The following is a 66245-nucleotide window of genomic DNA, read 5'->3' as shown; positions in this document are numbered from 1 at the left end:
GGGGGCGCGGGCGGCGCGGGGGGGGCGCGGGGGGGCGCGGGCGGCGCGGGGGGGCGGGGGGGCGCGGGGGGCGCGGGGGGGCGCGGGGGGCGCGGGGGGGCGCGGGGGGCGCGGGGCGGCGCGGGCGGCGCGGGGGGCGCGGGGGGGCGCGGGGGGCGCGGGGGGGCGCGGGGGGGCGCGGGGGGGCGCGGGGGGGCGCGGGGGGGCGCGGGGGGCGCGGGCGGCGCGGGGGGCGGGGGGGCGCGGGGGGCGGGGGGGGCGCGGGGGGCGCGGGGGGCGGGGGGGGCGGGGGGGGCGCGGGCGGCGCGGGGGGCGCGGGCGGCGCGGGGGGCGCGGGGGGCGCGGGCGGCGCGGGGGGCGCGGGGGGCGCGGGCGGCGCGGGGGGCGCGGGCGGCGCGGGGGGCGCGGGGGGCGCGGGCGGCGCGGGGGGCGCGGGGGGCGCGGGCGGCGCGGGGGGCGCCGGCGGCGCGGGGGGCGGGGGGGCGCGGGCGGCGCGGGGGGCGCGGGGGGCGCGGGGGGCGGGGGGGGCGCGGGGGGCGCGGGCGGCGCGGGGGGCGGGGGGGCGCGGGGGGCGCGGGCGGCGCGGGGGGCGGGGGGGCGCGGGGGGCGGGGGGGGCGCGGGGGGCGCGGGCGGCGCGGGGGGCGGGGGGGCGCGGGGGGCGGGGGGGCGCGGGCGGCGCGGGGGGCGCGGGGGGGCGCGGGGGGCGCGGGCGGCGCGGGGTGCGCGGGGGGCGCGGGGGGCGGGGGGGGGCGCGGGGGGCGCGGGCGGCGCGGGGGGCGGGGGGGCGCGGGGGGCGCGGGCGGCGCGGGGGGCGGGGGGGCGCGGGGGGCGGGGGGGGCGCGGGGGGCGCGGGCGGCGCGGGGGGCGGGGGGGCGGGGGGGGCGCGGGGGGCGCGGGCGGCGCGGGGGGCGGGGGGGCGCGGGCGGCGCGGGGGGCGCGGGGGGCGCGGGGGGCGCGGGGGGCGCGGGGGGCGCGGGGGGGGCGCGGGCGGCGCGGGGGGCGCGGGGGGCGCGGGGGGCGCGGGCGGCGCGGGGGGCGCGGGGGGCGCGGGCGGCGCGGGGGGCGCCGGCGGCGCGGGGGGCTCGGGCGGCGCGGGGCTCTAGTGGAGTCATTGTCGGGACGTGGCGGGGGCTGGCGTCGCCGCAGCGCTGCGGGGATGTGGCCGGAGGCGCGGGGCCCGGCGGGGGCTGCACCCGGGCCCGTGCAGGTCACACGCAGGCCCGCGAGTTCCTTCCCGCTGGCACGCGCGCATGCACGGACGTCCGGTTATTACCCTAGATTGCTTTATAGCCCTCTCCCCAGCAGCGTGGGGGAATTAAAGCCAGCATCAAATATTCACCAGGAACATTTTAATGGCTGTGGGACATCGTCCAGCACAGCGGCTCAGCCTTCATCCGCCCAGGCCTCGGCCCGGACAGCTGCGCGGCGGCGCCCAGGGTGATCCTCACCCGGGACCATCCTTAGAGATGCCCGAGGAGCTGCCAGGATGCTGCAGGCCACACTGCCTGCAGCCTCGCTGGAACCCTCTGGAAACGTCTCTTTGTTCCCTCTGATCTGTGTCTGTTCTTCATTCTTTCCTGTCTTCCATAGAACTTTTTTTTTTGTCAGTCATAGGACTTGAACTCAGGTCTTGGACGCTGTCCCTCAGCTCTTCAGCTCAAGGCGAATGCTCTACCATTTGAGCCACAGCGCCACTTTTAGTGGTTTATTGGAGATAAGAGTCTCAGGACTTTCCTGCCTGGGCTGGCTTTGAACTGTGATTCTCAGATTCAGCCTTCTGAGTAGTTAGGATGACAGGTGTGAGCCACCAATGCCTGGCTTTATTATTAATCTTTTTTTTTTTTCTGAGTCACAGTCTTGCTATGTGGCTCAGGCTGACCTTGAACTCAAAATTCTCCTGCCTCTGTCTCCCAGTTGCTGGATTATCACATCGGACACCACACCTGGCTTATTTTGTCACTTTTAAAACTTAATAAATAGGGCTGGGAATGTGGCTCAGTGGTAGAGCGCTTGCCTTGCATGCATGAGGCCCTGGGTTCGATTCCCCAGTACCACATAAGCAAAAAGAAAAAACGCCGGAAGTGGTGCTGTGGCTCAAGTGGTAGAGCGCTAGCCTTGAGCTGAAGAGCTGAGGGACAGTGCCCAGGCCCAGAGTTCAGGCCCCACGACCGGACCCAAAAAATAAAATAAAAATAAAAATAAAAATTAATAAATACCTTGGAGTATGTGACTCAAGTGGTGGAGTTCCTGTCCAGCAAATGGGAGGCCCTGGGTCCCAGCCTTAAAGCAGTACCTGCTGTGGGCAGTAGTTTGAATTTATGTAACTAGCTTGCTTCCCTTCAAAGCTTAGTCTGTTGGCTTTAGAATCAGTGCAATAATGAGGTGATAATGGCTGTGTGCACCAATGAAGAGTTTCTGTTTCCTTGTTCCCATTGATAATTCTTCACAATGAGCAGTTTTTCCTTAACTTCCCCATGCAATTACTTATATTACTGTGGGCGTATAGATATTTATTTCACCCTTCGATGATAACCAGACGCCGTCTTCATTTCTTGCTCAGATTGCTCCAGCCGAGGCGTTTTCCCTCTTCCCTCTGACGAGCCCCAGCTTTTCTTTGCTGAATTTTGTTTGAGCATCTTCTTGTTCTTTGGCACCACAAAACGCCCGGGTTCTTCCCCTCACCTCTTTGCCTAGACACTCAGAATAGATTTTCTTTTTTTTTTTTTTTTGGGTCCGGTCGTGGGGCCTGAACTCTGGGCCTGGGTGCTGTCCCTCAGCTCTTCAGCTCAAGGCTAGCATTCTACCACTTGAGCCACAGCGCCACTTCCGGCTTTTTTCTTTTTGCTTATGTGGTGCTGAGGAATCGGACCCAGGGCCTTGAGCATGCAAGGCAAGTGCTCTACCACTGAGCCACCTTCCCAGCCCCAGAATAGATTTTCTAAGCCAAGATCTGGCGTTACACATGGCTGTTGCTACTGGGTTACCACTACTCTCAGACCTTCTCAGGAGGCAGTAGACATGTGTGTGTGTGCGCGTGTGTGTGTAACCTGTGTGCGCACATGCATGCACACACGTACCTCTCTAGATTGATTGTAGAGGCCAGGGACCGTGATTTGTGGGATGTGGTGGCGCAGCCTTTAGGCCTGATCTGCAGTACAGACCGCCCCACATTCGGAGGAAGGCCTCCGGCCCGTGACGGCCTTCCTTAAAAACCAGGAAAGGAGAAAACGAACCGTGACCCAAATAATAGAGACAGGAAGTGACACAAGACACTGGAGAAAACCGGTGAAGCCAAAGCTGGCTCTTGGAAATCGCTAAGCCTCTTACCAGGCTGGTAGGGAAAGGAGAGAGACGCCACGGAGATCCGCAGCGGGGAGAGAGCAGGCGTGGGGCGGGCCACGGTGCTGAAGTCCATAGAGGAATGTGAACATCCTCGTGCCAATAAACTTAACCACTTAGGTAAAGTGGCCGGATTCTTGGAAACACAACCTACCAAAGCATACTCAGGAAGAAATAGCTAGAATAGCCCTGTATATTAAAGGAATTGAGTTGTAATTAAACCAAAGGCAAACAAAACCTTCCCACAAAGAAAACTCCAGGCCCTGATGACTTCACTGGTCAATTCTATCAAACATTTAAGGAAGAGATAAAGCCACCTCTACACAAACTCTTCCGAAAAACTTGAAAAGGAAGAAATACTTCAGACTCTTTCTCAGAGACTAGTATTACTGATTTAGAAACTACATAAAGACAGTATGAAAAGAGAAAAGTAGTTCAATACCCATCATGAAAACAGACACACAAATTCTACATACAGTTTAACAAATCAAGCCTGTTAATGTGTTAAGATGGGGCCGGGCCCCTCACACTGCTGTTTTAGCTATTCACTGTCTGCGATCTGTGGGACTGAGGTTCTGAGTTAGTCCAGGCAGAAAAGTCTGTAAGACTCAGTCTCCAAAACTACCAGAAAAACAAAACCAAGCCCCAGGCTGGAAGTGCGGGTCAAGTGGCCAGCGGCCAGCCAGCTGGGAGCGGGGAAGCCCAGCAAGCCCAAAGCCCTGAGTTCAAACCCTAGTACTGCTGAAAGGAAAGCGGGAGCCAGCAAAGGCAAGAGGAATGTGGCTTCCACATACTGAGGGCGTTAGTTGGCTTTTGCTTTTTTCCGGGACTGAGGACTGAACTCAGAGCCTCCTGCTTGCTCACCTTGGGCCCTGCCATGTGAGCCAGGCCTCCAGCCCTGCGTTTTGCTGGTTATTTTGGTCTTTCTGCTGAGGCTGCCTTGGAGCCTCCTGAGTTCCTGGGGTTCTCCGCATCCGCCTCCCAGCAGGGATGGCTGCTGTGTGTCCCGGTGTGGCAGGGCTAGCCTCCCATGGCTGCTGTGTGTCCCGGTGTGGCAGGGCTAGCCTCCCATGGCTGCGGGTTTAGTCTGGTGAGAGGAGACAGTGCATGAGTAGACGCTTGGTCAAGGGCCATATTTGGAGGCGGAAAAGCAAAAATTGCTCACGTGGTTTCCTACAGAAACACAGGCTGAAGCGGGGACGGGTGCCGCCGCACACTCGCGCGAAGGACACAACGAAACCTGGAGCACACACGGGCCGTAAGGTGGTGCAGCAACGCAGGTAGCTGGGAGAACAGCGTGTGAGTGAGTGTGCGTGTATGTGTGGGAGCGTGTGGGAGCGTGTGGGAGCGTGTGGGAGCGTGGATGTGGGTGTGAGCGAGTGTGTGAGTGAGTGTGCAACTGTGTGTGTGTGCCAATACTGGCGCGTGAATTCAGGGCTTCGCTCTGTCATTTTGTTTTTTGGCTAAAGGCTGGTGCTTTACCACTTGAGCCACCCCTCCCCTCTACTTGCTAGTTATTTGGAGATACAGGTCTTACAGTCTGTCTGCCCAGGCTGGCCTTGAACTGCTGTCCTCAGATCTCAGCTCCTGAGTGGCTGGGTGGCGGGCGTGCCGAGGTGCCCGGACAGTTGGGTAATTGTCAGTACTTACGTGGAGAATTCATTTCTGGCCTCACCTGTGAGAAAAGGACACGAACACTCACAGGCACGCACACAGACAGCGCTAGCGGTTTATCATTTGCACTAGGTTATGTTATAGCTTGGATCTAGAATGTTCCAAAGCTCCTGTGTCAGCAGGTGGTGGCCCGCGTGAGGCGGTGGCGCGGGCTGTTGGTGGGTGGCTGGCGCTGTCCCTGCAGGGGTCTGGGACTCCGCCCTCCTCTCCCTCCCTCTCTGCGTTCTGGCGGCCCGGGAAGAGCAGCTCCGCTGCATCCTTGCTCTCTGCACGCTGTTCAGGTTCCACGGGGGGCAGGCACAGGGTCGCGTGGCCATGGACTGAGCTCTGACCCTCGGGCCTGACCCACCCTCCCCTCCTTCAAGCTGGGCGCTTGGGCACCCCTGGCCTGGATGGGCGTGGAGCCTGTCCATCAGCGGTACACAGGAGCCCAGATAGGACACACAAGGCAGTGAGTACTGGTACCTGTAACAGCACAGAGGGGTCTCAGAATGATTATCCAGAGTGGCAGAGGTCAGAGAAGGTGTAGAAGGATTTATGAACCATGCCACTAATCCACCACAGACAAGAGATCAGTTGGTACTTCCTGAATGGTGTAGGGTGAGAGGGAGGGAAAAACAAATTTCCATCCATCTACTTACCTATCCACCCACCCACTTACCCATCTTCCCATCTACCCACCCATCCACCCACCCACCCATCTACTTACCTATCCACCCACCCACTTACCCATCTTCCCATCTACCCACCCATCCACTCACCCACCCATCTACTCACCCACCCACTCACCCACCTACCCACCCACTCACCCACCTACCCATCCATCCATCTACCCACCCACCTACCCACCCATCCATGCATCCACCCATCCACACACCTACCCACCCATCCATCCACCCATCCATCTACTCACCCACCTACTCATCCACCTACCCATCCATCCATCTACCCACCCACCTACCCACCCATCCATGCATCCATCCATCCATCCATCCATCCATCCATCCATCCACCCACTCACCCACCCATCCATCCACACATTCATCCATCCACCCATCCATTCATCCACTCACACACCTACCCACCCACCCATCCATCCACACATTCATCCATCCACCCACCCACCCACCCACCCACCTATCCATCCACACGTTCATCCATCCACCCATCCATTCACTCATGCCAGTGGGCGTGAGGACACTTGTGTGGTGGATGGACGTGGAAACATTCCTATCTTCGTTGTGTTGATGATGGTTGCCTAGGGGTATTTGTATGTTGGAAAAAATAATAAAACAAGCAATTTATTGCATGCTAATTATGCCCTAGTAAAGCAATTTTAAAACATTTCAGCTGAGTGCTTGTGGCTCACTCCTGCGATCCTATTCAGGAAGCTGAGATCTGATAGTGGTTCAAAGCCTTTTATCTCCAATTAACCAGCAAGAATCTTGAAATGGAGCTATGGATTAACTGGTAGGATGCCGGCCTTGAATAAAAAAGCTAATGGACAATGCCCAGGCCTTGAGTTCAAACCTCAGTTTAGGCATAAAAAGCATTTCAAATTAGTCATAAAAATATGTCCTGTATTCTTCAGACCAGTCAGTATTACCCATCCATCCATCCATCCATCCATCCGTCTACCCACCTGCCCATCCATCCATCCACCCATCCACTCATCCATCCACCCATCCTCTATCCACCCACCCACCCACTCACCCACCCACCCACCCACCCACTCATCCATCCACCCGTCCACCCATCCACTCATCCATCCCCCCATCCTCTATCCACCCACCCACCCACTCACTCACCTACCCACCCACCCATCCACCCACCCACCCACCCATCCATCCATCCACCCATCCATCCATCCATCCATCCATCCACCCATCCATCCATCCACCCATCCATCCATCCACCCATCTATCCATCCAGCCACCCACCCACCACTCACATCCATCCATCCACCCATCCACCCATCCACCCATCCATCCATCCATCCATCCACCCACACGTCTACCCGAGTACTCATCCATCCATCCACCCACAGTTCCATCCTTGATCCATCCATCCACCCACTAACCTCCCAATCTACCCACCCACCCATTCGCTAACTCACCATCAATTTATCCATCATTCACGCACTTGTCCATTCATTTATCTGCTTACTCCTTCATTCATCTCTTCATCTACCCACCCACCCACCCACTCATCCACCCATCCATCCATCTCCCCATCCATCCACCCATCCATCCACCCATCCATCCATCTCCCACTCGACTACACTTACAGGCATCAATTGATATATGGATCAATCAATCCGTCAATCAATCAGTTGAGAGCATTTGCTGTCATGGTGGCACATGAAGGACCTGTACAGCTTGCTGTCCGTGAGGCACGAGAGCCAGGAATGGCCATAAAATGTGGCTGAGGGGTAAGGGCAGTGGTCAGTGCAAAGGTGTGACACCTGGGCCGCATCTCAAGTGGAGAAGGGAGTAACTGCCCAGAAAGGCTGGAGTGCACTGAGCCAAGAAGTCTGCACAGCGCCCCCTGTTCCGTGGCGTTGCTGGTTTGGCTTCTCGAGACCCCTCCGCCTTCACACACTTCCATGTTCTGACCAAGGCAGTGGTCTGCTGTGATCTCTGCGGCCCCACGGCTCAGGGAGGACTCCCGGGAGGGTGGTGTGGCAGATGCCCGGCCTGTGGCTGTGGGCAGGGCCTCCCTCGGCTGTGCAGAAGGCTGGGGTGGGGGAGGGCTGTGGGGCTAGGGCTGCCCCCCCCAGGGCTGGGGACCCTGGCTGGGGCAGAGTGGCCTGGGGCTGGGGCTTTCCTGGGGTGCAGGGGAGTGATGGCCGTCAGCACAGGGGTTGTCGGCCTCAACTCACGCTCCTGGTGACAACCCCAGGATGCTAGGAATACTCAGTGACTCAGTTTCCCTCTGTAACATGGACGAATGACCAGGATGGCCGTGTTGTGTCCTAGTTGGGTGGCCTGAGACAATGCAGGCAGGCCTACATCTGCGGGAACACTTCAGTGAATGTCCTGTGGGCAGCTGAGGTCCACGGAGGCTGGGAGGAGGAGGCTGCTGGGGAGGGAGGCCGTGGAACGGCAGTGGGAACATGGAAGACAGCCCCACCACGCTGGGCCGCAGGACTGTCCCCCACCCAGGGGGTGGGGCTTGGCTGCACAGGCCAATCACAGGGGGCTGCAGGTCTGAACTGCACAGGCCAATCACGGGGGGCTGCGGGTCTGAACTGCACAGGCCAATCACGGGGGGCTGCGGGTCTGAACTGCACAGGCCAATCACGGGGGGCTGCGGGTCTGAACTGCACAGGCCAATCACGGGGGGCTGCGGGTCTGAACTGCACAGGCCAATCACGGGGGCACTGCGGGTCTGAACTGCACAGGCCAATCACGGGGGGCTGCGGGTCTGAACTGCACAGGCCAATCACGGGGGGCTGCGGGTCTGAACTGCACAGGCCAATCACGGGGGCACTGCGGGTCTGAACTGCACAGGCCAATCACGGGGGGCTGCGGGTCTGAACTGCACAGGCCAATCACGGGGGGCTGCGGGTCTGAACTGCACAGGCCAATCACAGGGGCTGCGGGTCTGAACTGTGTCCAGCAGGCTGGAGAGCGGGGCTAAGTGGAGGCTGCTCACATTGGAGGACCTGGGATTAAATCCCCTCCTTCTTGGGGCCTCGGTGTTTTGTCTCTCCTGGTTTAGTGAGGCCCATGTACTGGGGAGGGCCTTCCCCTGCTCACACCTAGAAAGTGCCTTCCCGTACGCTTAGACTAGTCTCGGAGCAGAAGTGGGGGACCTCCGCCCAGACAAGTGGACACATGAAATTCACCAGCACAGGAGGGTGAGGAGGGGGGCGGGTCTGCCCGGAGGGCGGGAGGCTCCCTTCCCCCCACTCTCCTTTCCTCCCTGTCTGGCCTGGTCCCCGGGTCCCCGCCTGGCCCCGGGTCCCCGCCTGGCCCTGGGTCCCCGCCTGCCCTGCCCGCTTCCTGGTGAGTCAGTTTGTGGACATTTGCGGTGGAACAGTTGCTGAGGACCGTGTGACGTCCGTGCTGTAAAGTCTGCGCCCGCACTGGGAAGTGTCTTGTCCAGGTAAACACTGCCAGGTGCGGGACAGCAGGAAAAGCCCAGAGTGCCGGAGACCCCGGCTGCCCGGGCAGCCGACCCACAGCCCATGCCTGCGCTGCCCTTGCGGTGGGAGGGCACCGTGCAGCCCCCTGCAGTCCACCCCCCCCGTGGCCCCTCACCCCTGCGGGGGGCCCCTGCCCCTCCCCCCGTGACCCCAACCCCCCGCGGCCTCTCCCCCGCGGCCCCTCCTCCCTGCGGTCCCTCAGGGTGGGGACAGGTAAGGGTCTCTGAGGCCAGGGACGCGTGCCTCCCGTGCCCTGCACAGAGATGCCGGCCACCTGGACACCGCCACATCCCTGTGTCTGCTGGTCTAGGGCAGTTTTGACAGCTCTGCAGCTCGATGCTGTTGGAACCCAGCTCAGAGCTTCGGCCCGTCACTCCAGACCCAACGTGAGGCCCACTGGCCGTCCGGGGCCCTGCACCTGCCGGGGCACGGCCATTGCTGCTGCCGCCGCCGCCGGCCGAGACACCAGCAGCCACCGGGCCCCTGGGCATGGCCATCCCCAACCCACTGCTTGGCCCTCGTCCCGCCCCGCACGGCCTGCCACGTGTCACAGTCCACGAGACCCCACAGGACCCTGCCACGGGCCAGGAGCACGGCTGGGATCAGGCCTGGGCCTGAGTTACTGTCACTGCCTGACCAAGGGGACACAGACCTGAGCCCCGCCACCCAGGGGGACCTCCTCTCCACCCAGGGGGACCTCCTCTCCACCCAGGGGGACCTCCTCTCCACCCAGAGAGGACCTCTTCTCCACCCAGGGAGGACTCACCTCTCCACCCAGGGAGGACCTCCTCTCCACCCAGGGTCAGGACCTCCTCTCCACCCAGGGGGACCTCCTCTCCACCCAGGGGGACCTCCTCTCCACCCAGGGAGGACTCACCTCTCCACCCAGGGGAGGACTCACCTCTCCACCCATGGGAGGACCTCCTCTCCACCCAGGGGAGGACCTCCTCTCCACCCAGGGGGACCTCCTCTCCACCCAGGGAGGACCTCCTCTCCACCCAGGGAGGACTCACCTCTCCACCCAGGGGAGGACTCACCTCTCCACCCAGGGGAGGACTCACCTCTCCACCCAGGGGAGGACCTCCTCTCCACCCGGGGAGGACCTCCTCTCCACCCGGGGAGGACCTCCTCTCCACCCAGGGGGACCTCCTCTCCACCCAGGGAGGACCTCCTCTCCACCCAGGGAGGACCTCCTCTCCACCCGGGGAGGACCTCCTCTCCGCCCAGGGAGGACTCACCTCTCCGCCCAGGGAGGACTCACCTCTCCACCCAGGGAGGACCTCCTCTCCACCCAGGGAGGACTCACCTCTCCACCCAGGGAGGACCTCCTCTCCACCCAGGGAGGACCTACTCTCCACCCAGGGAGGACTCACCTCTCCACCCAGGGAGGACCTCCTCTCCACCCAGGGAGGACTCACCTCTCCACCCAGGGGGACCTCCTCTCCACCCAGGGAGGACCTCCTCTCCACCCGGGGAGGATCTACCCCTTCCATCCACAGATGGCCTGCATCTCCATCTTGGGGGCTGCATCCTCAGAGCTTAGGGCTGTGGCTGTGCCGCTGTTGTATTCTGGCTGAGACTTATTGGTCTCACCCGGATCAGAGGAGCCTGGCTCCTGGGGCTCGTGAGCCAGGTCTGTCCTTGTGTTTCCCTCGGGCTGGGTGCCAGGGTGTGGGGCCCACAACGGGAAGTTGCACAATGTGTTCTTGGCCTGAGGGCTCTGGTTCCCTAATCCCTGTTTCTCTAGCTCAGGCTACCTTCCAGGTCCCTTGTCCGGGCAGGGGGACAGCTCCAGGCTGCGGCTGGTGGGCACAGGGGGCACTGAGCTGGGACGGGTGGGAGGCTTTCTCCCAGCCCCAGTGACGCTCACCCTGGTCTCTGATGCCCTCCCAGCGCAGGGACCTTCTCCTCCCGGCCTGTCTTAGGGGCTGGGTGGGGCAGCAGGGGCTGCAGGCTGACACATGTGGATGGAGTCTGGGCCTCAGGAACTCTTCCTGAATCTAGGGCCTGTCCAGGTCAGCGGGCGGCCTGGCCAGGGGCTTGGTGAATGCCAGCCGCATCTTCCTTATTGGCCACAGGAGCTTGGGGCCACGTTTGGCTCCGAGGCCTCCCCTGTGATCAGAGCTCATGACGGACACCGACCCAGAAATGAGAATCAGGATCCCATTGTTTTCAACAGGGGGAAGACATGGCGGGGAAGGGACCCCACGTCTCTGTTCATTCCCCAGCCGCAGGGTCTGGGCTGCCCGGGCCTCTACGCCTGGCCAGCCTCTGTGCTGAGGGCCTCTATGCCTGGCCAGCCTCTGTGCTGAGCGCCTCTACCCCTGGCCAGCCTTTGTGCTGAGCGCCTCTACCCCTGGCCAGCCTCTGGGCTGAGGACCTCTACCCCTGGTCAGCCTCTGTGCTGAGGGCCTCTACGCCTGGCCAGCCTCTGTGCTGAGGGCCTCTACCCCTGGCCAGCCTCTGGGCTGAGGGCCTCTACCCCTGGCCAGCCTCTGGGCTGAGGGCCTCTACCCCTGGCCAGCCTCTGGGCTGAGGGTCTCTACCCCTGGCCAGCCTCTGGGCTGAGGGTCTCTACCCCTGGGCCAGCCTCTGTGCTGAGGGCCTCGCGGGGCCAGCCTCTGTGCTGAGGGCCTCTACCCCTGGCCAACCTCTGTGCTGAGGGTCTCTACCCCTGGCCAGCCTCTGTGCTGAGGGCCTCTACCCCTGGCCAGCCTCTGGGCTGAGGGCCTCGCGGGCTCGTGCTGAGGCTGGTGCAGGCTGGACTGATACACTGTGCCCTTCCAGGTGGCTCCAGACGCCGGGAAGGCAGTGGTCGGCCAGGAAGGCAGTGGTTGGCCTCAGCCACTCAGGATCAGGCTCTGCAGAGGCCGTGCTTCTTTCTGGGGCAGGATCCAGACAGAGAGAGTGGGGGAGACAGAGACAGACAGACAGAGACAGACAGACAGAGACAGAGGCACACAGAGAGACAGAGACAGACAGAGACAGAGACAGACAGAGACAGACAGAGACAGAGACACACAGAGAGACAGACAGAGACAGAGATAGAGACAGACAGAGACAGAGACAGACAGAGACAGACAGAGACAGACAGAGACAGAGACAGAGACAGAGACAGACAGAGACAGAGATAGAGACAGACAGAGACAGAGACAGACAGAGACAGACAGAGACAGAGACACACAGAGAGACAGACAGAGACAGACAGAGACAGAGATAAAGACAGAAGCAGAGACAGACAGACAGAGACAGAGAGACAGAGACAGAGGCACACAGAGACAGACAGAGGTAGAGATAGAGACAGAGACAGAGACAGACAGAGAGACCGAGGCACACAGAGCGAGGTATGGCAGTTGACGGGGCAGCTCCGTGCGTGCGCCCGGGAGCAGCAGCAGCGGTGGGAGGGCTGCGGGGACGGCCTGTGAGGAGGGCGGCCCTCCCCCAGCCCCATCTGCAGGCCTCAAGCCGCTTCCTCCTGCAGGATGGGACCTGATTCTACCCAGAGCCCCTGGCCGGGCTGGGCGCGCCCCGCGTTCCAATTACAGGTAATTCCAGGACCGGCTGAGCCTGGGAGCGCGGGATCAGAGCGCAGATGGAGCTGGGCTCTGACGGAGCTCCAGGCTCCACCGAGGCCGGCGGCCCCACGCGCCCACGCTTCTGGAGGCCACACGGGGCATGCGCTGGTGTGGGGTGCCGGCTCTGGCCCCCTCGCCCCCTCGCTCCCCCTGCCGGGGGAGGATTACCTCCCGAGGTGGGCCGGGCCGGAGCAGACCCCAGGCCCCCTGGCCGGGGCGGCCACGTCGTTTGTGGCTGATGGGCCTCTGGAATGGGAGGAATGCACACACTCCCTAGCCTGGGAGTCCCTCATTCTACCTGGGCACGGGGTTGGGGCTGGGAGCCGGCTCTGCGGCCAGGATGCGCTTCTGGCAAGAACCTTTGCCCTCTTTCTTGGCTGGGGTCTCCTAGCGCTGGAAGGGACGGGAGCCTGGCCGTGGGTGTGTGCGGCGTGGGGAGGTGTGGGGTGCTGCATCCTGAGGAAGGCCGGGTTTACTCAGAGAGTCATAAAAGGATAAACTCCGATAACCTGAGTCAATATTTCCCCACGGGAGCCCCCACAGCTGTTTTCTGCATAATCCGCAGGCCCCGCCCACCGCCGCCCCTCCCCCTCCGCCCCGCACAGCCTGCTGGGCATATAAGGTGCCCACCCCGGCCCTGGCCGCTCTCGCACGCCGTCCTGCTGAGCGCCATGGGGTGGCCGCTGGCTCGCCTGGTGGCCGTCTGCCTGGCCTTGACCCTGGCCAGGGGCTCAGAGCTCCAGAGAGGTGAGAGGTCCGGGGGGGGGGGGTGCGCAGTGGGAGGCAGCCCGGCCAGGAGGCCGGTCAGGCGGGCCAGGCAGCCCAGCGTGGCCAGTGGAGCCTGGGAACCGAGGGCCCAGGACAGCCTGAGGGCTCTCGCCGGATGGGGGTCCGGGACAGCCCGAGGGCTCTAGCTAGATGGAGGTCTGGGACAGCCTGAGGGCTCTAGCTAGATGGAGGTCTGGGACAGCCTGAGGGCTCTAGCTAGATGGAGGTCCGGGACAGCCCGAGGGCTCTAGCTGGATGGGGGCCCGGGACAGCCCGAGGGCTCTAGCTAGATGGAGGTCTGGGACAGCCCGAGGGCTCTAGCTGGATGGGCCCGGGACAGCCATCACCATCACCCCTCTGAGGGTGGAGTGAGCTCCAAGGGGCCCTACCAGAGCGGGGCAGCTGCCGGCTGAGGCGCTCTGGTCCCCAGGCCAGGGGGGGGGGTGCTGCAGGGGGGAGCCGGGGGGCAAGGGCGGGGAGCTGGGTTGGGGCGGAAAGGCCAAGCCGCCCCTGTCCCGTCGCCCCTGTCCCGTCAGGGCGGGCTCAGGGCCACGGCCCCTGGGTCTCAGCTCCCGTGACGGCTCAGGAGGGCCCAGCCCCTGTGTGTGGGTGGGCGGCGGGGAGGGGCGCCTGGAGTGGCAGTGTTGGGGGTCCGCACAGGGTTACACGGGGCCGGGCCCCGCCGCGCAGCTCTGGGGCAGGGGACCGGGCGGGCCTGGGCGCTCATGGCGTCCCCCGCGGCTCCATCCAAAGGCCGGCCCCGGAACCACGGCCACAGCGTCTGCAGCACCTGGGGCGCCTTCCACTACAAGACCTTCGACGGTGACGTCTTCCGCTTCCCCGGCCTCTGCGACTACAACTTCGCCTCCGACTGCCGGGATGCCTACAAGGAGTTTGCCGTGCACCTGCGGCGGGGCGCGGGCACCGACGGGACCCAGCCCCGGGTGGAGTCCATCCTGCTCACCATCAAGGACGACGCCATCTACCTCACGCACCAGCTGGCCGTGGTGAACGGAGCCATGTGAGTGGGCAGCAGTGTCCCCTGGGGACTGGCAGTGTCCCCCGTGCTGTCCTGGGGTGGCAGTGTCCCCTGTGCTGTCCTGGGGACTGGCAGTGTCCCCTGGGGACTGGCAGTGTCCCCTGTACTGTCCTGGGGACTGGCAGTGTCCCCTGTACTGTCCTGGGGACTGGCAGTGTCCCCTGTGCTGTCCTGGGGTGGCAGTGTCCCCTGTGCTGTCCTGGGGTGGCAGTGTCCCCTGTGCTATCTTGGGGGTGGTGGCAGTGTCCCCTGTGCTGTCTTGGGGACTAGCAGTGTCCCCTGTGCTGTCCTGGGGTGGCAGTGTCCCCTGTGCTATCTTGGGGTTAGTGGCAGTGTCCCTGTGCTGTCCTGGGGTGGCAGTGTCCCCTGTGCTGTCCTGGGGTGGCAGTGTCCCCTGTGCTATCTTGGGGTTAGTGGCAGTGTCCCCTGTGCTGTCCTGGGGGCTGGCAGTGTCCCCTCCCATTCTCGTAAGGATGGTGGTATTTGCTTGGCTATGGAGGCCTGCTCCCCACACCCTCTATGAGACCTCTTTCTGCCTGGCATGTGGCTTTGAGGTCTGAGCTCAGGTCACAGATTCATTCAACAAACACGGATGAATCCCCTTCACGAACAAGGTGTCTTGCTTTTCCTGTGGGCTTCTCTGGAAGAGGGGGTAGTGACCACCAGAGCCCGGTCCCAGGCTGGGGAGGATGGTGACCACCAGAGCCCGGTCCCAGGCTGGGGGGTGGTGACCATCAGAGCCCGGTCCCAGGCTGGGGAGGATGGTGACCACCAGAGCACGGTCCCAGGCTGGGGGGGTAGTGACCACCAGAGCCCGGTCCCAGGCTGGGGGGGGTGGTGACCACCAGAGCCCGGTCCCAGGCTGGGGAGGATGGTGACCATCAGAGCCCGGTCCCAGGCTGGGGGGGGGTGGTGACCACCAGAGCCCGGTTCCAGGCTGGGGGGGGTAGTGACCATCAGAGCCCGGTCCCAGGCTGGGGGGGTAGTGACCATCAGAGCCCGGTCCCAGGCTGGGGGGGTAGTGACCATCAGAGCCCGGTCCCAGGCTGGGGAGGATGGTGACCACCAGAGCCCGGTCCCAGGCTGGGGAGGATGGTGACCACCAGAGCCCGGTCCCAGGCTGGGGAGGATGGTGACCACCAGAGCCCGGTCCCAGGCTGGGGAGGATGGTGACCACCAGAGCCCGGTCCCAGGCTGGGGAGGATGGTGACCACCAGAGCCCGGTCCCAGGCTGGGGGGGGGGGGTGGTGACCACCAGAGCCCGGTCCCAGGCTGGGAGGGTGGTGACCATCAGAGCCCGGTCCCAGGCTGGGGGGGGGGTGGTGACCACCAGAGCCCGGTCCCAGGCTGGGAGGGTGGTGACCATCAGAGCCCGGTCCCAGGCTGGGGGGAGGTGGTGACCACCAGAGCCGGGTCCCAGGCTGGGGGGTGGTGACCACCAGAGCCCGGTCCCAGGCTGGGGGGGTAGTGACCATCAGAGCCCGGTCCCAGGCTGGGGGGTGGTGACCACCAGAGCCCGGTCCCAGGCTGGGGGGTGGTGACCACCAGAGCCCGGTCCCAGGCTGGGGGGGGTAGTGACCATCAGAGCCCGGTCCCAGGCTGGGGGGGGTAGTGACCATCAGAGCCCGGTCCCAGGCTGGGGGGGGTAGTGACCATCAGAGCCCGGTCCCAGGCTGGGGGGGCTGAGCCCAGGCTCGGGTTACAGAAGGCTGACGCTATTGTTCCTGCTTTGTGCGGGGAACAATGGGCGTCTCAGGTGGATTTCTGTCCTGCCGTGGGAGTTGCCCTCTCCCTGTTTCACGGAGCTGTTTCCTGCACAGCTCCATCTTCACTCCCCTGCCCCGCTGGCCTGCCTGGACGGGGCGGGTGGGGAGGGCAGCGGGGCTGGGGGTGGGGCTCGAGCTGGGGTGAGGCAGCCAGCCCGGTCAGGGATGCGTGGCCCACCTGGGACAGAGGCGGGGGCGGGCTGTCCTCAGCGCCCAGAGCTGGCGAGTGACCCTGGTGCCCCTCCAGGGTCAGCACCCCACACTACAGCTCCGGGCTGCTCATCGAGAAGAACGATGCCTACACCAAGGTCTACTCCAGGGCTGGCCTCACCCTCATGTGGAACCGCGAGGACGCTGTCATGGTGGGCACCGGCGTCCCCAGGCTGGGGGCGGCAGGCTCCCGTGTCAGGCCGGAGGGCAGAGGACCTGGGCCGGCCCTCACTGGGCGGTGGGAAGGTTACTGGTAGCTGCTAGTCCTGGGCCCTCAGCCCCTGCCTCGATTGGTCCTCAGGGCTGCAGGGCACAGGCTGTCTGCAGCCACTGCCCCACTGGGTCCGGATGGTGGCTGCCCGGGGCCTCCCCTCCACCGCCCTGCTTAAGGATCTGGCCAGGCTGGGGGCTTGGGTGGCAGCCTGGGACCCGGGCACCACATGCTCACTCCTTTTCCCTATCAGCTGGAGCTGGACAGCAGGTTCCAGAACCACACCTGTGGCCTCTGCGGGGACTACAATGGCCTGCAGACCTACTCAGAGTTCCTCTCCGAAGGTGGGCTCTGGGCTGGGCAGCAGGAGGTGGGGGCCGGGCCGGGGCCCCAGCTCACGCTGACCCGTCCCCCGCCTGGCTCTCCCCCACTGACCGGACCCCTGCCCACCAGGCATACGCTTCAGCGCCCTGGAGTTCGGGAACATGCAGAAGATCAACAGGCCAGGGGTGCCCTGTGAGGACCCGGTGGAGGAGCCAGCGCCCGAGTCCTGCTCTGAGCACGTGAGTGGCAGGCTGGGCCCCCCAGCTCCCAGTGGGCCCCCCTCTGCTGGCTTTGGGTGGGGACCCCAGAGGCGAAGCGAGGGGCAGGGGATGGAGGGAGAGCAGCTGGCCGCATCGCGTCCCCCCCTCTGTCCAGCGAGCAGAGTGCGAGAGGCTTCTGACGGCAGCGGCCTTCGAGGACTGCCAGGCCCGGGTGCCAGTGGAGCTGTACGTGCGCGCCTGCATGCAGGACCGCTGCCAGTGCCCACCAGGGGGCGCCTGCGAGTGCAGCACCGTGGCCGAGTTCTCCCGCCAGTGCTCCCACGCGGGGGGCCAGCCGGGGAGCTGGAGGACAGACTCGCTCTGCCGTGAGCAGTGGGGGACCCCTGGGGGGGTGCTCTGGGGTGGAGCTCGGGGGCCGGGGCCGGGACGCTCTGCCGTGAGCAGTGGGGACCCCCGGGGGGGGGTGCTCTGGGGTGGAGCCCGGGGCCGGGGCCGGGACGCTCTGCCAGCCGGGGACTCCCGGGGGGGGGGGGCTCTGGGGTGGAGCCCCGGGCCGTGTCTGTGCCCAGGAACCAGGCAGGCCCTGGCGGGGCCCGGCCGCTGGGCCCCGTCCTCCTCGAACCGCAGACTCACGGCTGCCTTTGCTTCCAGCCAAGAGCTGCCCTGGGAACATGATTTACCTGGAAAGCGGCTCCCCCTGCATGGACACCTGCTCACACCTGGAGGTCAGCAGCCTGTGTGAGGAGCACCGCATGGACGGCTGCTTCTGCCCTGAAGGTGTGGTTCTGGAGAGTCCCCACTCAGGGGCTCTGGGGCCCCAACGAGGGTCTGGGACTCTCTGTACCAGGTGGGGCACAGGTGTGGGAGGCGGCGCGGTGAGTCGGAGGGAGGCACTTCCTGGGGTCCCGGGCCGACGCCCCACTCCCTCTGCCCCAGGCACCGTGTACGATGACATCACGGGCAGTGGCTGCGTCCCCGTGAGCCAGTGCCACTGCCGGCTGCACGGGCGTCTGTACACGCCGGGTCAGGAGGTCAGCAATGAGTGTGAGCAGTGGTGAGTCTCGGGGCTCGGGGATGGGGGCAGGGCGGGCGGGTGCCAGGCAGGGTGCCACCGAGCCCCAACCCGCTCCCCGCTGCCCGGCAGCCTCTGCCACGCCGGCCGCTGGGTGTGCAAAGACCTGCCCTGCCCGGGGACCTGCGCGCTGGAGGGCGGGGCTCACATCTCCACCTTTGATGGGAAAAAGTTCACCTTCCACGGGGACTGCTACTACGTCCTGACCAAGGTAGCCGCCCGACGGGCGGGCGGGCGGGCGGGCAACGCGGAGCTGGGGCCCTGGCTGTTCCTGAGGCCAGCGGGGGTGTGGAGGGGGCCGCGGCGTGCTGGGGCGGCGGGCGGCCGCTGGCCCTCACGTCTCAGCGTCCGCCGTCCGCCCCGCAGGGGGAACACAACGACTCGTATGCCCTGCTGGGCGAGCTGGCCCCGTGCGGCTCCACTGACAAGCAGACCTGCCTGAAGACCGTGGTGCTACTGACCGACAAGAACAAGAATGTGGGTGCCCCCCGCGCCCCTTGCCCAGTACCCCGAGCTCTGCAGACCCGCTCCATCCTGTGGACCCTTGACTTTCAGTTAGATTATGACCTTTAAGTAGTTGTGCAGAGGGGTTTCAATCACATGGCAGTTTGTGAGTACAACACACCTCAGTCCACGTGACCCTTCCCATCTGCCCCACCCCCTCCACCCCCCCAGGTGCACACTGAAGGTTCTGACTGTGCGGGCCTACCCTTCTCCGTTCTTCTCTCCGTTCTTTTGCCCGCTCCCCTGGACCCCCCACTCTGTGTCCCAGCCCTCGGTATTCACTGTTAGCGTGTAAGCGGTTCAAAGGCGTTACACCGTTGGAATCCTCCCTTGCGCAAACACACCATGGCGTGCATGTGTATGGCTCTGTATGTCTTTTACATACATCTTTACCTTTGTCCCCACTTCCACATATGAGAGAAACATGCGCTGTCTCTCTTAGCTCAACTTTCCTCACACAGCTGGACAAAGGACACGATGTCATTCCTCCAGATAAGTGGGGAAAGGTTTGCATGTACATATGGAGGTACATATACGTATATGCATTCAAGCCCACATGTATCCTCTCGACCTGTGTCTTGGCTGTGATGAATAGTGCAGCAATGACAATGGGTGTGCAAGCATCTTTGCTGTATCCCGACTGTCCCCCTTTGAACTGTCCCCCCCGTTGCTGGGCTGTGGGGTCTTCTCCAGTACTTTTCTGAGCTGGCTTCCTTGCAGGTGGTGGCCTTCAAGTCAGATGGCAGTGTGCTGCTCAATGAGATGGAGGTGACCCTGCCCCACGTGGCTGGTGAGTCCCCTGTCCTGAGGGAGCCCTGACGGGGGGGAGGGGCAGCTGTGACTCTGGCAGCCTCTGCTCTCCAGCTGCTGGTTGTGGCGGGAGAAGGTGATGGAGGACCACAGGGGAAGCAGGGCCCAGGGGTCCTGTGCGCTCACCGCACCTTGCCTTGCAGCGAGCTTCGCCATCTTCCAACCCTCCTCCTACCACATTGTTGTGAACACGGCGTTTGGGCTGCGGCTGCAGGTCCAGCTGGTTCCGGTCATGCAGCTCTTTGTGACTCTGGACCAGGCTTCCCAGGGGCAGGTGCAGGGTGAGTGGCCCAGCGGGGTTTGCCCCTGCAAACGTCCCACACAGGGCCTGCCCCCCGCCAGCCCTGGACCCCCCCCCAACCCTGTGCTGGCCCCTCAGGCCTCTGCGGGAACTTCAACGGCCTGGAGAGTGATGACTTCATGACGTCTGGCGGGCTGGTAGAGGCGACGGGTGCCGGCTTTGCCAACACCTGGAAGGCCCAGACGAGCTGCCATGACAAGCTGGACTGGCTGGATGACCCCTGCTCGCTCAACATCGAGAGTGGTGAGGCTCAGGCCCGGGTGGGGGCACCTGCGTCCCGGCCTCCGGGGTGGGGGCACCATGTCCCGGCCTCCGGGGTGGGGGCACCGCATCGCGGCCTCCAGGGTGGGGGCACCTGCGTTGCAGCCTCCGGGCTGGGCGAGCCCTGGGCTCGGGGCTGGGGGCACCATGTCCCGGCCTCCGGGCTGGGGGCACCGCGTCCCAGCCTCCGGGCTGGGGGCACACGAGCCCTGGCCAGCACTGCCTTAGGGTGGACGGGGCTCTGGCGGGTTAGGGCGCAGGGGTTGGTGGGGGTGGACAGCCTGCCGTGCCAGGTTCCAGCCTGTCACCTGCTGCTGCCCACCACAGGACTGTTCATTGTAGCTCAGTGACTGACAGCGAGGGCTGGGCTGGCCACTCGCTGGGAGTGAGGGCCAGATTGGCTACTCACGGGTGGTGGTCCCCGTCCAGGAGTTGGCCTGGCACCGTGAGAGGCCGCATGAGCTCCCCGCCACACCCAGGGTCCTCTCTGGATTCTGCTTTAAGCTGGGACACTGGGGGTGGGGTCTCCTTGGAGGAGCAGAGGTGGTAGGTGGTTGGCAAGGAGCTCCTAGAGATTTGACTGGAGAGAGGAAGGGACCTGGTGTGGGTGAGGGGACCCTGTCCCTCAGCCCGGGTGAGCTACTGGACTGGGGCTCTACAGAGAGGCCCTGGCCCTGCTGAGGTTCTGACCCATTCCAGCCAACTACGCTGAGCACTGGTGCTCACTTCTGAGGAGGACTGAGACCCCCTTCGGCAAATGCCACCTGGCCGTCGACCCCACGGAATACTACAAGGTGGGTGTGCAGTGTGCGGTGTGCAAATGTGCAGTGTGCTGCGTTCAGTTTATAGTATGCAAATGTGCAGTTTGCAGTGTGCTATGTGCAGTTTACAGTGTGCAGATGTGCTGTGTCCAGTGTACTGTGTGCAGTGTGCAGCATGCAGTGTGCAGTGTGCCTTGTGCAGTGTGGAAATGTGCAGTGTACAGATGTGCTGTTGTCCAGTGTACTGTGTGCAGTGTGCCTTGTGCAGTGTGCTGTGTGCCATGTGCCGTGAGCTGTGTGCTGTGTGCAGTGTACTGTGTGCAGTGTGCAGATGTGCTGTGTGCAGTGTACTGTGTGCAGTGTGCAGTGTGCCTTGTGCAGTGTACTGTGTGCTGTGTGCAGTGTGCCTTGTGCAGCATGCTGTGTGCCTTATGGAGTGTGCTGTGTGCAGTGTGCTGTGTGCTGTGTGCAGTGTGCTGTGTGCAGTGTACTGTGTACAGTGTGCTGTGTGCAGTGTGCCATGTGCTGTGTGCAGTGTGCTGTGTGCCGTGTGCAGTGTGCTGTGTGCCGTGTGCAGTGTACTGTGTGCAGTGTGCTGTGTGCGGTGTGCAGTGTGATGTGTGCCGTGTGCCGTGTGCAGTGTGCTGTGTGCAGTGTGCTGAGTACTGTGTGCCGTGTGCAGTGTGCTATTGTGCAGTGTGCCTTGTGCAGTGTACTGTGTGCAGTGTGCAGTGTACTGTGTGCAGTGTACTGTGTGCAGTGTGCCGTGTGCAGTGTGCAGTGTGCCGTGTGCAGTGTGATGTGTGCCGTGTGCCGTGTGCCGTGTGCAGTGTGCTGTGTGCTAAAGCAGCCCGGGGGCTTGGTGCTCCTGGCTGAGCCTGCATCTTCTAGGTGTGTGCGTCACACTGCGTGCCTGCGCAGCTCTCAAGCGCACAGGTGGCTGGCCACTCCCCTCACTGTCTGCTGCCTTGTTCTGCTGTGCAGAGGTGCAAATATGACACGTGTAACTGCCAGAACAATGAAGACTGCCTGTGCGCGGCCCTGTCCTCCTACGCCCGGGCCTGCGCGGCCAAGGGTGTCATGCTGTGGGGCTGGCGGGAGCGTGTCTGCAGTGAGTGTCCCTGCATGCTGGGTCCTGGGATGGGGTCCAGGCCCAGAGCCCGGGGCCCTGAGCACGGGAGGTGCAGAAGAGGGCCGGTCCCTAAGGACCCCCTGCTGCCTGCTCCCAGACAAGCAGGGGTGCTGCAGGGAGTGGGGTACACCCATGTCTGCCATCCCAGGGACAGACTTTGGGGGGTCAGCTGGGGGCCAGCCTTGGGGGGGTCAGTTGGGGGTCAGCTTTGAAGGTGGTAGTTGGGGGGTCAGCTTTGGGGGGGTCAGCTGGAGGTCAGTGCACTCACCCTCACTCTGGCCCTGTGGTCCCCCCTAGACAAGGACGTGGACTCCTGCCCCACCTCCCAGGTCTTCCTGTACAACCTGACCACCTGCCAGCAGACCTGCCGCTCGCTCTCTGACGGGGACACCCACTGCCTCAAGGGCTTTGCGCCGGTGGACGGCTGCGGCTGCCCGGACCGCACCTTCCTGGACGAGAAAGGCCGCTGCGTGCCCCTGGCCAAGTGCTCCTGCTACCACCACGGTCTCTACCTGGAGGCCGGAGAAGTGATCCTGCGGCAGGAGGAACGCTGGTGGGGCAGGGTCAGGGGTCAGCGGGGGGGTCAGGGGCCAGCGGGGGGGGTCAGGGGTCAGCGAGGGGGGGAGGAACAGGATGGAGGAACGGCTCTGGCTCTGCTCCGGGTCTCTGCTCCAAAGCAAACCTTGGGGAACTCTGTGGGGAAAGAGGGCCCCACAGGGGTGGAGATGCTCGGAGCGGGGGTCCCCCGGCAGCCGGCTGGCCGTGTCCTCAGCTGGCGATGGTGTTCTTGTGACCGTCGTGAGTGGGTGCAGGGCCCGGCCCACTCACCCCCCTCTCTCTCACAGTGTTTGCCAGAATGGAAGGCTGAATTGCAGGCAGGTCAAGTTGCTTAGCCAGAGTAAGTGCTGCCTGCAGGACAGGGTGGGGGGCTCCCACCCGTGGCTCCCTCCCCTCCCCTTCCCCTGCCTCTGCCTGGGGCTCCAGCTGAAGGCCGGCCTCTGCCCGCAGGCTGCCGGCCCCCGAAGATCCTCGTTGACTGCAACAACCTGACGGCTCCCGCCACGCAGAGCCCCCGTCCGAGGAGCTGCCAGGCACTGGTGGCTGGCTATGTGCGTGTTCTGGGGGCTGCGGTGGGCGGGCAGGCTGGGAGGGTCCCTGGTGGGGAGGGGGGGGCGGCGGGGCCTTACCCTGCCCCACCCACCAGCCTGGCCCGGACCGAGGGTGGCAGTGTGATGAGGGGCGTGCCCTCCTGGGGCCGGAGGCCATTGCCGGGACTCTGGCAGCCAGCCTGTGGGCAGCGGCGGGGGGGGGCGGTCAGGGGCCCCGGGACGGCCTCAGAGCCTCGCGAGAGGCAGTGAGGACCTAGCTCAGGAAGCCCTGCTTTGTGCCGCCCCCAGTACCACACGGAGTGTGTCAGCGGCTGCGTGTGCCCCGGCGGGCTGCTGGATGATGGGCGCGGGGGCTGCGTGCAGGAAGAGGCGTGCCCATGCATGCACAACAAGGACCTGTACCGCCCGGGGGACCAGATCAAGATGGACTGCAACAACACCTGGTGAGCAGGCCCCGCCTGGCCACTCCAGAGGGTGGGCCGAGGTGGGCGCGGACTCCGGAGGGCCACAGAGGGCCACAGTCGGCAGCGGGCCTCCGGTGTCTGCAGAGGCCTGGAGCCTTGGTGGGCGTGGGGCCTTTGGGACGGCCCTGCACTGTGGCCCACACGTGCCTGCGCGAGCTGCCTGGGCGCCTCTTAGCTCCTCCTGCTCCCCTCAGCACCTGCCAGAGGGGACGCTGGGCGTGCACGCAGTACGCGTGCCACGGCACCTGCTCCATCTATGGGAGTGGCCACTACATCACCTTTGACGGGAAGCACTATGACTTCGACGGGCACTGCTCCTACGTGGCTGTGCAGGTGAGGCTGGGCGGGGCCGGCACCTGTCCAGACACCTGGAGGGGCTCAGGGTGGGACCGGCAGCCTTCCCCAGCCCCAGACGCCCACCCCTCACACTGCCTGGAGGTTGGGCTCCTAACCTGGGGCGGGTGGGCCTCCTCAGTTCTGTGCGTGTAGTGTGTGTACGGGTGTACTTGCGCCTGTGTGTGCACTTCGGCGTGTGTGTATATGAACACAGACCCAGAAAGTCTCCAGGTTCCCCCTGCCCCCTGTTTGGGAAGCTGTGGAGGGCTGTGGTTGGTGAGGCTGGGGCAGGGGAGAGGAGGCAGAGCTGGGGTTGGGTTGACCAGCGGGAGGCCCCAGCGCTGCTGGCAGGGTGGGTGTAGCAGAGCACCCATGCTGTGGCCATCCTGCTGGCCCCTAGGACTACTGTGGTCAGAACTCCACCGGCTCCTTCAGCATCATCACCGAGAACGTGCCCTGCGGCACCACCGGCGTCACCTGCTCCAAGGCCATCAAGATCTTCATAGGCGTAAGCACCAGCTCCCCGGGACTGGGGACGCCTCGGGACCTCCCCCGGGACTCCTTGGAACCCTCCCCTGGGATGTCTCGGGACCCTCCCCCAGGTCTCCCCGGGACTGGGTCGCCTCGGGACCTCCCCCGGGACTCCTCGAGACCCTCCCTCGGGACTCCTTGGGACCCTCCCCCGGGATGCCTCGGGGACCCTCCCCCAGGACTCCTCGGGACCCTCCCCCGGGACTCCTCGAGACCCTCCCCCGGGATGCCTCGGGGACCCTCGGACGTGGGCAGTGGCCATCCTCTCTGGTGGACAGGGCACGGAGCTGAAGCTGGAGGACAGGCACCGGGTGGTGAAGCAGCTGGAGGAGGGCCGCCACGTGGCCTTCCTCACACGGGAAGTGGGCCAGTACCTGGTAGTGGAGGCCAGCACCGGCATCATCCTCATCTGGGACAAGAAGACCACGCTCTTCATCAGGCTGGCTCCATCCTACAGGGTGGGCGTCCGGCAGGGTGCAGCGCTGCCCCCTCCCCTGCCCGCCTCCTATCCCGCCCGCCCCCTCCCCCTGCCTCCCCCTCCCCCTGTCCCCCCCCTCCCCCTCCCACCCCAAGCCTGGGACTAGCTGGGTCGCCTCCAGCAGGGTCCAGCGCTGCCCTCTCCCCCTCCGTCCCTCTCCCCCCTGCCTCCCCCTCCCCCTGTCCCCCCTTCCCCCTACCCCCCCACTCCCCCCCCCCCCCCCCCGCACTCCAAGCTTGGGACTAGCTGGCTCGCCTCCCGCAGGGCGCGGTATGCGGCCTGTGCGGGAACTTCGACGGCCGCACCAACAACGACTTCACCACGCGGGACCACATGGTGGTGAGCAGCGAGCTGGACTTCGGGAACAGCTGGAAGGAGGCTTCCACCTGCCCGGATGTAAGCAGCACCCCGGACCCCTGCAGCGCGAACCCACACCGCCGCTCCTGGGCCCAGAAGCAGTGCAGCATCATCAAGAGCGGAGTGTTCAGCGGGTGCCACAGCAAGGTGGGCGGGGCGTGGGCTGGGCGTGGCCAAGACAGGTGGGTGGGGCGCGGGAGTGGGCGTGGCCAAGACAGGTGGGCGGGGTGTGGGAGTGGGTGGGGCCAAGACAGGTGGGCGGGGTGTGGGAGTGGGCGTGGTCAAGGCGTGGCCATGGCACACAGGCCAGTAGAGGCCTCCTGTGGCTGAGGACCCAGGTCAGGCAAGGCCCAGCCTGCCCATGGCCAGTGAGCCTGTCTGTGGCCCGGGGAAGGAGGGCTGCAGCTGGCACCTTGGGCTATGCTGCTATTGGTCCCAGGGTCCTCTCCACGTGTGCCAGGGTGGGGTCACCGGCTGCATCCCCATGGGGTGCTAGTCCCCGAGCTTCAACGCTGCACCCCTCGCTCTTCCCTCCCTCCCTCGGAGATCCCTGGCTGGTCCCCAGCCTCCCCTACCTTTCCTGGCTCACACGTTCACCCGAGGGAGAAAGGATATAACCCACGAGGGTATGGGCCAGGGGAGGTGTGATTTTAGGATTGCCGTTTACAGCGGAGGCATGGAGGTCCCCCGGGGTGGAGAGGGCAGCCACGGCTGTGCATGGGAGCCACAGGGCCTCTCTGGGCCCTGGTTAGCCACACGGGGCCCGGGGTAGGGGCAGGTCTAGGGGACTGCATCCCGAGCTCCAGGGCCTGCGGGGAGGAGTCCTGGCTGGGGGCGGCAGCGTGGCCCCGGGCGGCAGCGTGGCCCCGGGCGGCAGCGTGGCCTGGCCCCGGGTGGTGGCGTGGGCCCTGGGCAGCAGCGTGGCCCCGGGCGGCAGCGTGGGCCCTGGGCGGCAGCGTGGCCCCGGGCGGCAGCGTGGGCCCTGGGCGGCAGCGTGGCCCCGGGCGGCGGCCTGGCCCCGGGCGGTGGCGCGGGCCCTGGGCAGCAGCGTGGCCCCGGGCGGCAGCCTGACCCCGGGCGGCAGCATGGCCCCGGGCGGCGGCCTGGCCCCGGGCGGCGGCGTGGCCCCGGGCAGCAGCCTGACCCCGGCGGTGGCGTGGGCCCAGACACACTCGAGTCCGTCCCCCAGGTGGACCCCACTGTCTTCTATGAGGCGTGCGTGCACGACTCCTGCTCCTGCGACTCAGGCGGGGACTGCGATTGCTTCTGCTCGGCCGTGGCCTCCTACGCCCAGGAGTGCACCAAGGCTGAGGCCTGCGTCTTCTGGAGGACGCCAGACCTGTGCCGTGAGTGCCGGGCCGGGCTGAGGCGGAGGGAGGCCCGGGGTCTGCTACAGAGGGCCCCCCCCCCCCATGCAGGGATGGCGCCGGCCCTCAGCTGGCCCCGGCCCCGCTCCCCATCATCTCAGCACCCGCCGGTCCCCTCGGGCCTGACTCTGCCCCCTTCCCCTCCCGCACCAGCCATCTTCTGCGATTACTACAACCCCCCGGACGAGTGTGAGTGGCACTATGAGCCGTGTGGGAACCGCAGCTTCGAGACCTGCAGGACCATCAACGGCATCCACTCCAACATCTCTGTGTCCTACTTGGAGGGTGAGCGGCCGGCTCTGGGGACACCGGTGCCTCACTGGCCTCTGCGGCGGGGCCAAGGGGTCACTTGGAGAGGGGTCTGCGATGGACAAAGGTGGACCAAGCCCACCTTGCTGTGGAAGCAGCCCCCTGGGCAGGGGCCTGGCTTCCAAGCTGGGCCTGCCTGTGCGGGACAGGGGCAGAGAAGCCGATGCCGTCAGAGTGGTGTGCGGAGGGCGGGGGGGGGGGGGATGGGGGGTCGGGGAGGGGGGACGGCGGGGGCAGACTGCTGGGGTCAGGCAGCGCAGGACGCCCCGGGGACACACACAGGCCCTTGTGCTCCTGACCCCTGGGCCTCCCGGAGCACCAGCCCCAGGAGAAGGGCCTGCTGGCGTGGGGCCTGGGGTGTCCTGTGGGGAAGGGCCTGCTGGCGTGGGGCCGTGGGCTGAGCCTGCTCCTCCCCATGCCCGCCAGGCTGCTACCCCCGGTGCCCGCAGGACAGACCCATCTACGATGAGGAGCTGAAGAAATGTGTCACCGGGGACCAGTGTGGCTGCTACATCGAGGACACCCACTACCCACCCGGAGCCCCCATTCCCAGCGGGGACATCTGCATGTCCTGGTATGTGAGCCGGGGCCCGGGGGAGGCTCTGCGCACGCACACACGCACACACACGTGCAGACACAGCAGAGTCTACACACAGGCATGAGGACCAGCCACACATACATGCACAGCAACATGCTACCTCCCCATGCAACGTGCATATGGGAAACCTACCCACAGGCATACACACCATATATGGTAACCTGTGCAACACACATGTAACCAGTGTACATGCACACAAAGCACAACATACCACATATACATACCAAGCACAGCACACACAGCAATACACATACAACACACATGTGACCTATACACCTAACCTGACCCACACACGTGTGTACAGCATACACATGTATATACCACACACATGTGCCCTACACAACACGCACAGAGGCCAGGTCACACTAAGGTGCGTTCAGTGCACATGCTTACAGAAACTCGAGCGTGGAGTTCCAGTCCTTCTCTTTCTCTTTTTCCTTCCTTCCTTCCTTCCTTCCTTCCTTCCTTCCCTCCCTCCCTCCCTCCCTCCCTCCCTCCCTCCCTCCCTCCCTCCCTCCCTCCTTTCTTTTCTTTTCCCATCCCTCCCTCCTTCTCTCTCTCTCTCTTTTCACCCGCCCTACCCCTCAGTATCAGGAGGTCCCAGGCGCTCTACCACTTGAGTCACACCTCCAGCCTGGCTTTTTGCTGATTATTATGGACATGGAGGTTCACAGACTTCTCTGTCTGGGCTGGCTGTGATTTGTAGTTCTCCACACCTCAGGGTCCTGAGCAGCTAGGATTATAGGCATGAGCCACCAGAGCCGGGCTGCCAGTCCCTCTCCCTGGGGGCAAGGAGGCCTTCCGGTCCCCTCCCGCCCTCGGGCCCCGCTTTCCCTCACCCCACCTGTCCCCTGTCGAGGCGTGGCAGGGAGGGTGCAGGAAGGACTGGCAGCTGTTGTGTTTTCCTTGCAGCACGTGCACAGATTCCTCACAAATCACCTGCCAGATAGACGAAGGTGAGGGGCGAGCCGTGAGCTGGCAGGAGGGGACCCCGGCCCAGAAGCCGCACGGCACCCGCTCTCAGCCCAGGGGCCCGGCCTGGCCTCTTGCGGGGGCTTCCCCCCCAGGCCCTGCCCCCGGGCCTGGGGAATCTTCTGGGCTCAGACCTGAGTGCTCAGCTCACTTGATTCTGTCCCTTCTTGTGGGAGGAGCCGGCCGGCCTGTGGCCCAGCTCCTGCGTGGCTGATGAGACCTTCCTTCCTGCGTGGGGGATGCTGGGACACTTGGCTGCGGGTGGCCCGCGGGGTCCTGCGGTGTTGACGGTCAGCTTCCCTTCCCTCCCAGGAAAAATTGTCAACCAGACCCAGGACGGCGTGTTCTGCTTCTTGGACATCTGTGGCCCCAACGGAACAGTGGAGCACCACTTCAACATCTGTAACTCCTCCACCAGACCACCCTCGTCCACGCCAACCACCGCGGTCACCACGTCCTTCACCACCCCCACGCCCCTCACCACCACCACCCCCACCTCAACCCCCCGGACAGGTGAGCGGGGCGGCAGAGGGATGTCCATACCCCCCTCCACATTTGCTCTGGAGGAGACCGCAGGGGACAGGCTGCCAGCAGTGTGAGCCACGGGCAGAGGGCGCCTTTAAGGTATGTTTGAAGCTGCACGATGACATCTTCTTCTCGTCTTTCTCTTGCAGTGCCGTCGACTCCATGTAAGTGATGCTGGCTGCGTGATGGTCAGAGGGGCAGGAGAGGGAGGTCGTGGAGGTCATGAGTGTGTCAGGACTGCCAACGGGGACCGGGTGGGGGGGGCAAGTGTGCAAGAGCAGAGGAAAAGCCCTCCTTCCACACTCCTCCTTCCTGGAACGGGCCCTTTTGGTTTTTTATTTTTCATTTACTTATTTACATTTTCTGTGTCAGAACTGGGGCTTGGACTCATGGCCTTGTTCTTTCTTTCTTTCTTTCTTTCTTTCTTTCTTTCTTTCTTTCTTTCTTTCTTTCTTTCTTTCTTTCTTTCTTTCTTTCTTTCTTGGTCCCCACTGAACTCTGGGCCTGGGCACTGTCCCTCAGCTCTTCAGCTCAAGGCGAGCCCTCTACCACAGCGCCACTTCCGGCTTTTTCTGCTTATGTGGTGCTGAGGCATCAAACCTAGGGCCTCATGCATGGGAGGCAAGCACTCTACCACTGAGCCACCTTCCCAGCCCCAGCCTTGTAGTTTCATTTGGCTTTGTCACTTGAGGCTGGTGCTCTACCACTTGAGCCACAGCTTCACTTCTGTGAAGCTTTTTGGTGGTCAATGGGAGATAAGAGTCTCATGGATTCTCTGCCGGGACTTCTCTGATGGATTTCTCTCTTGGCTTCAAAATGAGATCCTCAGAACTTAGTCTCCTGAGTAGCTGGGATTACAGGCGTGAGCCACCAGTGATCAGCCCCTTTTAACTTTTTGGGCCAGCTGAGGAGACTGGCAATCTGGTAGCCACACCACACGTGGCTCTGCGCGGCCCCTTCCGTCCCTAGGCTGCAAAACAAGACTGTAAGGGATGCCCAGCCCTAAGCTCTGACTCCACACATAGTCCTTGGGTGAGGCAGGGGTGGTGGCAGCCTCACTGGGTTGGTCATGGAGGTCCGGAGTCCTCTAAACCTGCAGGTGCCTCTCCCAGCCACACATGACCAAGACTGGTTTGGTTTCTCTAGACTGCTGCCTCTGGTCTGACTGGGTCAACGAGGACCACCCCGAGAGCGGGAGCGATGGCGGCGACCACGAGACATTCACAAAGATCTGCCCCACTCCTCCTGAAGACATCGAGTGCAGGTCAGCCGCGGAGCCCCACCTCAGCTGGAAGGACGTGGGGCAGAAGGTGTACTGCAACGTCACACATGGCTTTGCTTGTGAGAATGAAGAGCAGTTAGAAACACCATTTAATCTCTGTTATGATTACGAGATGCGAGTCAAGTGTTGCTGGCCAGAAGAAGTCTGTGTGACGAGCACCTCACCTACAACCGTGACCACTAGAACCACCACCACAACAACCACCACCACATCCACCACCCCACCAACATCCACCCCACCAACCCCCCCGACTTCACCAACACCCACCACCCCACCAACCTCCACATCCACCACTTCACCAACACCAACGCCAACACCTACCACCCTACCAACCTCCACATCCACCACTTCACCAACACCCACCACCCCACCAACCTCCACATCCACCACTGCACCAACACCCACCACCCCACCAACCTCCACATCCACCACTGCACCAACACCAACGCCAACACCCACCACCCCACCAACCTCCACATCCACCACTTCACCAACACCAACACCAACACCCACCACCCCACCAACCTCCACATCCACCACTTCACCAACACCAACACCAACACCCACCACCCCACCAACCTCCACATCCACCACCTCACCAACACCCACAGCCACCACCGCTCAGACAACATGTGTGCCAGACTGCAAATGGACTGGCTGGTGGGACTCCGGTAAACTGTACCCTAATGGGACAGGTGACTTTGAATTGGTTGGAAATGTCTGTGAAGGCTGGGCACTGAACATCTCCTGCAGAGCTGTGCCTTACCCCAGCACTCCAATTGAACAACTCGGACAAACAGTGGTATGTGATCCCTCTATTGGGCTGGTGTGCAAAAATGAGGACCAGGAGATAAGTGAGGCTTTCCCATTCCGCCATTGTCTTAACTATGAGATCAATGTCTATTGCTGTGAGTGTGCTGTTCCCACCTCAACCAGCACCTGGACACCAACCACCACATCCACCACTTCAACACCAACACCCACACCCACCACCTCACCAACCTCCACATCCACCACCTCTCCCACCCCACCAACCACCACTCCACCAACCTCCACATCCACCACTTCAACACCAACACCAACACCTACCACCCCACCAACCTCCACATCCACTACTTCAACACCAACACCTACCACTCCACCAACCTCCACATCCAACACTTCACCAACACCTACCACCCCACCAACATCCATATCCACCACTTCAACACCAACACCAACACCTACCACCCCACCAACATCCACATCCACTACTTCAACACCAACACCTACCACTCCACCAACATCCACATCCACTACTTCAACACCAACACCTACCACCCCACCAACATCCACATCCACCACTTCTCCCACCCCACCAACCACCACCCCACCAACATCCACATCCACCCCTTCAACACCAACACCAACACCAACAACTACCACTCCACCAACCTCCACATCCTCCACTTCAACACCAACACCTACCACTCCACCAACCTCCACATCCACCACCTCAACACCAACACCTACCACTCCACCAACCTCTACATCCACCACTTCCCCAACACCAACACCAACACCTACCACTCCACCAACCTCCACATCCATTACTTCAACACCAACACCTACCACCCCACCAACCTCTACATCCACCACTTCAACACCAACACCAACACCTACCACCCCACCAACCTCTACATCCACCACTTCCCCAACACCTACCATTCCACCAACCTCGACATCCACCACTTCCCCAACACCAACACCCACCACCCCTGAAACAACCACATCTACCACTTCCCCAACACCAACACCTACCACCCCACCAACCTCCACATCCACCACTTCCCCAACACCAACACCAACACCTACCACCCCACCAACCTCCACATCTACTACTTCCCCAACACCAACACCAACACATACCACCCCACCAACCTCCACATCCATCAGTTCACCAACACCTACCACCCCACCAACCTCCACATCCACCACTTCTCCAATGCCAACACCTACCACCCCACCAACCTCCACATCCACCACTTCACCAACACCAACACCAACACCTACTACCCCACCAACCTCCACATCTACTACTTCTCCAACACCAACATCCACCATCCCTGAAACGATCACATCCACCACTCCCCCAACACCAACACCAACACCTACCACCCCACCAACCTCCACATCTACTACTTCTCCAACACCAACACCCACAGTACCTGAAACGACCACATCCACCACTTCCCCAACACCAACACCAACACCAACACCTACCACCCCACCAACCTCCACATCTACCACTTCACCACCACCAACGCCAACACCTACCACCCCACCAACCTCCACATCCACCACTTCACCAATACCAACACCAACACCTACCACCCCACCAACGTCTACCTCCACCACTTCACCAACACCAACACCAACACCTACCACCCCACCAACCTCTACATCCACCACTTCACCAACACCAACACCAACACCCATGACCCCACCAACCTCCACATCCACTACTTCACCAACACCTACCACCCCACCAACCTCCACATCCACCACTTCACCAACACCAACGCCAACACCTACTACCCCACCAACCTCCACATCCACCACCTCATCAACACCAACAACAACACCCACCACCCCACCAACCTCCACATCCACCACTTCACCAACACCAACGCCAACACCCACCACCCCACCAACATCCACATCCACCACTTCACCAATACCAACACCAACACCCACCACCCCACCAACCTCCACATCCACCACTACACCAACACCAACACCAACACCCACCACCCCACCAACCTCCACATCCACCACTGCACCAACACCAACACCAACACCCACCACCCCACCAACCTCCACATCCACCACTTCACCAACACCCACAGCCACCACCCCACCAACCTCCACATCCACCACTTCACCAACACCTACCACCCCACCAACCTCCACATCCACCACTTCTCCAATGCCAACACCTACCACCCCACCAACCTCCACATCCACCACTACACCAACACCAACACCAACACCTACCACTCCACCAACCTCCACATCTACCACTTCACCAACACCCACAGCCACCACCGCTCAGACAACATGTGTGCCAGACTGCAAATGGACTGGCTGGTGGGACTCCGGTAAACTGTACCCTAATGGGACAGGTGACTTTGAATTGGTTGGAAATGTCTGTGAAGGCTGGGCACTGAACATCTCCTGCAGAGCTGTGCCTTACCCCAGCACTCCAATTGAACAACTCGGACAAACAGTGGTATGTGATCCCTCTATTGGGCTGGTGTGCAAAAATGAGGACCAGGAGATAAGTGAGGCTTTCCCATTCCGCCATTGTCTTAACTATGAGATCAATGTCTATTGCTGTGAGTGTGCTGTTCCCACCTCAACCAGCACCTGGACACCAACCACCACATCCACCACTTCAACACCAACACCCACACCCACCACCTCACCAACCTCCACATCCACCACCTCTCCCACCCCACCAACCACCACTCCACCAACCTCCACATCCACCACTTCAACACCAACACCAACACCTACCACCCCACCAACCTCCACATCCACTACTTCAACACCAACACCTACCACCCCACCAACATCCACATCCAGCACTTCAACACCAACACCAACACCAACACCTACCACCCCACCAACATCCACATCCACTACTTCAACACCAACACCTACCACCCCACCAACCTCCACATCCACCACCTCAACACCAACACCTACCACTCCACCAACCTCAACATCCACCACCTCTCCCACCCCACCAACCACCACTCCACCAACCTCCACATCCACCACTTCAACACCAACACCAACACCTACCACCCCACCAACCTCCACATCCACCACTTCAACACCAACACCTACCACCCCACCAACATCCACATCCACCACTTCTCCCACCCCACCAACCACCACCCCACCAACATCCACATCCACCACTTCAACACCAACACCAACACCAACAACTACCACTCCAGCAACCTCCACATCTTCCACTTCAACACCAACACCTACCACTCCACCAACCTCCACATCCACCACTTCAACACCAACACCAACACCTACTACTCCACCAACCTCCACATCCACCACCTCTCCCACCCCACCAACCACCACTCCACCAACCTCCACATCCACCACTTCAACACCAACACCAACACCAACACCTACCACCCCACCAACCTCCACATCCACTACTTCAACACCAACACCTACCACCCCACCAACATCCACATCCACCACTTCTCCCACCCCACCAACCACCACCCCACCAACATCCACCACTTCAACACCAATACCAACACCAACAACTACCACTCCACCAACCTCCACATCTTCCACTTCAACACCAACACCTACCACTCCACCAACCTCCACTTCCACTACTTCCCCAACACCAACACCAACACCTACCACTCCACCAACCTCCACATCCACCACTTCTCCCACCCCACCAACCACCACCCCACCAACATCCACATCCACCACTTCAACACCAACACCAACACCAACACCTACCACTCCACCAACCTCCACATCCACCACTTCCCCAACCCCAACACCAACACCCACCACTACACCAACCTCCACATCCACCACCTCACCAACACCAACACCAACACCCAGCACCCCTGAAACGACCACATCCACCACTTCCCCAACACCAACACCAACACCTACCACCCCACCAACCTCCACATCCACCACTTCACCAATACCAACACCAACACCTACCACTCCACCAACCTCCACATCCACAACTTCACCAATACCAACACCAACACCTTCCACTCCACCAACCTCCACATCCACCACTTCTCCCACCCCACCAACCACCACCCCACCAACATCCACATCCACCACTTCAACACCAACACCAACACCAACACCTACCACTCCACCAACCTCTACATCCACCACTTCCCCAACACCAACACCAACACCTACCACCCCACCAACCTCCACATCCACCACCTCACCAACACCAACACCAACACCCAGCACCCCTGAAACGACCACATCCACCACTTCCCCAACACCAACACCAACACCTACCACCCCACCAACCTCCACATCCACCACTTCACCAATACCAACACCAACACCTACCACTCCACCAACCTCCACATCCACAACTTCACCAATACCAACACCAACACCTTCCACTCCACCAACCTCCACATCCACCACTTCACCAACACCAACACCTACCACTCCACCAACCTCCACATCCACAACTTCCCCAACACCAACACCAACACCCACCACCCCACCAACCTCCACATCCACCACTTCATCAACACCAACACCTACCACCCCACCAACCTCCACATCGACCACTTCACTAACACCAACACCAACTCCTACCACTCCACCAACCTCCACATCCACCACTTCAACACCAACACCAACACCAACTACCACTCCACCAACCTCCACATCCACCACTTCAACACCAACACCTACCACTCCACCAACCTCCACATCCACCACCTCAGCACCAACACCTACCACTCCACCAACCTCTACATCCACCACTTCCCCAACACCAACACCAACACCTACCACCCCACCAACCTCCACATCCACCACTTCAACACCAACACCTACCACTCCACCAACATCCACATCCACCACTTCAACACCAACACCAACACCAACAACTACCACTCCACCAACCTCCACATCCACCACTTCAACACCAACACCTACCACCCCACCAACCTCCACATTCACCACTTCAACACCAACACCTACCACCCCACCAACATCCACATCCACCATTTCAACACCAACACCAACACCAACAACTACCACTCCACCAACCTCCACATCCACCACTTCAACACCAACACCTACCACTCCACCAACCTCTACATCCACCACTTCCCCAACACCAACACCAACACCTACCACCCCACCAACCTCCATATCCACCACTTCAACACCAACACCTACCACCCCACCAACCTCCACATCCACCACTTCAACACCAACATCTACCACTCCACCAACCTCTACATCCACCACTTCCCCAACACCAACACCAACACATACCACCCCACCAACCTCCACATCCACCACTTCAACACCAACACCTACCACCCCACCAACCTCCACATCCACCACTTCAACACCAACACCTACCACCCCACCAACCTCCACATCCACCACTTCAACACCAACACCTACCACCCCACCAATATCCACATCCACCATTTCAACACCAACACCAACAACTACCACCCCACCAACCTCCACATCCACCACTTCAACACCAACACCTACCACTCCACCAACCTCTATATCCACCACTTCCCCAACACCAACACCAACACCTACCACCCCACCAACATCCACATCCACCACTTCAACACCAACACCAACACCAACACCTACCACCCCACCAACCTCCACATCCACCACTTCAACACCAACACCTACCACCCCATCAACCTCCACATCCACCACTTCAACACCAACACCTACCACCCCACCAACCTCCACATCCATCACTTCACCAACACCAACACCAACACCTACCACCCCACCAACCTCCACATCCACCACTACACAAACACCCACCACCCCATCAACCTCCACATCCTCAACTTCTGCAACACCAACACCCACCGTCCCTGAAACAACCACCGTCACCACTTCTCCAACACCAAGAACTACGACTCCGCCAACCTCCACACCTTCCACCCCAAAGACTGCAACTCTGACCTCTCCCACCAGTACGGCCACCACCACAGGTAAGCTACCCCACCCACCCACCCGTATATCTCTGCCACTGTATGGTGCCAGCTCACCGTGTGCCACCGCAGAGACCCTGTGACCACCACAGGGACACCTGGGTCACTGTTGGGGCAGCACACTCTGCGTGGGGAGTCTGGGTCCCCCCGCAGCTGCCACCCCGGCCCCTCCAGGTCAGTGGACAGGAGCCACTGCCGTTCCTCCTTGCCCGGGAGAGCTGCGGTTCTGCCAGGGAGCTCTGTGTCCCGAGGACCTGACCCGCAGCTCAGCACTTTCTACCTGGTGCCCCTGCTTTGCCCAGGGTGGCTTGGGGTGGGCTCTGTGGCCCCCTGCCCTCTGAGCCTGGCCTGTGGGCAGAGAGTGGCAGTCCCAGCTTCCACGATGGGGGGCTTTGCTTGGGCACAGCCCGTCTCTGTCAGGGAAGCCTGGGCTGTGTGGGGCGGGAGGGGTGGGGCAGCCTCCCCGCCCCGTGCCCTCCTCTCTGGGCCTGGCAATGGAGGCCTCTCCGAGGGTAGCCTGTTGCTCTCGGGTGGCCCAGACACCCATTGCGGGCCTCAGGTCTGGCCAGCATGTTCTGGGGCTTCCCAGAGCCCTGGCTTCTCGTCTGTGACCATGTGTGTGTCTGAGAAGCGGACATGAGGCCTTGTGGCCTCCGGTGCCCTTCCCCCAGCCAGCTGTGGCCCGGCCTGCTGCTCAGCTCCGGGTTTTACTGGTGAGCGCTGTTTTCACAGGCACACCCTCCTCCAAGACCACCCCCACCGGCGGGACCCCGACTGAGTCGTCCGCATCCACCCCCAGACCACCCTCGACAGCCTCTCCCCCTCCGAGCACCCCGCGGACCACCAGCACCTCGGTCTTCTCTACAGGCACGGTCAGCCCGCTCACCTCTCCCAGCACCAGCTGGGTCAGCCGCTCCACGCAGATCACCTGCTGCGTCCTGGATGACATGTTCTATGGCCCAGGTACCCGTGGCGGGCGGGGCTGATGCTCGGGCCACCGGCCGCTTCTTGTCCTGGCGGATGACCACCAGGGCGAGGTCCAAGCTAGGAGTTTGCAGGCGTACGGGTGGGTGACCCAGCTCACCCCTGCCGGGCAGGCCGAGGCGCCAGCCAGCATAAAGCCAAGAGCGCTGCGTGGTGGCCCCTTTCCAATGCCTCTGGGCCCGACGGCCACCGACGCGTGGCCTGGGCACTAACACGCGTGACAGCCGCCGCGTGAGTCCCCCTGCCCGTGGCCTCCGCTGCGGAGGGGTGAGCACCGGTTTTCCCCTTCCCTTGCAGGAGAGGTGATCTATAACAAAACCTCCGGCGGCAACTGCTATCATGTGAACTGCACCACCGACTGCATAGTCTACACGACTGTCTGGCCCTGCCCGTCCACCCCCGTGCCCCCCTCCACCCCCCCCACCAGCACCCCCACCCCCACCTCCTCCACCACCACCAGCCCCACCCCTACCCCCTCCACCACCACCAGCCCCAGCACGCCGCCGCCCCCAGACTGCCCAGACTTCGATCCTCCGAGACAGGTCAGTGTGGCTGTCTGTGTGTGAGTTCCTCTCGTCGGCACTGGGTGGGTTCTCATTCTGGCATTCACGGCCCGGGGCGCTGTCTTCCCGTCCTGCAAGATGCCCTGTCCCACCCACCCTCACTCCATCTCTAGCCGGGCGGAGACTTGCAGCAATGCCCTTCTTCGGGGTGCCGGGGAGACAGCTGCGGCCTCGCGGGGCCTCGCGCTCTGTGGCGGGTGCTGCACCACTTGAGCTGCTCCTTGGGGTGCCCCACCTTGCTGTGGTCAGGTGCTGGCGCTTACGACCCGAGCAGGTGCCCTGGGCCTCCAGCCGAGAGCGTGGCGCAGCCCTAGCGGACGCGGCTGCACACCCTCCCCGCCTCCTGCCCTCATCCCGGCTGACCGTGGCCCCCGCACCCACAGGTGAACGAGACCTGGTGGTTGTGCGAATGCTACATGGCCACGTGCAAGTACAACAACACGGTGGAGATCGAGAAGGTGGAGTGTGATCCCCCGCCCAAGCCCACATGCTCCAACGGTCTGCCGCCGGTGCGCGTGGAGGACCCTGACCGCTGCTGCTGGCACTGGGAGTGCGACTGTAAGCCCACGGCCCCTCCCCCGGGGGGTGCAGGCCCCGCGGGCCCCCCGCCCCTCCACCAGGGGGCGCAGGCCGCCATCTGGGAGCAGAAGGCCCCCCGCCCCTCCCCCAGGGGGCGCAGGCTGCCATCTGGGAGCAGAAGGCCCACAGGTTCCTCGGGTATAGACCCGGTGGCCGGGCTCCTGTGGAGGGCTGAGCCCATGGACCAGGGCTTTCGTGTCCTCCCCGGCTCCCCCAGACCCCGCCTGACTGATGGGGCCGGCGCCTCCCCAGGCTGAGGGGGGATGGTCCTCTCTGGGCCTCAAGCCCGGGCCCTGAAGGCCCAGTGCCAGGCCCTGGCTTGCAGAAGGGGCTGCCAGGCACTGAATGGGAAGACAGTTTGGGGCCAGGCCCACTCCAGCCCAGAAGCTGCCTCTCCCAACAGGAGCTGGGCTTCGCTGCCTGCTCCGTTCCCACCAGTTCTTCCAGCCTGTCTCTGGACTCCTGAGCTGAGCTGCTCAGTCCCTGCTGCACCCGAGTGGCACCATCTCCCTGGACTCTCCACAGGTTACTGCACCGGCTGGGGTGACCCGCACTACATGACCTTCGACGGCTTGTACTACAGCTACCAGGGCAACTGTACCTACGTGCTGGTGGAGGAGATCTCCCCCACCGTGGACAACTTCGGGGTGTACATCGACAACTACCACTGTGACGTCAACGACAAGGTGTCCTGTCCCCGCACGCTCATTGTGAGGCACGAGACCCAGGAGGTGCTCATCAAGACCACGCAGATGACGCCCATAAAGATGCAGGTACGTGGGGGCCGCAGGGCCCGCGGGCTCGCCCTGGGGCGTGCCGGAGCCGCGGCCCCGGGCCGCGTCCACCCCTTCCCGATGGAAGCCCTACCGCCCGCGTTGGGCCCCAGCTTCGCTGGGCTCCCCGCCGCAGCGGGCAGCCCCAGGTGCCGGTGAGAGGCCCAGTGTGGCCGGGCACCAGCGCCCGCCCAGGGGCCTCCCTGACCCGGGGTGTCGCTGCAGGTGCAGGTCAACAAGCAGGCCGTGGCGTTGCCCTTCAAGAAGTACGGGGTGCAGGTGTATGAGTCCGGCATCAACTTCATGGTGAACATCTCCAGGCTGGGCGCGCTCATCTCCTACAATGGCCTGTCCTTCTCCATCAGGCTGCCCTACCAGCTGTTTGGCAACAACACCAAGGGCCAGTGCGGTGAGCCCCGGGGCCCCGGGGCCCCCCTTCCGGTACCCGCACTAGAAGGGTGGGGCTAGGCGTGAGCACCGGCCGGCCTGCCCCGAGCCGCCCTCTCCTCCGTGGTGGCTTTGGCCCCTGAGGTTTCCCGGCCTCTGTCCTCAGCCAGGCGCCTGGCGGAAGAAGGGGCGGGGCCGGGGCGTGTCCAGGCCGGGGCGGACAGGACTGACCCTTCTCCCCGCACGCAGGCACCTGCACCAACAACACCGCAGACGACTGCATGCTGCCCAGTGGGGAGGTCATCTCCGACTGCGAGCTGGCCGCCGACCAGTGGTTGGTGAACGACCCCTCCAAGCCACACTGTCCCCACGCGGGCTCAACCACCGCGCGCCCCTCCACCACCACTTCGGGACTCAAAACGCCCCGGCCCAAGGACTGCCCCGGCTCTCCGCTCTGCCAGCTCATCAAGGACAGGTGACCCGCTGGGTCTGCCAGCGCACCCAGCACGGGACAGCTGCGGACCTCACCCCTCCCCTGCCCCGCGTCCTGAGCCTCCCCCTCCCCCTCCCCCTCCCCTGACCCCTCCCCTCCCCCTCCCCTGCCCTGTGTCCTGAGCCTCCCCCTCCCCCTCCCCCTCCCCTGCCCCTCCCCTCCTCCTGCCCTGCCCTGTGTCCTGAGCCTCCCCCTCCCCCTCCCCTCCCCCTCCTCCTCCCCTGCCCCCTCCCCTCCCCCTCCCCTGCCCCGTGTCCTGAGCCTCCCCCTCCCCCTCCCCTGCCCCCTCCCCTCCCCCTCCCTCCCCCTCCCCTGCCCCGCGTCCTGACCCTCCCCCTCCCCCTCCCTTGCCCCTCGTCCTGAGCCTCCCCCTCCCCCTCCCCTGCCCCCCTTCCCTCCCCCTGCCCTGCCCTGTGTCCTGAGCCTCCCCCTCCCCCTCCCCTGCCCCTCCCCTGCCCCCTCCCTCCCTCTCCCCTGCCCCGCGTTCTGACCCTCCCCCTCCCCCTCCCCTGCCCCTCGTCCTGAGCCTCCCCCTCCCCCTCCCCTGCCCCCCTTCCCTCCCCCTGCCCTGCCCTGTGTCCTGAGCCTCCCCCTCCCCCTCCCCTGCCCCCTCCCTCCCCCTCCCCTGCCCCGCGTTCTGACCCTCCCCCTCCCCTGCCCCTCGTCCTGAACTTCCCCCTCCCCCTCCCCTGCCTCCTCCCCTCCCCCTCCCCTGCCCCCTCCCCTCCCCCGCCCTGCCCCGTGTCCTGAGCCTTTCCCTCCCCCTCCCCTGCCCCCTCCCTCCCCCTCCCCTGCCCCGTCCTGAGCCTCAGGAGCTCTCGGGAGGAGGTGTGGGGCGTGCAGGGTGTGGGGAGGCGGTGCGGGGAGCCTGGCTGGCCTGTGACCCGTGCCTGTCCCTCCCCTCTGCAGCCTGTTTGCGCCCTGCCACGCTGTGGTGCCCCCCCAGCACTACTACGAGGCCTGCGTCTTTGACAGCTGCTTTGTGCCCCGTGGAGGCCTGGAGTGCGCCAGCGTGCAGATCTATGCGGCCCTCTGTGCACAGGAGGGCATCTGCATCCCCTGGCGGAACCACACCGGCGGGGCCTGCCGTGAGTGCCCATTGTCCGCCGGCTCCCCGCCCGCTCCCCGCCCGCTCCCCGCCCGGGCCTCGGCCTGGGCCCTGGGATGGGCCAAGCCCATCCTGAAGAGAGGGTCAGGCGGTTGGGGCCTCAGGGTGGACAGCCCAGAGCCGCGGTGCTGGGCTGCTGGAACTCGGCCAGCCTCGGCCCCCCTCAGACGCCCCCCTGCCTCCGACAGTCGTGGGGGTGGGGCAGGCCGAGGTGGCAGCTGTCCCCCACAGCAGGAGTTGTGTGGGCCCCACAGGGGGACCTGGGCGGCTCTGTCCCGCAAGGCTTTCCTCCTGCCGACTCTCTTCTTCCCACAGCCATGGCGTGCCCGGCTCACAGGGAGTACCAGGCCTGCGGCCCCATGGAAGAACCCACCTGCCAGTCCAGGTATGCGGCTTGAGCACTGGCCAGGAGGGTGCTCCCGGCCCCGCCCGCGGCCTGGGGTCCCCAGCCCACCCACTGGCCACCCACGCGCTTCTTGCGCTTCCCCCTCCAGCCCCATCGAGCAGGAGTCCCCAAGCCTGGTGGAAGGCTGCTTCTGTCCCAAAGGCACCATCAACTACGCCCCTGGCTTTGACGTTTGCGTGAAGACGTGTGGTAGGCCCCCTCCTGCTTCCCCCCTGCGCACGGGCTGGGTGGCGAGGCTGACCCTTGCTCACGGGCTGGGCGGTGGGGCTGACCCTCGCTCATGGGCTGGGCGGCGGGGCTGACCCTCGCTCATGGGCTGGGTGGGGAGGCTGACCCTTGAGGCTGGCCCTCACTCAGGGGCTGGGCGGGGAGGCTGACCCTCGAGGCTGGCCCTCACTCAGGGGCTGGGCGGGGAGGCTGACCCTCGAGGCTGGCCCTCACTCACAGGCTGACCCTCAAGGCTGGCCCTTGCTCCCCAGGCTATGCTAACTGACTTTGTTTCCTCCCTTTCCTAGGCTGCATGGGACCCGACAATGTGCCCAGAGAGGTAGGCATTCTTTTTTTTTTTGGTTGTGGGTCTTGAACTCTGGGCCTGGGCACTGTCCCTGAGCTCTTCAGCTCAAGGCAAATGCTCTACCACTTGAGCCACAGCTCCACTTCTGGTTTTCTGAGTGGTTCATTGGAAATGAGAGTCTCACGGACTTTCCTATTCAGGCTGGCTTTGAACCTTGATCCTCAGATCTCAGCCTCCTGAGTAGCGAGTCATTCTTTATTGTAGTGGGGGGGGAGGGGCGGTGTTCTACAAATCCCGAGCTTTAGAGGGGTGGTGCAGAGTGGACATGAGCAGCGGTGAGCCTCAAGACCGAACAGTGAGTCATTTAAGTTACGCTGTATTCCTCTAGCTTTCCCCCACCATCCACCCATCATCTATCTGACTATCCATCCTCTACCCAGCATTTATCAGTCAATACATTCAATATCTGCCTCTCATCCACCTGTTCACTCGGTGTGTACATGCATCTATCTTCCATCCATCAACTCGTCAGTCTATTGATCCATCCATCCATCCATTCATCCACTATCTACCCATCACCTACTTACTCATCCATCTACTCATCCATCCATTTACACACCTGGTTATTAGTTCATCTGTCCAGACAGTATCCATCCAGACATCATCCACTTATCTACTTAGGCATTCATCTCTCTAATCATCCATCCACCTATCTACAATCCACCCATCCATCATCTATCATCCATCCATCCATCCATCTGCCCATCCATCCATGCTCCATCTATCCATCCATCCATCTAGTCATCCATCCATCCATCTACCCATCTATCTATCCATCCATCCACCTACCCATCCATCCATCCATCCATCCATCCATCCATCCATCCATCCATCCATCCATCCATCCATCCATCTATCCATCCATCTACCTACAGATTCACCCATGTACTCATCCATCCATCAATCCATCAATCCACCCATTTATCTACATATCCAATCCATGTATCCATCCATCCATCCATCCACCCATCTACCTACACATTCACCCATGTACTCATCCATCCATCCATCCATCCACCCATCCACCTACCCATCCATTCATCATCCATTCATCCATCCATCCATCAATCCACTCATCCATCCATGTACCTAACCACCCACCTACCAGTCATATGATGCTCTCTAAGGCTGAGATGACGCCTTGGGCTGCTTTAGCACTGTCTTCTGTATGTGGCCATGGCTGTGTGGCTGATTCTTCAGCTGGATACTGTGGTTGCCATGTGCCAGGCTCATGTTGGCAGATGTGGGTGAGCCTGCACAGTAGTGTGGTACCGTGACCAGAATGAGCAGCTGCAGGTTCCAGAACCTCAGCTGGATACTGTGGTTGCCACGTGCCAGGCTCATGTTGGCAGATGTGGGTGAGCCTGCACAATAGTGTGGTAGTGTGACCAGAATGAGCAGCTGCAGGTTCCAGAACCTCAGCTGGATACTGTGGTTGCCACGTGCCAGGCTCATGTTGGCAGATGTGGGTGAGCCTGCACAATAGTGTGGTAGTGTGACCAGAATAAGCACCTGCAGATTCCAGAACCTGCTCCAGGAGCTTGGGGGGTTGGGGTGGGGAAACTGGGTCCTCCCAAGGGATGCTCACCTGCCACACACTAGAGCTCCGTTGGCCCTGGCTAGCCACGGCTGTCCCGTGGTGTGCCTGGCCCGGCGCCCTCCTCTCTGGGCTCAGCCTCCGCTCTCCCTGCAGTTTGGGGAGCACTTCACATTCGACTGCAAGGACTGCGTCTGCCTGGAGGGGGGGAGAGGCATTGTCTGCCAGCCCCGCGTGTGCAGCCAGAGGGGCGCCTCCCAGTGCACAGAGGATGGCACCTACCTGGTCACCGAGGTCAACCCGGCCGACACCTGCTGCAGCATCTCCTCTTGCAGTAAGGCCGCTCGGGCCGCCAGAGCCCTCCTGGGGCTCCCAGCATCGACCCCCACTGTGGGCTCAGGATGTGCCTGCTGAGCGGGGTGGGCTGAGGCTGGTCAGGCCAGGTGCCTGGACCCACAGACGTCTGGGCAGACTGTGGTGGGGAGCGGAGTCACGACTGTGGGAGTCAGCACCCCAAACCTCCCCCCGCCCCAGGGTGCAACACCAGCCTCTGCCGGGAGGAGCCCCCCGCTTGCCTGCTGGGCTTCGAGGTGAAGAGGAGGGTCGTACCTGGACGGTGCTGTCCAGTCTACTCCTGTGGTAAGCGGGGAGGGCAGGCGGGGCAGCGGGGGCGTGGCCTGCGGCCGGGGGCACCTCATCCGCCCCGAACACCCCCCGGCTGTGGGTCTGCCTCGCGATCCGCGGGGCCGGCGGCTGGTCTCAGGATGGCTTCTGATGACCTGTCCGCTCTTTGTTCCCAAGTGCCCAAGGGAGTGTGTGTGCACCAGAATGCGGAGTACCAGGTGAGCCTTGGGAGGGGTCGCAGAGCTGGGGGACGGGGGCGGGGGGGACGGAGGGCAGATGGCCAAGCCCTGGTCCCTGAGGACAGGGATGCGGTGCTGCATGGGGGCCTGGGAAGGGCGTCCAGCCCCGCCTGCCCGTGCCCACTCCTGCCGTGCCCACAGCCTGGCTCCCCAGTGTACTCCTCCAAGTGTGAGGACTGCGTGTGCACCCATGCCGTGGACAACAGCACCCAGTTCAACGTCATCACCTGCACCCATGTGCCCTGCAACAGCTCCTGTAGCCCTGTAAGCCTCAGCCCTGCCCCACCCTGCCTCAGTCTACCCTGTACGCCACGGCCTCTCCCTCCCCTTCTCTGTCTCACTCTACTCCCTAGCCATGGCCCCCTCCCTCCTCCCTCCCCGCCTCAGTCTACCCTCTTCCCACACCTCGGTACCTTGGCACTTCCCAGACTGTGGCCTCCCCCAAACTGGGGGTTCTGGCAGCCCCCAGGGATGTGTGGGTGCGAGCCAAGCCCCAGAGCTCAGCCTGGCCGTGCCTGTCCACAGGGCTTTGACCTCGTGGACGTCCCTGGTGAGTGCTGCAAGAAGTGCCAGCAGACACAGTGCGTGGTGGAGAGGCCCAATGGCCAGTTCATCATCCTAGAGGTGCGCAGGGGTGGTGGCGTGGGGCCCAGGGTCCTGGGGCCTGCTGGAAGTGCGGGGAGGCCTGGGGGATGGCCGTGCGCTGACCGAGCCCCAGGTCCTGGCGCAGCCGTCCCCAGGGTTCTGAGGCTGCCGTAGCCAACGGCCACAGCTGTGTGTCTGAAAACCAGAGGGAGAGTGGCTTCTCCCTCTTCTGGCAAAAGCTCCCCCTGTGTAACGCTTCGGGCCCGTCTGGGCCGGCCGGGCACACGCCCGCTGCTCGCCGTCACCCGCCCTGCTCTTCCCGCAGCCCGGGGAAACGCAGGCAAACCTGGACGACAAGTGTACCTTCTTCAGCTGCACGAAAATCAACAACCAGCTCACCTCCTTCGTCTCCAAAATCATGTGCCCTGAGTTCGACAGCAGCAGCTGCGTGCCGGTGAGTGGCCCCCAGGCATGGCCGCGTGTGCTGTGCGGGAACTGGGGGACCCTGGTGGTCTGGGGGTGGCTCCCGGGTTGGGGACAGTGGCCTCTGGACGCGACACTCCTGCGCCACGTGGGCTCGGGCCTCAGCTCCCTCTCCCTCCCTCCAGGGCTCCATCACATTCATGCCCAACGGCTGCTGTAAGACCTGTGAGTATGGCTGGGCAGGGCTGGCCGGGGGGGCACAGGGAACCCCAGGGCAGTGGGAGGGAGACCCTGTCCTGTTGACGGTCCCATGGCCTGAGCCTGGCCAGGGAGCAGATGCGGCCAGAGCCCAGTGTGAGCCGGACACTTGCTTTGGGTGGAGGGCTGGCCGTGCTGCGGGGGGGGGGAGTTGGCATCGGGAGCCCGTGTGAGACCATGCCATGCCCCTCCCCCCAGGCATCCCCCGCAATGAGACCGCAGTTCCCTGCTCTACCATCCCCGTCACAAAGGAGATCTCCCAAGATGGCTGTGCCAAGAATGTCAGCATGAACTACTGCTCCGGGTCCTGTGGGACGTTTGCCATGTGAGTCCCCGCGTCGCGTTGCCTGGGGGTGCGGTGGAGGAGCACCCGGGGGGGTGCGGTGGAGGCCGGCCCTCACCCCGCCCTTCCCGCCCAGGTACTCCGCCCACGTGCAGTCCCTGGACCACAAATGCTCTTGCTGTAAGGAGTACAAGACCAGCCAGCGCCAGGTGATCCTGGACTGCCCCGACGGCCGCTCGCTGGCGCACACCTACACGCACATCGAGAGCTGCCTGTGCCAGGACACCCTCTGCGCGCTGCCCCAGCCTCGGCAGAGCCGGGCCCGACGCTCCAGCCCTCAGCTGCTGGGAAGGAAATGAGCGGCTCCCGCGCACGCCCCCTGCCTGGTCCCGCAGACCCTCCGAGCTTCTGAGATTCCTGAGCTTTGCCTTCTCTTTGCAAATATTTATTTTCTGACTCTGTTCCATCTTTTGCTTTCTGATAATAAACCCAGGCAGATGTTGTACGGTGCTGTCTGAGTTGGTGCGCAGGGGTCTGAGTTGCCCCCCTCCCCCAACCCAGTGTCCAGCCACCAGGCTTTGCATGCAGGCAATGGGAGCTGGCTTTGATGGATACTGAGTGCAAAATGTGGCCAGAAGGGCCTTCCCTTAGACTCCTAGCGGTCTGCAAGGCCCTCTGTGGGAGAGGCCCTCCTACCCTCACCCTGAACCCCACGGTCCCTCACACTAGCAATGCCCTCATCCAGCACCAGGGGTACCACAGGCGTACCACAGTGTATGTGTGCACACCGAGCGTGTGAATACATGCCTATTCACACAGATCACACATGCCTCTGTGGGTGTGTGGCGTGTGCATGTGTGAAGTGAGACTCAGGTTGCAGTGCCCTGTGTGTTTGGTTGCTGAGCCTCTGCCTCCCCGTGGGCCGGGCCCCTGTGGTTTCCTCTATCAAGGCAGGGTACGGGGAGGGGCCCAGGACGCTTGTCATCATCCTCTGGGCCAGAGGCAGGCTGGCAGGTGTCCTCGGTGCCCAGTCCTCATCCCTGAGCTGGGTGGGTGCACTTGTACCTCAGAGAGGGTGAGCCCTGGGGTCCCAGGTCCCCAGCGGCACTGTCACGGGTGGAGATACCACCATTGAACAGCAGGGGGAGGCAGAAACACCTGCCAGGTCCGGCCAGTACCACAGGAGAGGAGAAAACCAGGACTTTTGGGGGGATTCGTGAGGAGACGCTGGCCCAGCGAGAAGACAGACCACCTGTCACCCCACGTTAGCCATTTTGACGCTGTCCTGGAGTGTGCAGCTCGGCTCTGGTGTGAGGGGCATGCTCACAGGGCTGCACAGGGCCGTCCCACACTACCAGCAGGGGCAGACCGCCGACGGAGCTGGCCCCCACGCTGACCACACACTGACCCCACGCTGACCCACGCTGACCACACACTGACCCCCACGCTGACCCACGCTGACCACACTGACCCCACACTGACCCAAGCTGACCACACTGACCCCCACGCTGACCCACGCTGACCACACTGACCCACGCTGACCACACTGACCCCCACACTGACCCACGCTGACCCCACGCTGACCACACTGACCCCCACGCTGACCCACGCTGACCACACACTGACCCCACGCTGACCCACGCTGACCACACTGACCCCACACTGACCCACGCTGACCACACTGACCCCACACTAACCCACACTAACCCCACGCTGACCACACTGACCCCACGCTGACCCACGCTGACCCACGCTGACCCCACGCTGACCACACTGACCCCACACTGACCCACGCTGACCCCCACGCTGACCACACTGACCCCACACTGACCCACACTGACCACACTGATCCCCACGCTGACTCATGCTGACCACACTGACCCCACACTGACCCACGCTGACCCCATGCTGACCACACTGACCCCACGCTGAACCACGCTGACCCCCATGCTGACCACGCTGACCACACTGACCCCCACGCTGACCCATGCTGACCCCCACGCTGACCACACTGACCCCCCACGCTGACCCACGCTGACCCCACACTGACCCACGCTGACCCCACACTGACCACACTCTGGCCTCATGCCCCACACACTGACCACACACTGACAACACACTGACCACACGCTGACCCCATGCTGACCACACTGACCCATGCTGACACCACGCTGACCACACTCTGGCCCCACCCTGGCCCCACACTGACCACACTGACCCTACCCTGACCCAAGCTCACCCCACGCTGACCACACACTGATGACACACTGACCCATGCTGACCCCCACGCTGACCACACTGACCCCACACTGACCCACGCTGACCCCATGCTGACCACACTGACCCCATGCTGATCACACACTGATGACACACTGACCCCACGCTGACCACACTGACCCCACACAGACCCACTCTGACCCCACGCTGACCACACTCTGGCCCCATGCCCACCACACACTGACCACACACTTACGACACACTGGCCACATGCTGGCCCCACAATGACCACACACTGACCACACTGACCACACACAGGTTCCCACGCTGACCCCCACGCTGACCACACTGACCCCACACTGACACACTCTGACCCCCACGCTGACCACACTCTGCCTCCACGCCCACCACACACTGACCACACACTGACCACACGCTGGCCCCATGCTGACCACACTGACCCCACACTGACCCACGCTGACCACACTCTGGCCCCACACTGACCCCACACTGACCACATGCTGGCCCCATGCAGACCACATCCTGGACCCACATGCTGACCACACGCTGACCACACGCTGGTCACATGATGACTGCACACTGACCACATGCTGGCCCCCATGCTGACCACACACTGAGCACACGCTGGCCCTACACTGACCACATACTGACCACATGCTGACCACACTTTGACCACTTACTAACCACATGCTGGCTCCATGCGGGCCCTACACTGGCCTCACACTGACACCACACTGGCCCCATGCTGGCCCCAGACTGACCCCACACTGGCCCACACACTGGTCCCAGACTGATCACACACTGGTCCCACGCTGGCCAAACACTGCATGCTGGCCCAATGCTGACCACATGCTGAAAACACACTGGCCCCACACTGGCCCCACACTGACCGCACACTGGCCTCATGCTGACCCCTATGCTGACCACACACTGACCACATGCTGACCACAGATTGGCCCCATGCTAGCCAGACACTGAGCACATGCTGGCACGATGCTGGCCCCACGCTGGCCCCACACTGACTGCACGCTGGCCTCATGCTGACCCCATGCTGACCACACACTGACCACATGCTGGCCACACATGAAGCACATGCTGGCACTATGCTGGCCTGACACTGGCCACATGATGGCACCAAACTGACCACACGCTAACCCCACGCTGACCCAATACTGGTCCCACACTGACCACACAAAGTTTTGACACTGCCCCCATGCTGACCCCACGCTGGCCCCACACTGACCACACAAAGGCCCCACACTGACCACACAAAGTCCTGACACTGACCAAATGCTGACCACACAGCCCCACACTGACTCCACGTTGGCCCCACACTGGCCACAAGGTGGCCCATTCTGCCCTGTTGTTGTGGCTTTCAGGACAAAAAAAGGGTTTCCAATTGTCTGAGAGCGTGGGAACTGTGGGATGCAGGAGGCAGGCTTGCTGCCACAGAAACCCTGCAGAGACGGCTGCCCAGGTGAGGACGTGCAGCTGGATACAAGGCAAAGACCCACAGGGGGCTCCGATGCAGCTGTGATGAGGATGCGCAGGGCTCCGATGCAGCTGTGATGAGGATGCGCAGGGCTCTGTGGTGCAGCTGTGATGAGGATGCACAGGGCTCTGTGGTGCAGCTGTGATGAGGATGCGCAGGGCTCTGTGGTGCAGCTGTGATGAGGATGCGCAGGGCTCTGTGATGCAGCTGCGATGAGGATGCGCAGGGCTCTGTGGTGCAGCTGTGATGAGGATGCGCAGGGCTCTGTGGTGCAGCTGTGATGAGGATGCGCAGGGCTCTGTGGTGCAGCTGTGATGAGGATGCGCAGGGCTCTGTGATGCAGCTGCGATGAGGATGCGCAGGGCTCTGTGGTGCAGCTGTGATGAGGATGCGCAGGGCTCTGTGATGCAGCTGTGATGAGGACGCGCAGGGCTCTGTGGTGCAGCTGTGATGAGGATGCGCAGGGCTCTGTGATGCAGCTGTGATGAGGATGCACAGGGCTCTGCGATGCAGCTGTGATGAGGATGCGCAGGGCTCAGATGCAGCTGTGAGGAGGATGCGCAGGGCTCTGTGATGCAGCTGTGATGAGGATGCACAGGGTTCTGCGATGCAGCTCTGATGAGGATGCGCAGGGCTCAGATGCAGCTGTGAGGAGGATGCGCAGGGCTCTGTGATGCAGCTGTGATGAGGATGCGCAGGGCTCAGATGCAGCTGTGATGAGGACGCGCAGGGCTCAGATGCAGCTGTGATGAGGATGCGCAGGGCTCTGTGATGCAGCTGTGATGAGGATGCACAGGGCTCTGTGATGCAGCTGTGATGAGGATGCGCAGGGCTCAGATGCAGCTGTGATGAGGATGCGCAGGCCTCAGATGCAGCTGTGATGAGGACGCGCAGGGCTCTGTGGTGCAGCTGTGAGGAGGATGCGCAGGGCTCTGTGGTGCAGCTGTGATGAGGACGCGCAGGGCTCTGTGGTGCAGCTGTGATGAGGATGCGCAGGGCTCTGTGATGCAGCTGTGATGAGGATGCGCAGGGCTCAGATGCAGCTGTGATGAGGATGCGCAGGCCTCAGATGCAGCTGTGATGAGGACGCGCAGGGCTCTGTGGTGCAGCTGTGATGAGGACGCGCAGGGCTCTGTGGTGCAGCTGTGATGAGGATGCGCAGGGCTCTGTGGTGCAGCTGTGATGAGGACGTGCAGGGCTCTGTGATGCAGCTGTGATGAGGATGCGCAGGGCTCTGTGGTGCAGCTGTGATGAGGATGCGCAGGGCTCTGTGGTGCAGCTGTGATGAGGATGCGCAGGGCTCTGTGGTGCAGCTGTGATGAGGATGCGCAGGGCTCTGTGGTGCAGCTGTGATGAGGATGCGCAGGGCTCTGTGGTGCAGCTGTGATGAGGATGCGCAGGGCTCAGATGCAGCTGTGATGAGGATGCGCAGGGCTCTGTGATGCAGCTGTGATGAGGATGCGCAGGGCTCTGTGATGCAGCTGTGATGAGGATGCGCAGGGCTCCGATGCAGCTGTGATGAGGATGCGCAGGGCTCAGATGCAGCTGTGATGAGGATGTGCAGGGCTCTGTGATGCAGCTGTGATGAAGATGTGCAGGGCTCTGTGGTGCAGCTGTGATGAGGATGCGCAGGGCTCTGTGGTGCAGCTGTGATGAGGATGCGCAGGGCTCTGTGATGCAGCTGTGATGAGGATACGCAGGGCTCTGTGATGCAGCTGTGATGAGGATGCGCAGGGCTCTGTGATGCAGCTGTGATGAGGATGCGCAGGGCTCTGTGTTGGAGCTGTGATGAGGATGCGCAGGGCTCTGTGGTGCAGCTGTGATGAGGATGCGCAGGGCTCTGTGATGCAGCTGTGATGAGGATGCACAGGGCTCTGCGATGCAGCTGTGATGAGGATGCGCAGGGCTCTGTGGTGCAGCTGTGATGAGGACGCGCAGGGCTCTGTGGTGCAGCTGTGATGAGGATCTACAGGGCTCTGTGGTGCAGCTGTGATGAGGATGCGCAGGGCTCTGTGATGCAGCTGTGATGAGGATGCGCAGGGCTCTGTGATGCAGCTGTGATGATGACGCGCAGGGCTCAGATGCAGCTGTGATGAGGATGCGCAGGGCTCTGTGGTGCAGCTGTGATGAGGATGTGCAGGGCTCTGTGGTGCAGCTGTGATGAGGATGCGCAGGGCTCTGTGTTGCAGCTGTGATGAGGATGCGCAGGGCTCTGTGATGCAGCTGTGATGAGGATGTGCAGGGCTCTGTGATGCAGCTGTGATGAGGATGCGCAGGGCTCAGATGCAGCTGTGATGAGGATGCGCAGGGCTCTGTGGTGCAGCTGTGATGAGGATGCGCAGGGCTCTGTGGTGCAGCTGTGATGAGGATGCACAGGGTCTGCCCTCCTCCTTGATAACCTTTATTTGTCCTCAGTGGTGGTGGATGGAACTGTGAATTTCAGTGGACACCCTTTCTGCATGAAAATGAGGGACCCAACTTATCCATTCCTACCTGGTGATCTAATACATTGGGTCTGAGTCCTTCCTACCAGGGCATGGCCTTGTGGGTTTTCTGGGCGAGAGGTGCATGGCACCCGTGGAAGTTCCGGCAGTGTCAGTGAGGATTTCCTGTCGTCTGCCCATCACCCACAAGGATCTCTTCTGTCTCTGCCTCAATGTCTGCCTCTCTCATGTTCTCTGCCTCACACTCTGTATCTCCAGCGTTCTCTGGGCCTCTGCTGGTGTGTTCCCCTTACTTTCTCTGTGTCTGACTCATTCCTGGAGTCTGTCTTGCTTGGTGAGCAGGATCCTCCTCTTCCCAAGTTTGAAATATGCTTTCAGAGGCTGAGAGGGAGATTGGGAGGGAGGGATGGGAGGGAGCTGTGAAAGGTGAGGCGCCCAGGTGTGGGCCCCAGGGACTCTGAGAGGCCTCCCTGAGTGGATGCAGCATTCAGTGGCACATACAGCAGACCCGTGTGGGCTCTGGAGAGCTAAGATCTGGAGCTGGGCCCGCAGACCTCCAAGGTTCCCAGGTAGGACCTCCCCCTCCTTTCCCCCTTCCTTCCCCCCTCCTCTGCTTCCCATGCCATGCTGGGTGCTGGCTGTTGACAGCATCATTAGTTACAGCTTAATTCAAACCCTACAAATCTTATAACTAAACACCAGATTTGGACCAACCCTGTGTGCACACATGGTGCATCCGTGTGGCTTTGTCCCATAGATTGTGTGGGGGGAGGGGAGGGTGACGGGGAGCAGGGGAGTCCCTCTCCCAGCCTTCTGGCACTTTCCTTCAAAACCACACACAGATACCATTTGGCTCTGAGGGACTTTTCTAAGCAGGAAATGACACCTGAGGTTGTGATTCACAGGATGTAAATGGGGCCACAAGAGGAAGTAAGTCAGGGCCATAGGGACACACACTCCAGGGCCAAAGGTTCCAGAGCCACACTCCAGAGCCACAGGCTCCATGACCACACTCCAGAGCCACAGGCTCCAGAGCCACAGGCTCCAGAGCCACAGGTTCCAGGACCACACACACCAGGACCACACACTCCAGAGCCACAGGCTCCAGAGCCACAGGTTCCAGAGCCACACTCCAGAGCCACAGGTACCAGAGCCACACTCCAGGGCCACAGGTTCCAGAGCCACACACCAGAGCCACAGGTTCCAGAGCCACACTCCAGGGCCACAGGCTCCAGAGCCACAGGTTCCAGAGCCACACTCCAGAGCTACAGGTTCCAGAGCCACACACCAGAGCCACAGGTTCCAGGACCACACACACCAGGACCACACACTCCAAGGCCACATACTCCAGGGCCACACACTCCAGGACCACACACTCCAGGAACACACACTCCAGGGCCACAAACTCCAGGGCCACATACTCCAGGGCCACAGGACCACATACTCCAGGGTGAAACTCCAGGATCACACGCTCCAGGACCACACACTCCAGGACCACAGGATCACACACTCCAGGGCCACAGGACCACACACTCCAGAGCCACACACTCCAGGGCCACACACTCCAGAGCCACACACTCCAGGGCCACAGGACCACACACTCCAGGACCACAGGACCACACACTCCAGGGCCACACACTCCAGAGCCACACACTCAAGGGCCACAGGACCACACACTGCAGGACTACATGCTCCAGGACCACATGCTCTAGGACCAAACACTCCAGGACCACATGCTCCAGGACCACACACCCCAGGACCACATGCTCCAGGGCGAAACACTCCAGGATCACATGCTCCAGGACCAAGCACTCCAGGGCTACACACTCCAGGACACAGGACCACATATTCCAGGGCCACACACTCCAGGGCCACACACTCCAGGGCCACAGGACCACACACTGCAGGACCACATGCTCCAGGACCACATGCTCTAGAACTAAACACTCCAGGGCCAAACACTCCAGGGCCACACACTCCAGGACCACACATTCCAGGACTACAGGACCACACTCTCCAGGACTACGTGCTCAAGGATCACACGCTCGAGGGCCACATGCTCCAGGGCCACACACTCCAGGGCCACACACTCCAGGACCACACACTCCAGGGCCACATGCTCCAGGACCACATACTCCAGGGCCACACACTCCAGGGCCACACACTCCAGGACCACACACTCTAGGACCACACACTCCAGGACCACAGGACCACACACTCCAGGGCCACATGCTCCAGGACCAAACAGAACAGGACCACAGGACCACAAACTCCAGAGCCACACACTCCAGGGCCACAGGACCATACTCTCCATGATTACGCGCTCCAGGATCACATGCTCTAGGACTACACGCTCAAGGATCACATGCTCCAGGGCCACATGCTCCAGGACCACACACTCCAGAGCCACACACTCAGGACCACACACTCCAGGGCCACACACTCCAGGGCCACACACTCCAGGGCCACACACTCCAGGGCCACACACTCCAGGATCACACACTCCAGGGCCACACACTCCAGGGCCACACACTCCAGGGCTACACACTCCAGGACTCTGTGCTCCAGGATCACACGCTCTAGGGCCACATACTGCTGGACCACAGAACCACACATTCCAGGGCCACATACTGCTGGACCACAGAACCACACATTCCAGGGCCACAGGACCACACACTGCAGGACCACATGCTCCAAGACCACATGCTCCGGGACCAAACACTCCAGGACCACACGCTCCAGGACCACACACTCCAGGACCACACGCTCCAGGACCACAGGACCACACACTCCAGGACCACACGCTCCAGGATCACACACTCCAGGATCACACGCTCCAGGGCCACACACTCTAGGACCACTGGACCACACACTCCAGGACTACGCGCTCCAGGATCACATGCTCCAGGATCGCACACTCTAGGGCCATAGGACCACACACTCCAGGACCACACACTCCAGGACCACACTCTCCAGGGCCACACACTCCCAGAACACATACTCCAGGACCACAGGACCACACTCCAGGGCCACACACTCCAGGGCCACACACTCCAGGGCCACACATTCCAGGACCACACACTCCGGGGCCACACTCTCCAGGACCACACTCTCCAGGACCACACACTCCAGGGCCACACACTCCAGGAACACACACTCCAGGACCACACTCTCCAGGACCACACTCTCCAGGACCACACACTCCAGGGTCACACACTCCAGGACCACACACTCCAGGGCCACACACTCCAGGACCACACACTCCAGGGCCACACACTCCAGGACCACACACTCCAGGACCACACACTCCAGGGCCACACATTTCAGGGCCACACACTCCAGGGCCACGCACTGCAGGACCACACGCTCTAGGACCACATGCTCCAGGACGAAACACTCCAGGACTACACACTGCAGGACCACAAACTCCAGGACCACACACTCCAGGACCGCACACTCCAGGACCATAGGACCACACACTCCAGGGCCACACATTCCAGGGCCACACACTCCAGGAACACACACTCCAGGACCACACACTCCAGGACCTCACCCTCCAGGACCACAGGACCACACACTCCAGGGCCACAGGACCACAAACTCCAGGGCCACGCACTCCAGGACCACACACTCCAGAACCACAGGACTACACACTCCAGGGCCACATGCTCCAGGACCAAACAGTCCAGGACCACACTCTCCAGGACCACACGCTCCAGGACCACATGCTCCAGGACCACACACTCTTGGACCACACACTCCAGGACTACGTGCTCCGGGATCACACGTTCTAGGGCCACACACTACAGGACCACAGGACCACAAACTTCAGGACCACACACTCCAGGACCACACACTCCAGGGCCACATGCTCCAGGACCACATACTCCAGGGCCACACACTCCAGGGCCACACACTCCAGGACCACACACTCCAGGACCACAGGACCACACACTCCAGGGCCACATGCTCCAGGACCAAACAGAACAGGACCACAGTCTCCAGGACCACATGCTACAGGACCACATGCTCCAGGACCACACATTCCAGGACCACAGGACCACAAACTCCAGAGCCACACACTCCAGGGCCACAGGACCATACTCTCCATGACTACGCGCTCCAGGATCACATGCTCTAGGACTACACGCTCAAGGATCACATGCTCCAGGGCCACATGCTCCAGGACCACACACTCCAGAGCCACACACTCCAGGTCCACACACTCCAGGACCACACACTCCAGGGCCACACACTCCAGGGCCACACACTCCAGGGCTACACACTCCAGGACTCTGTGCTCCAGGATCACACGCTCTAGGGCCACATACTGCTGGACCACAGAACCACACACTCCAGGGCCACAGGACCACACACTGCAGGACCACATGCTCCAAGACCACATGCTCCGGGACCAAACACTCCAGGACCACACGCTCCAGGACCACACACTCCAGACCACACGCTCCAGGACCACAGGACCACACACTCCAGGACCACACTCTCCAGGATCACACACTCCAGGATCACACGCTCCAGGGCCACACACTCTAGGACCACTGGACCACACACTCCAGGACTACGCGCTCCAAGATCACATGCTCCAGGATCGCACACTCTAGGGCCATAGGACCACACACTCCAGGACCACACACTCCAGGACCACACTCTCCAGGGCCACACACTCCCAGAACACATACTCCAGGACCACAGGACCACACCCCAGGGCCACACACTCCAGGGCCACACACTCCAGGGCCACACACTCCAGGACCACACACTCCGGGGCCACACTCTCCAGGACCACACACTCCAGGGCCACACACTCCAGGAACACACACTCCGGGACGACACTCTCCAGGACCACACTCTCCAGGACCACACACTCCAGGGTCACACACTCCAGGACCACACACTCCAGGGCCACACACTCCAGGACCACACACTCCAGGGCCACACACTCCAGGACCACACACTCCAGGACCACACACTCCAGGACCACACACTGCAGGGCCACACACTCCAGGGCCACGCACTGCAGGACCACACGCTCTAGGACCACATGCTCCAGGACGAAACACTCCAGGACTACACACTGCAGGACCACAAACTCCAGGACCACACACTCCAGGACCGCACACTCCAGGACCGCACACTCCAGGACTACACACTGCAGGACCACAAACTCCAGGACCACACATTCCAGGACCACACACTCCAGGACCACACACTCTAGGACCACAGGACCACACACTCCAGGGCCACACACTCCAGGTCCACACACTCCAGGAACACACACTCCAGGACCTCACCCTCCAGGACCACAGGACCACACACTCCAGGGCCACAGGACCACAAACTCCAGGGCCATGCACTCCAGGACCACACACTCCAGAACCACAGGACTACACACTCCAGGGCCACATGCTCCAGGACCAAACAGTCCAGGACCACACTCTCCAGGACCACACGCTCCAGGACCACATGCTCCAGGACCACACACTCTTGGACCACACACTCCAGGACTACGTGCTCCGGGATCACACGCTCTAGGGCCACACACTACAGGACCACAGGACCACAAACTCCAGGACCACACACTCCAGGACCACACACTCCAGGGCCACATGCTCCAGGACCACATACTCCAGGGCCACACACTCCAGGGCCACACACTCCAGGACCACACACTCTAGGACCACACACTCCAGGACCACAGGACCACACACTCCAGGGCCACATGCTCCAGGACCACATGCTCCAGGGCCACACACTCCAGGGCCACACACTCCAGGACCACACACTCCAGGACCACACACTCCAGGACCACAGGACCACACACTCCAGGGCCACATGCTCCAGGACCAAACAGAACAGGACCACAGTCTCCAGGACCACATGCTACAGGACCACATGCTCCAGGACTACACATTCCAGGACCACAGGACCACAAACTCCAGAGCCACACACTCCAGGGCCACAGGACCATACTCTCCATGACTACGTGCTCCAGGATCACATGCTCTAGGACTACACGCTCAAGGATCACATGCTCCAGGGCCACATGCTCCAGGACCACACACTCCAGAGCCACACACTCCAGGACCACACACTCCAGGACCACACACTCCAGGGCCACACACTCCAGGGCCACACACTCCAGGGCTACACACTCCAGGGCCACACACTCCAGGGCTACACACTCCAGGACTCTGTGCTCCAGGATCACACGCTCTAGGGCCACATACTGCAGGACCGCAGAACCACACACTCCAGGGCCACAGGACCACACACTTCAGGACCACATGCTCCAGGACCACATGCTCCGGGACCAAACACTCCAGGACCACACGCTCCAGGACTACACGCTCCAGGACTACACGCTCCAGGACCACACACTCCAGGACCACACGCTCCAGGACCACAGGACCACACACTCCAGGACCACACGCTCCAGGACCACACACTCCAGGACCACACGCTCCAGGACCACAGGACCACACACTCCAGGACCACACGCTCCAGAATCACACACTCCAGGATCACACGCTCCAGGGCCACACACTCTAGGACCACTGGACCACACACTCTAGGACTACGTGCTCCAGGATCCCATGCTCCAGGATCGCACACTCTAGGGCAACAGGACCACACACTCCAGGGCCACACACTCCAGGACCTCACTCTCCAGGGCCACACACTCCCAGAACACATACTCCAGGACCACAGGACCACACTCCAGGACCACACACTCCAGGGCCACACACTCCAGGGCCACACACTCCAGGGCCACACACTCCAGGACCACACACTCCGGGGCCACACTCTCCAGGACCACACTCTCCAGGACCACACACTCCAGGGCCACACACTCCAGGAACACACACTCCAGGACCACACTCTCCAGGACCACACTCTCCAGGACCACACACTCCAGGGCCACACACTCCAGGACCACACGCTCCAGGGCCACACACTCCAGGGCCACACACTCCAGGGCCACACACTCCAGGACCACAGGACCACACACTCCAGGACCACAGGACCACACTCTCCAGGACCACACTCTTCAGGACCACACACTCCAGGGCCACACACTCCAGGACCACACGCTCCAGGGCCACACACTCCAGGGCCACACACTCCAGGGCCACACACTCCAGGACCACACACTCCAGGGCCACACACTCCAGGGCCACACACTCCAGGACCACACACTCCAGGACCACAGGACCACACTCCAGGACCACACACTCCAGGGCCACACACTCCAGGACCACACACTCCAGGGCCACACACTCCAGGGCCACACACTCCAGGGCCACGCACTGCAGGACCACACGCTCTAGGACCACATGCTCCAGGACGAAACACTCCAGGACTACACACTGCAGGACCACAAACTCCAGGACCACACACTCCAGGACCACAGGACCACACACTCCAGGGTGACACACTGCAGGACCACACACTCCAGGACCTCACACTCCACGGCCACACACTCCAGGACCACAGGACCACACACTCCAGGACCACAGGACCACACTCTCCAGGACCACACTCTCCAGGACCACACACTCCAGGGCCACACACTCCACGGCCACACACTCCAGGACCACACACTCCAGGGCCACACACTCCAGGACCACAGGACCACAAACTCCAGAGCCACACACTCCAGGGCCACAGGACCATACTCTCCATGTCTACGCGCTCCAGGATCACATGCTCTAGGACTACACGCTCAAGGATCACATGCTCCAGGACCACACACTCCAGGACCACACACTCCAGGGCCACACACTCCAGGGCCACACACTCCAGGGCTACACACTCCAGGACTCTGTGCTCCAGGATCACACGCTCTAGGGCCACATACTGCTGGACCACAGAACCACACACTCCAGGGCCACAGGACCACACACTGCAGGACCACATGCTCCAAGACCACATGCTCCGGGACCAAACACTCCAGGACCACACGCTCCAGGACCACACACTCCAGGACCACACGCTCCAGGACCACAGGACCACACACTCCAGGACCACACGCTCCAGGATCACACACTCCAGGATCACACGCTCCAGGGCCACACACTCTAGGACCACTGGACCACACACTCCAGGACTACGCGCTCCAGGATCACATGCTCCAGGATCGCACACTCTAGGGCCATAGGACCACACACTCCAGGACCACACACTCCAGGACCACACTCTCCAGGGCCACACACTCCCAGAACACATACTCCAGGACCACAGGACCACACTCCAGGGCCACACACTCCAGGGCCACACACTCCAGGGCCACACACTCCAGGACCACACACTCCAGGGCCACACACTCCAGGACCACACACTCCAGGACCACACACTCCAGGGCCACACACTCCAGGGCCACACACTCCAGGGCCACGCACTGCAGGACCACACGCTCTAGGACCACATGCTCCAGGACGAAACACTCCAGGACTACACACTGCAGGACCACAAACTCCAGGACCACACACTCCAGGACCGCACACTCCAGGACCGCACACTCCAGGACTACACACTGCAGGACCACAAACTCCAGGACCACACATTCCAGGACCACACACTCCAGGACCACACACTCTAGGACCACAGGACCACACACTCCAGGGCCACATGCTCCAGGACCACATACTCCAGGGCCACACACTCCAGGTCCACACACTCCAGGAACACACACTCCAGGACCACACACTCCAGGACCTCACCCTCCAGGACCACAGGACCACACACTCCAGGGCCACAGGACCACAAACTCCAGGGCCATGCACTCCAGGACCACACACTCCAGAACCACAGGACTACACACTCCAGGGCCACATGCTCCAGGACCAAACAGTCCAGGACCACACTCTCCAGGACCACACGCTCCAGGACCACATGCTCCAGGACCACACACTCTTGGACCACACACTCCAGGACTACGTGCTCCGGGATCACACGCTCTAGGGCCACACACTACAGGACCACAGGACCACAAACTCCAGGACCACACACTCCAGGACCACACACTCCAGGGCCACATGCTCCAGGACCACATACTCCAGGGCCACACACTCCAGGGCCACACACTCCAGGACCACACACTCTAGGACCACACACTCCAGGACCACAGGACCACACACTCCAGGGCCACATGCTCCAGGACCACATGCTCCAGGGCCACACACTCCAGGGCCACACACTCCAGGACCACACACTACAGGACCACACACTCCAGGGCCACATGCTCCAGGACCAAACAGAACAGGACCACAGTCTCCAGGACCACATGCTACAGGACCACATGCTCCAGGACCACACATTCCAGGACCACAGGACCACAAACTCCAGAGCCACACACTCCAGGGCCACAGGACCATACTCTCCATGACTACGTGCTCCAGGATCACATGCTCTAGGACTACACGCTCAAGGATCACATGCTCCAGGGCCACATGCTCCAGGACCACACACTCCAGAGCCACACACTCCAGGACCACACACTCCAGGACCACACACTCCAGGGCCACACACTCCAGGGCCACACACTCCAGGGCTACACACTCCAGGGCCACACACTCCAGGGCTACACACTCCAGGACTCTGTGCTCCAGGATCACACGCTCTAGGGCCACATACTGCAGGACCGCAGAACCACACACTCCAGGGCCACAGGACCACACACTTCAGGACCACATGCTCCAGGACCACATGCTCCGGGACCAAACACTCCAGGACCACACGCTCCAGGACTACACGCTCCAGGACTACACGCTCCAGGACCACACACTCCAGGACCACACGCTCCAGGACCACAGGACCACACACTCCAGGACCACACGCTCCAGGATCACATACTCCAGGACCACACGCTCCAGGACCACAGGACCACACACTCCAGGACCACACGCTCCAGAATCACACACTCCAGGATCACACGCTCCAGGGCCACACACTCTAGGACCACTGGACCACACACTCTAGGACTACGTGCTCCAGGATCCCATGCTCCAGGATCGCGCACTCTAGGGCAACAGGACCACACACTCCAGGGCCACACACTCCAGGACCTCACTCTCCAGGGCCACACACTCCCAGAACACATACTCCAGGACCACAGGACCACACTCCAGGACCACACACTCCAGGGCCACACACTCCAGGGCCACACACTCCAGGGCCACACACTCCAGGACCACACACTCCGGGGCCACACTCTCCAGGACCACACTCTCCAGGACCACACACTCCAGGGCCACACACTCCAGGAACACACACTCCAGGACCACACTCTCCAGGACCACACTCTCCAGGACCACACACTCCAGGGCCACACACTCCAGGACCACACGCTCCAGGGCCACACACTCCAGGGCCACACACTCCAGGACCACAGGACCACACACTCCAGGACCACAGGACCACACTCTCCAGGACCACACTCTCCAGGACCACACACTCCAGGGCCACACACTCCAGGACCACACGCTCCAGGGCCACACACTCCAGGGCCACACACTCCAGGGCCACACACTCCAGGACCACACACTCCAGGGCCACACACTCCAGGGCCACACACTCCAGGACCACACACTCCAGGACCACAGGACCACACTCCAGGACCACACACTCCAGGGCCACACACTCCAGGACCACACACTCCAGGGCCACACACTCCAGGGCCACACACTCCAGGGCCACGCACTGCAGGACCACACGCTCTAGGACCACATGCTCCAGGACGAAACACTCCAGGACTACACACTGCAGGACCACAAACTCCAGGACCACACACTCCAGGACCACAGGACCACACACTCCAGGGTGACACACTGCAGGACCACACACTCCAGGACCTCACACTCCACGGCCACACACTCCAGGACCACAGGACCACACACTCCAGGACCACAGGACCACACTCTCCAGGACCACACTCTCCAGGACCACACACTCCAGGGCCACACACTCCACGGCCACACACTCCAGGACCACACACTCCAGGGCCACACACTCCAGGACCACACACTCCAGGGCCACACACTCCAGGACCACACACTCCAGGACCACAGAACCACACTCCAGGACCACACGCTCCAGGGCCACACACTCCAGGACCACACAATCCAGGACCACACACTCCAGGGCCTCACACTCCAGGGCCACGCACTGCAGGACCACACACTCCAGGACCACACACTCCGGGACCCCACCCTCCAGGGCCACAGGACCACAAACTCCAGGACCACACACTCCAGGGCCACACACTCCAGGCCCACATGCTCGAGGACCACACACTCCAGGACCACACATTCTAGGACCACACACTCCAGGCCCACATGCTTGAGGACCACACACTCCAGGGCCACACACTCCAGGACCACACACTCCAGGACCTCACACTCCAGGACCACACACTCCAGGCCCACATGCTCAAGGACCACACAATCTAGGACCACACACTCCAGGCCCACATGCTCGAGGACCACACACTCCAGGGCCACACACTCCAGGACCACATGCTCGAGGACCACACACTCCAGGACCACACGCTCTAGGACCACATGCTTCAGGACCACACACTCCAGGACCACATTATCCAGGACTACATACTCCAGGGCCACAGGACAACATGCTCCAAGACCACATGCTTGAGGGCCTTGGAGATGGCTTAGGATGGCTGTGGCTGAAGGCTCCCTTCCTCCTGGGCCTCAACTGGCATTGCTAAGTGACAAAGACTCTCCTTCCTCCTACACGGGCTCAGGAGCAGCCTGGAAACTCCCCACAGTGCCACTGGCAGGCTGGCGCCCTGGTGGGGCACGGGAGCCCCTGGGGCTGGAATCCTCGCCATGCCGCAGGCCGCAGGCTGCTGCCCGTGGAAGAGAGGAGAGCCAGGGCCCCAGCGCCAGTGCGGTGTTGCTTCTGATCATGTCCATTATAGTGGGCTGTCTTTATCCTTGGTATCTCCCAATGTTTCCTCCTATTCAAAAAGGAAAGAGATGACCCAGCAAAGCTGCAGAGCCTTCTTGCCTACCATGGGAGGCCGGGTGCTGGCCTTGCTCTCAGCCAGGTCTGTGCTTCATCTGGGGACCCCACTGCCCTGCCCAGTGCTTGTTCCCAGGCCCCCAGGGAGAGATAAAGCAAGGATTTGTTTTCTCAGGGAGGAGGGTGGCAGGAGAAGCTATTTTCCTTCTGTCTTCTGCTGGCACTAGGACCAAGGTACAAGGCTCACAGGCCTGTGAACCCTAAGGGGCTGTGGTCCATGACTCAGACTTCTCCAGGGAACCTGGGGCTGCCCCATCTCAGCGAGGAGTGAGCTCAGATTGGCCTCAAAGACAGCCCGAGCCTCCCCCATCCTGGGGCAGGCTTCCGAGTGCCCCTCGGGGAAGCAGTTCCCGGGAGCCCACGGGTCCTCCAGTGGTGGCTCAGGGTCTGTGTTGGGTTGTTCTCGGGTCTTCTCTGCCCCCGGCAGTCTGTAGGTAGATCAGCACGCTCTGTCCACAATACCATACAAGCATGTTAGGGTAGATAGGCCGTGGCACAAGGTCAGAGATCAATAAATATTTGCTGAGTAAGAGAAGGCACGAATGGTTCCAACACACAGCCCACTGGATGTGTACACGTCGCAGCCCAGCAGAAAGCTCCAGTTACTTTGCTCTGGTGGCTTGAGGTCAAGTATTCCCGACATGATGGCGGCCTGGGCCGGATATGAGCATCGCATTGAGCAGCCGGTCCAGGACCTGCCCCTGAGCTCCTCTGGCTCCCCCTCGCTCTCTCTCTCTCTCTCTCTCTCTCTCTCTCACTCTCACTCTCTCGCTCTCTCTCTTGCTCTCTCTCTCTCTCACTCTCTCTCTCTCTCTTGCTCTCTCTCTCTCTCTCGCTCTCTCTCTCTTGCTCTCTCTCTCTCTCTCTCACTCTCTCTCTCTCTCTCTTGCTCTCTCTCTCTCTCTCTCTCTCACTCTCTCTCTCTCTCACTCTCTCTCTCTCTCTCGCTCTCTCTCTTAC

The 66245-nt window shown here is 62.2% G+C and overlaps 1 protein-coding gene and 1 non-coding gene across 2 annotated transcripts; both read left to right on the top strand.

Annotated features, from left to right (window-relative positions):
* Nucleotides 1-1982: 1982 nt before the first annotated feature.
* Trnaa-ugc lies at nucleotides 1983-2063 on the top strand. Its single transcript has one exon. It is a non-coding gene; the product is annotated as a tRNA-Ala (tRNA).
* Nucleotides 2064-13410: 11347 nt separating this feature from the next.
* LOC122102710 (mucin-2-like) lies at nucleotides 13411-47410 on the top strand. The gene is made up of 50 exons (XM_042673443.1): nucleotides 13411-13486; nucleotides 14261-14528; nucleotides 16560-16674; nucleotides 16987-17077; nucleotides 17187-17296; nucleotides 17433-17643; nucleotides 17930-18055; nucleotides 18215-18332; nucleotides 18423-18561; nucleotides 18717-18827; nucleotides 19575-19644; nucleotides 19808-19945; nucleotides 20044-20208; nucleotides 20926-21020; nucleotides 21972-22098; nucleotides 22417-22672; nucleotides 22965-23017; nucleotides 23128-23228; nucleotides 23517-23671; nucleotides 23887-24025; nucleotides 24429-24536; nucleotides 24838-25017; nucleotides 25302-25541; nucleotides 26584-26740; nucleotides 26915-27046; nucleotides 27497-27644; nucleotides 28581-28624; nucleotides 28953-29162; nucleotides 30312-31081; nucleotides 31361-33550; nucleotides 33830-37259; nucleotides 37968-38198; nucleotides 38517-38761; nucleotides 39166-39340; nucleotides 39887-40134; nucleotides 40360-40543; nucleotides 40771-40996; nucleotides 41924-42102; nucleotides 42438-42514; nucleotides 42627-42717; nucleotides 43044-43075; nucleotides 44796-44973; nucleotides 45174-45278; nucleotides 45441-45481; nucleotides 45644-45766; nucleotides 46028-46126; nucleotides 46413-46541; nucleotides 46696-46735; nucleotides 46967-47093; nucleotides 47188-47410. Exons 1-50 carry the CDS (start codon nucleotides 13411-13413, stop codon nucleotides 47408-47410), a joined length of 13026 nt encoding a protein of 4341 aa, XP_042529377.1.
* Nucleotides 47411-66245: the final 18835 nt, after the last annotated feature.

Source organism: Dipodomys spectabilis, unplaced genomic scaffold (assembly GCF_019054845.1).
Source record: "Dipodomys spectabilis isolate Male_0828 unplaced genomic scaffold, ASM1905484v1 ptg000837l, whole genome shotgun sequence".
In the NCBI taxonomy this organism is placed as follows: Eukaryota; Metazoa; Chordata; class Mammalia; order Rodentia; family Heteromyidae; genus Dipodomys; species Dipodomys spectabilis.
This window is presented reverse-complemented; position numbering and strand designations above follow the sequence as displayed.

Excerpts from the sequence above, each read along its gene's own strand:
- LOC122102710 (XM_042673443.1), top strand. The coding sequence starts at position 13,411 with ATGGGGTGGCCGCTGGCTCGCCTGGTGGCCGTCTGCCTGGCCTTGACC. Across the intron at positions 28,625-28,952 it reads CACCTGCCAGATAGACGAAG|GAAAAATTGTCAACCAGACC; the intron begins GTGAGGGGCGAG and ends CTTCCCTCCCAG. Across the intron at positions 44,974-45,173 it reads CTGCAGCATCTCCTCTTGCA|GGTGCAACACCAGCCTCTGC; the intron begins GTAAGGCCGCTC and ends CCCCCGCCCCAG.